The 53,209-nt window shown below is 48.7% G+C and overlaps 1 long non-coding RNA gene across 1 annotated transcript; it reads right to left on the bottom strand.

The window, feature by feature from the left end:
• Positions 1-24,117: 24,117 nt before the first annotated feature.
• Positions 24,118-33,361, bottom strand: LOC132671470 (uncharacterized). Its single transcript, XR_009607110.3, has 3 exons — positions 33,231-33,361; positions 28,494-28,678; positions 24,118-26,322 (listed from the first exon to the last, which is right to left on the bottom strand). It is a non-coding gene; the product is annotated as an uncharacterized LOC132671470 (long non-coding RNA).
• Positions 33,362-53,209: the final 19,848 nt, after the last annotated feature.

Below are 53,209 nucleotides of genomic sequence, written 5' to 3'. Positions count from 1 at the left end.
TCAACAAGGCTGGAAAGGCTGGAGAGACAGGGAAAATATCCCTCAAACCTCCTCCTTCCTCACAGCCAGGCCCTCTGGATGTGTCATTTGTTCCTGGGAGGCGTCAGCTGTCAGGGAAAGAACCCCGACTTTGCAGTTAGCCAGACCCCACTCCTTAACAGCTGGGTGTCCAGGGGCAAGTCACTTAAATCTCAGCTTCCCCTGAGACATGCAACAGCGTTCATATCGCTTTCCTCAGAGGTAAATGACCAGGCACGTGGGGAACACTGCGTAAATGCTGCCTCCCTCTGTATCCGGCTGGAAAATACCCTTTCTGCCTCAGGACTGCCACCCAACCCCCAGGCACAGGTCAGTCAAGTCCCCATAAAATCTAGCTTCTCTGAGCCCAGCTTCAGAAATTACAGCGAGCGGATTCGTCACGTTGTTTGAATTATGGCAATATGAAAATACAGAAAACCCACCGGGAGCCAGCCTTTTCCCATATATAAAACAGGGTTACGATCCCATATAAACTTTTAAAAGAGAATACTTTAGTTTATTTCTTCATGCGTAAGATTGGGCAAGGAAAAGAGGGGACAAGGAAAGCAAAAAAGAACACACTGGCAGACAACTGAATTCGCGCCAACACCCCTGACTGTTCGTCCCTCCGTTCCCTTTTCCTCGTCTTCCCTTTTCACCTTCATGTCGTCCCGGAACTGGTGCGCAGGGTGCAGCGGGCCGCGGCTTTTCAGGGGCTTCAGAGCCCAGCTCCCTCCTTAGACCCCACGGTCCATCCTCTCCTCTCCATCTCCACTCCATCCCTGCCGCCAGCATCCCTCTCCTGGACCACTGACCACCTTGCAATGACTTCCCCAGGTCTGTTCAGTCTGAAGCCAAGATGATGGATGGGGGTGGGGTAGCAAGGCAGGGGACGTAGATCTGAGCATGTTCATCCCTCTAGAAGTTCTTCAGAGACCCCTCAGTGCCAGCTCCCCAACTTCCAGGGCTGTGTCTCCAGCTTCTTCTCCTCCTCTTTCCCTCTGTTTGCCTTGAGCACATCTCTCTCTTCTCAACTTCCCCTCCTCTGAGCATACTTCTACTCTTCCTTACGACTCCGTTTATATAAAGCTTCCTCTAGGAATATTTCAGCGTGATTCTAGATCTGATGAACCTGTTTTCACTTCCAGGCTGTGAGCTCCACAGGGGCAATGACGCAAAGCAGTTTGCTCGTTATTCTGTCTCCGGTATGAATAAAGTGCTGTCTTACGTGGTGGCCACTCAGAAAATAACTACCATCTGCAGACTTTAGTCCCAGTCTGGGTTCCTCCACCACGGATGCCCAAAGTCACTCCCACTGAAATGGTAAACTCGCCAACCATTCTCATCTGTACGACGGGGATAAAGACACCTCCTTCGTGGTATTGTTTTAAGAATCAGAGAAGAGTTCGTTCGGCATACAGCACCCAGTTAGGGATTTCGCTCACTGAGTGCCTGCTCTCATTACAAGGTTTGCAGAAGAAAACTCGTTTCTAGTGCCGTGACCATCAGTCACGATGAATTATTCACTACTGGCTAATGCCCACCGGAGAGGCACAATAGTAAATTCCTCGAGTGGGGTTCTGTTTACAGTTGGAAGGGAAGCGATATCAGTTGCTAGTTTTCAAACGAGACCTCCTCTTGGATGGCAGCACATGAAAGAGTTGCCTGGGCGTGGGTCCAAGGTTCTGTATGCAACACATGTGGTTATTCAAATACAATTTCATTTACTCCTGACCCCACCTGTCAAAAGCCCGCATCCAATTAAAAAAGCACAAATGGCTGGTTTTTATGGCAAAGGTGTAAAGAAAAGGCTAATTGTGGGACCGACTAATCCTTCTGCTAGTTCTCTTCCTTCTGTGCTCACACGTTCATCCTTGGCGTAGGGAACAGCAGACTTGGCCAAGGCTCAGAGTCCCCTCAGTCTTCTTACCCAAACCCCCTCGATTTGGGGGTTTGAGCAAAGCGTTTGAGATGGTGTCTGAAGGGATTCTTGGCAAAGTGGGCTGGCAGGGGACTCAGAGGCTAGGAGATTAAAAACAAGCCAAAAGAGCATGAGAAGATCCCTTCCCAATGGTATGCCGTGTCGTCGTCTAAACCGGGTGTCCACATAGGTTACCTCGTGTGATCTTTATGCCAGACTCTGATAACTGTATGAGCTGGGATTGTCCAACTCATTTTGCAGACGAGGAACGGGGGCTCGGAAGTTTGCCCCAAGTTGACCGGCTAGTTGACGGCACTGGCAAGACTTAACATCGCTCGACTCAAAGCCCTCTTTTCGTCCTGCATCTACTTCCTCCAGGCAGGCTGAGTCCTGAGACCCTGCTCTTATCCCTGCCTCCTCTCTCAGTCTGGAGGTCTGAGGAGGGGGGCATGCCCTATACATCCCCTCGCCCGCCCGGCAGTCTCAGCCCGGTGAAGCCCGCCCTGGCCACCTCCCCAGGCAGAGCTCAACACGCCTCCTGTGCTTACGTGTCCAATGTGCTTACGTGTAACAAGGAGGCGCCATGCAATGTGCTTTGAGCCGCAGGGAAATCTCATCTCCTTTTCAGGCTTCTGCTTAACTACGTGGTGTTGAGAGTGGTAGATGGGGAAGCGTCTAGCAATAATTGAATAGCTTCTAGATATCTTACTTCTCATAACCGCACGAAGCGCATCTTCTTATCCCCGCTCTGTGGGTAATGCATTGCGTTACGGTAAAAAGCAGATCTTGTCTGCCCAGGGAAAGGGGAAGGTCCCAGAACATTTATGGAGGGCCCGATATGTGCTAGTATTTCACCCATCTGCTAGTACTTGTTGAATACTCAGACACCCTACAGAGGAAAGGATGGGTGATCCCATTTCACAGATGAGGAAACCAAAGTTTAGCCAAGTGAGGTGATGAGTTCATTCTGGACATAAGTAGTTGAGTCCAAAGCCCCAGATTGGGCCCATACTGCAATTTCAAGAGACTGCCCCAAACCAGAACTTGTCGCCTGTCTGATGAGAGGGTGTCAGTCCAGCTCAGAGCTGTCTGACAGGCAGGGATGAAGTGGAAACAGACTGCGAAAAAGAAGGGAGGGAATATGAGGTGTCAAACAAATAAGAAATAATTGGGATCCGATTATAAGGAAAATATAGGAAAAATTCCAGGAAGCCAAACTCTCATAGAGCTGTTTGCAACGGAAGTGGTGGGAAAGTCGCGCTCTGGCCTGAAAACCCACAAGTTTTGGAGGAAAATGTCACAGTGAATCACAGAAACTCTTTGAAGAAAAGGGTCTTTCATTTATGTAAGTGGTCGGTTCACGCTCATCAAGCCTGTACCAGGAGCCAACACTATCGTTGGCATAGCAAATTTGAAGTTGAATAAAACTCAGTTCCTGCCCTCCGGCCACACATTATTGAAAGGTTATGGGGAGGGGCGCCTGGGTGGCGCAGCCGGTTAAGCGTCTGACTTCAGCCAGGTCACGATCTTGCGGTCCGTGAGTTCGAGCCCCGTGTCGGGCTCTGTGCTGACAGCTCAGGGCCTGGAGCCTGTTTCCGATTCTGTGTCTCCCTCTCTCTCTGCCCCTCCCCCATTCATGCTCTGTCTCTCTCTGTCCCAAAAATAAATAAAAAACGTTGAAAAAAAAATTAAAAAAAAAAAAAAAAAAGAAAGGTTATGGGGAGTAAGGACACGCGTGACTGTGGGCAGCCGTGCACATACTGATAAATCCTACAGCTTTGGAAGGTGCCGCGTCCGAGAGGTCATAAAGGACAGAGCAACTCTGCCTGGAGAAATTGCAGAAGGCTTCACAGAGGAGGCGATGTGAGCAGGACCTCAAAGGAGGAGTAAGCATTCTCCAAATGGAGACGTGGGCAGAGCCCGTTACAGGCGGAAGGAAGAGCCTGGCAAAGGCACAAAAGCAAGAAAGGGCACGGCAGACTCAGGGACAGGTGGGCAGCCCTACAGGAAGTGCATGAAAAAATAGATAATGTTTCCGTTCTGGCTCTTAAATGCCTCTATCCCCACGCCCTGTGCTTGGAACACAGGATACAGATCACAGGCCGTCCCAGCTGAGACGGGGAGACGAATAAAGATGGAGGCCCAATATATACTGGGGAATTAAGCGCTTTGCTGCCAACAGATTTCCATCCGGCCCTTCATCTCACCCAACGTTTCAATCGGTGTCACCGCAAGCAAGCTGTTAGGATGCAGCGAGGGGATGCAGTAATCCCAGTCTCCTAGGATTGCTGCCAGGATTAAACTGGACCGTGTTGTGGTGGTATTACGCAAGGTAGGTCTTTCTGAGCTTGATGGAGGCCAAACATGTCTGACTTTGTCTATCTGCTGACGGTTTCTTCCCAACCTTCAGAAGCACCCAGCGTCGTTTTTGGAGGGGGCCTCAGAGATCCTCTGGTCCAGCTTCTCAGGTTTGGGGAGTGGGCCCGATTACCGTGCGATCTTGGGCAAGACGCGCAAACCTAACAGCGGGTGCCCTCGTGCCTAAGGGGTAATGTGTGATGTAAACGTGTGGTGTGAATCACGTGGCGACCCCTAATCGCCATGCTGGCCTCTCACAAGGCACCATCCCCGTCCCGTTTTCCCCACACCGGCTTGTTCCTCTCTCCCAACAATCTCGTGAGGCAGCAGCTGTGGTCATTTCCATGTTACCGCTGAAGATGTGGCTCCAGAACAGGGCCCTCCTCCATCATGCCATGTTACGGCTACGCTCTTACCACCGTTCCAGAGCTCTGAGCAACGTTAGATAAGACCTGGGAGCTACACATCTCCTACACGACCTGCACAGTGAAAGCCCTAAAGGGCTGCTGTGTCACACTGTTATGAAGCATAAACATGCACGACGTATATAAACAACCTGGAGAACTTACTATAAAATATTACCTCAGCTACCTTGGTCTGTTTGCTTCTCGCTTGTTGCGGCTATCGACTTGAGCAGATCCCTTGTGGCCAAGTTGCTGGGAAGGACTGGCCACCTGGCAGGGGCTTTCTGGTCAACGGTCTTGGCCTCCAAGGTGCACTCATTGGCTTGGCCTCAGGAAGGGGCAGCTCGACCGCCCTTCTTATTATGTTCTCCTTCTGGCTGTCCTCACTCTTGGTCACCCCCCGGAAGGAGGGCAGCTCAGCTCGGGGCCAGCAGGGCCTCAGGGTCTCAGTGGTTTCAAGACTGCCCCAAATTCATTCTGTGTCTATCTTCCCCCCAAACACCCTCTCTGGAGCTCATTTTCTTCTTAGGATATCTCAACCTGATTTTGCGAAAACCCCCATTACAAATAGCCCTGCAAGAAATATTGGGAAAAGTTCTGCTTAGGAGTTAGGAAATCAGGCCCTGAGGCAGGGCTGGGCCACTGACTCCCTGTGGTTCCTGGGAAAGTCACTGCTCCTCCACGGGCCTCGTTTTCTCTTCTGTAAAATGAGGAAGCTGGATCAATGATTTGAAAGTTTCTTTCTGGATTGAACATTTACAATGTACATCCATCTACTTGCAGTCATAAACTAAGTATATTCTGCAATGTTTAGCAGATTAAATTAAGGTAGATCATTTCATCTGAAAGAACATTGTCCCTCTCTGCCCATGCCAAGCCCTCCCCACTATGCTTCCCAGGCCTTCCTGGTGATACTTTTGGTGGTTTTAAAAATAGATCTACAAATTCCTTGACATTCCTCCCTTCAGTAGTTGCAGCCTGATTCCCCTGCCTTGTGTGACTTCCAAAATTGGGTCATGAAAGGGACCACAGATTCTTCCTTGTTCTTGCTGTTGGGTTGCTTGTGCTGGAGGAAGCCAGCCACCATGTTGTGAGGGTATTCAAGTCATCCTATGAGAAGGTCTGTTTGGTGAGAAACTGAGGCCCCTGCCAACAACAGCTACGCGAGTGAGCTACCTTGGAAGTAGATTCTCCAGGCTCAGTGACACCTTCATATGATTAGAGCCCCAGTCGACACCTTGACTGAAGCATTTTAAGAGTTCTGCCAGGACGACCCAGCTAAGTTGCTCCTGGATTACTGACTTCCAGAAACTGCATGGGATGATAAACATTTATTGTTTTGAGCTCTGAAATCTTGGAGCAACTTGTTACACGGCAATAGATAACCAATACGGTAGTGGTGGTCGCCATTGTTAGCAATGGTGGTGGTGGGGTAACCTATCACCCTGCCCCTGTGTCACTACAAATTTCTTGTCTAGAGATTGATTGAATGACTGGTGTCTGTCCTTGGTCCAGGAAGGATTTCAAAAGGCATTATCTGGGGCTCCCTAGCTTCCACTCCCAGGCTTAGATCCGAATGTGGGAAATCGTTCTGTCCCGGGACCAGGAAGTGTAAATGACTCTTTCTTGAAACATACGAATCTTGACCACGGTTTCCTCTCCGAGCTCATTCCCTAGACTAGTAACAGCTTCTCCTCCCCCATCTCCCCTACCTTGACACCACATTGGTCTTTGTGACCCCAAGAGAGCTCTGTGAACAATCAGATGCGTCTGCCACGAGGGTGAGAGGGAGGGTGCAAGCATGCATGTCAGGCAACCTCCGCTTTTCATATGAAGCCCATGGTTTCATCTCTTAATCCTTTCTCTGTGTCACCTGCCGCTGGACTTCCCGTGGGATAATGACAAAGACATGGTTCGCTGTTATTATTAGTGTCCGTGTTCTTTCATGGTTAGAAAAATCCATGACATTTGAAAATGTTGCAATTTAGAGCACAGTCAGCTCCATGGTCCCACTGAGTCTCTGTGACTGTGGGGTGAGCTCGGGCAGGGGTTAGTTCCGGTTGTACAGGAAGGAAGATTGAAGCTCAGAAAACATACCTATTGTGAGGACCGTCTGTCATTCTGTTTTGTGACTGGATGTCTGCCTGCGATATTATTTCATAAAGATTCAGCCTCCTGGAATATTTTAAGTCTTAAGGCTCAGCTCAAAACTAAAACCTCCTTCCTTATTACCATACTGCTTGGCATGGCGAAGTACGTTTAACAGGAGTCTAGAGAATTCTGCCTATCAAGAAAGCAAATATGCAAGATGTCTGCCTATCAAGAAAGCAAATATGCAAGACCCAAATATGCTGGGTGTGTGATTGATAGGAGGTCTGGCGGGGGCTGGGCCTCTTTGCCTTCTCCTACTTTGGTGTCATCATAAGAACAATAAAAACGTAACTTCTGGCATTTTTCAGGAATAGCAGTCCCCCATATTTAGGTGATTTTTGCAGCTAACGAGGCATTCCTATGCCCGATCTCCTCCATTGCCACAGCCTCTGTGGGAGGTATTGGTATTACTTCCTAGAATGGTTATGTGCATGCATCAGCTGGGCTGGGCTGTACCCAGACATCTGGTCAAATGCAAGTCCGGATGTTGCTGTGAAGGTAGTTTGGGGATGAGATTAACATTTAAATCAGCAGACTTTGAGTAAAGCAGATTGTCCTCTATGCGGATGGGGCTTGCCCAATCAGTTGAAGGCCTTAAGAAAAAACAGGCTGGCTTCCCTTGAAGAAGAGGGGATTTTGCCTCTGGACTGTCTTTATATTTAAGCTGTGATGGCATCTCTTCTCTGGGTCCTGCCCGCTGGCCTACCCTGAAGATTTTGGACTTGCAGGCCACCACACTTTGGTGAGCCAATTCCTTAAAATCTCTCTCTCTCTGTCTCTCTCTCCCTCCCCTTCCTCTCTCTCTATATTATAAATTTATAAATTATTTAAAAATTATATTCTTGGGGTGCCTGGGTGGCTCGGTTGGTTGAGTGTCTGACTTCAGCTCAGGTCATGATCTCACGGTCCGTGGGTTCGAGCCCCACATCGGGCTCTGTGCTGACCACTCAGAGCCTGGAGCCTGTTTTGGATTCTGTGTCTCCCTCTCTCTCTGCCCCTCCCCTGTTCATTCTCTGCCTCTCTCTCTGTCAAAAATAAATAAACATTAAAAATTAAAAAAAAAAATATCACGGGCATTTTACCGAAGAAGGAAATGGGAAGTGGGAAACAGGTCATTTGCCCAGGGTTACACAGCGAGGAAGTGGTGAAGCCAGGGTTTGGATCACACAGGGGATAGCTCCAGGTGCAGGATCCAGAAGGAGAAAGGGAGAGAAGCAGGACGGGAAGTGGGAAGCTGTTGAGGCACCGCTCCCTCGTCCTCAGCAGGGCGGGTGTGAAAAGGACACAGGCTTCGGGGGCCACGAAGCTGGCTTCAGGTCCCAGCTGTGTCAACCTCTAATCGGTGAATGGAGGAAGCTCTGCAACCTTTCATTTTCCCCATTTGCAGATGAGGAAACTCCGTTTTAGGGGCTCCACGAAGAAGAGAGGTGAGATGCTCAAAACACTTAGCGTGAGACGTCGTGATTGCTCATGAAATAGAAGTTACCGGAATTATTGATGATCTTTCAAGTCCAAGAAATGACAAGTCCCTGCCGGTGGGTGGCAGGGACTTTGCTGAGCAGGGGTTTGAAGACACAAATGCCGCGAGGTAAATGATTCAGGGTCATCCACTGGCAGGGGTGGTACTTGACCCAGAGCCTCTTAGAAGGAAGGCCGGAAAAATCCTTCAGCGCAGGGATGTTCCTCTCTCATTCATTCACTAGCTCATTTATTCAGCAAACGTTTCTTAAGCACTGGTGTACCAGGCACCGTTCTAAATATTTAGGGCTATGTCAGCGAAGCAGTCTGCCCTCCTGGAACTTACGCCGTCATGGGGAGAAGATAGCAGACCATACACGTAAACACAAAGGTGTTGAGTATGTTCGAGAATGATATGTGCTGTGAGAAAAACAGAGCAAGTCAGCGGGACTGAGAATTCTGGGGGTGGGGCCATTAACACTGGAAAGAGAAGTTAACTTCTGGCCAGAGTCTTGAAGGAGGAAGCCACAGACGTGTCTCGGAAAAACTTCCCGGCAGAGAGACAAATATGTCCAGGAGCCCATTGTGGCTGGGGTGGAGGGAGCCGGGAGAGCAGCAGGTGGTGAGATCAGAGTGGTGACAGGCACCTGGACCAGAGGGACTGTCGTCCACTGTTGGAGCAGAACGAGGAGCCCATGGGATCCTCTGGAGAGAGAAATAGCTTCATCCATCTCATTTATTACATGGGCCATTCTAGTAGCTCAGTTGTGGTTGGACTGTAGGGTCAGGGTTGGCAACAGGGTGGCCAATTAGAAGATTGTCACATGCATCCAAGCTGGAAATGCTGATGCCTCAGGCCAGGTGGCAGTGGAAGAAGTGACGAGTGACCAGGCGCTGCCTCTGCTTTGAAGGTAAACCCGACAAGGTTTCCTGATAGATTGAATGTGGAACATGAGAGAATGAGAGACATCAGGGTGACTATGAGCTACTGGCCCGTCTGGCTGGAAGGGCTGAGTTGTTCTAACCGGGATGAAGAAAAGCGGAGAAGAAACAGGGTTTGGGAAGATGATCAGGAGCTCATGTGTGGAGACGCTGAGGTTGAAATAGCTATTAGACATCTCAGAGAATGTGGAGTAGACAGATATGTGGGGCAGGGATTAGGAGAGAAGTCTGGGCTAAGGACACATACTTAGGAGTTGTCAGCATGTGGTTGGTCCATCAAGTCATAAAACTGGGTGACGTCAACAGGTATCTCTCTCAGTCAAGAGAAGAGATGGGAAGAGCACTGAGAATGGAGCTCTGTAGGGGGGTCTGGGTGGCTCAGTGGGTTAAGCGTCTGACTTTGCCTCAGATCATGAGCTCACAGTTCGTGGGTTTGAGCCCCGCGTTGGGCTCTGGGCTGACAGCACAGAGCCTGGAGCCTGCTTCCCATTCTGTGTCTCCCTCTCTCTCTGCCCCTCCCCTGCTTGTCAATCTCTCTCTCTCTCAAAAAGAAAAAAAAAAAAGAAAAGAAAAACATTTAAATAAAAAAGAATGAACATCAAAGAGGAAGGTGTAATCGACAGGCAAACACTGCTGTTAGGTCAAAGTGACTGATAATGGGATTTAGCAGCATGCAGGGCACTGGTGATCTTGACAAAGTTATTCCCGTGGGGACGCGGGATAGAAACATGACTGGAGAGGGTTCAGGTGAAACTGGAGGGAGGAAGTGGAGATGGGGAGGATACAGAAACTCTCTTGACGAGTTTTCCATAAAGGGAGCGGAGGAATGGGGCCGTGGCTGGAGGAGCATGATGGGTCAAGTTAGGGCTTTGCGAAGGGTCAGAGACAGGAGGTTCACACACTGTTGGAAAAGACAAAAGAAATTTGATAGTGCAGGAGGGAGAGGAGACAATTAGTCCCTCAAGGTCCTTGGGGGGGGGTGGGAGCGTGTGGGTCTAGGTCCCCTGCGGAAGGCTGGCCTCCATAGCACAGGACACATATCTGCGGTGACATGCGGGGTGACAAGGTACAGAGGCATGGGTGAGCAAGGCCATCGGCTGAGCCGGAGGAAGACAGAGAGGAGAGGCTGCAGGTTTGAGGGATTAGGAGAAAGCAAAGACATGCAGAAGTCTCTAGTTCTCCCTGTGCAGGAGTTGGCCTGGAAGGAATGTTAACAAGACTCAAGACATGGGCTTGAACTGGATCTGTGTACCATGGCCCTCCCTGCACCCTGGCTTTGGGATCTGAGGGCCTGGGATCTTGGCTACACCCCTCACCGGATGTGCAGCCTCAAGGATGTCGTTGACCACTGTTCACTTGCGCGTTCTCACCTGGAAGGAGGGGGTTAAATGACAAATGTCCTGTGCCCAGCCAGAGCCTGACCATGGTGGCTGCAACAACGCCACTGCCATTCCCCCCATGCCCCCTGGGGACCCGGCAGTCAGAGGAATCTGGACTGGATACTTTTTCCATTTTTGCACTTCAATAAACTAGAGATAATATAATAGCAGATTTAAATTAGCCATGGAAGACCAGAGTCTCCTTTTTTCTCCCCTTAAAAATGGAAGGAAAGATCACGTCGATTCAGATTTACTATCTTCCAAGCAAATTGCCGAGTTTTTCTATTTCCAAATCAATAAACGGTAGGGTGGACGATTACAAAAGAAACACCAGCAGGACCAGCCAGGCCCCGGCCGGCTGGCGACGTTTGCAGAAGTTGCTTTGCTCCTCTGTGTCTGGGACCCTCTCTAGGCCACGCAGGGGAAACTGCAGCGCCTCCCAAGGGGGGCAGGTGTGGGCCTACAGGGAACAGAGGCTGAGCACCGGATGTCAAAGCCTTTTGCAAACCGCAGGGCGCTTGTGAGCACTTGGGGTGGTGGCAGCGACCTGTGCAGCAGAGCCCCCAAGGCCTCTGAGTGTGGCTGCGGCACATCAGAGCCCCGAGCGGCTGCCGGCTGCCAGAGGACTGTTCTGGAAGGGCCCAGGGACAGCCTTCCACACTCCTTTCGGTTGTGACCTTTGCAGCATTTCCCAGCAAAACTGACATGCCATCTATGCTTGGGACTACAGATAAAGCCCAAGAAGGTCAGGTTGCCCAGCTCTTAACAAGGAGCAGATGTACAAGAACCACATCCCTCCCTCCCGGCTCCCAGGCCTCCAGGGGCAACTGTGGCGGGCGGCGTCCAGAACCACGTGTCCCCAGGCCTCCTAATTTCTTCAGGCTAGCAAAAAAAATGAGGTGGATTCCCCGTGGCAGATCGGGGAGTCTGTGGAGTCTAGCCCTGGGTTTGGACTCTGGCTGCATCAGCTTTAGACATGACGTCTGATCATTCATCCTGGTTTGCCTAGGACGGTCCCCGCTCAGACCTCTTATGCTGCGTAATGATCCTTAGCACTTCTCTTCCCTTTCAAGGGTGTCCTGTGTGGGGGACAGATTTTGAAGTCATCCTTGGCTGTTGCTTCTTTGATCGTCAGTATCCATATTTGAAAAATGGTGTTGTCCTTTATACCTGCAGGATTATTGTTGCTAATCATGCATGATTTATTTATTTATTTATTTTTTTCCCTCCTGGACCCCCTTCAGTCCTCCCAGCAGCCCCTCATCCAGAGCAGGAATAATCATCTCCACTGTGCAGATGAGGCAGCTGAAAGAGACCAGAGAGGCCCTGTGACTTCCCCAAGGTCACACAGCCGGTGAGCTGCAGAATCAGAACCGACCCAGGCTCTGCCTCCCAGCCCAGGGTGGCGTCCTGTCCCTCTGGCTTCGTCCCTGCTGCCTTGGCCCAGGACCCCGGCCGGACACCCCCACCCCGGGCGTGTCCCCTGTGGCTCCCAGCCCCCTCTTCCCCACCAATCGTCCCCACCCAGGGCTTAGCTCAGAGATGCTGCCGACCCCAAGCCCCCTGCCCAGCCTCATCCCTGAGCCCAGACCCTTTGCTCCAGCGGCTCCCGACATGGGGTCAGGGACCCGCAGAATGTCGGGGCTGACAGGGTTCCCAGGAGGGTCTGGTCCATCCCCCTGGGGGACACGTGGGGGCAGTAGTCCCTCACTGGCCACCCTATGCCCCCCTCCATCCCACAAGCCCCCCCAGGGCCTGACTAGGGGCTCTGCTCTTCTCCCTGCGATTCTCCCCCTGCTTCCTGCCTCACTTCCTAATCATGCATGATTTAGATAGTGGTGATTAAGTAAGACATAAAGGCTAGCAATTTAATGTTAGCATTACTCTGGTTTATGCTCCCACCTTCTCTTCTTTACTATTGTTTAATGTTTCTTTCTTTATTTTTTTGAGAGACAGAGAGAGAGAGAGAGAGAGAGCGAGCGAGCATGAGCAGTGGAGGGGCAGAGAGAGAGGGAGAGAGAGAATTCCAAGCAGGCTCCGTGCTGCCAGCACAGAAACTGACGTGGGGCTTGAGGCAAAATCAAGAGTTGGACACCTAACTGACTGAGCCACCCCAGGCGCCCCTCAGTTGATGATTTCTAAGCACTCTGGGAAATCTGACCCTCGTTACCCCCAAGAGGGAGGCAGAATCTGCAGCATTAATGTGAGGCACCTGCTGTGTACCAGCTCTTGGGCTGTTGGAAAGGGCAGGGCTATTTATGGGAGGTGTGTTCTATTCTTTCCAGTGGGGGCTGGGCTGCACACTGGACAGAGAAGAAACGAGCCTCCTAATGCAGCCTTTCTTTCCTCCAGGGTGAAGCCTTATAAAAAAGTGACGGTTCCCCTCTAACATGGTGGGAGATGATAAGGGGAACCCGGGCCTCGCTGCCTTTGGCAGAAGCATGCTTCTCCGCTGCTTTTGATGCCCCTTCTGTGTACAGCTTCCCCTTTCTCTGCTGCCCTTCCTGGATCAGCCTGCCCCGTCATACCCTCTAAGGTTCCCACAGCCTTCCCCATCTTCCTGTCGCTCTCACTCCCCTCTGCTGCTCGCAAGAGTCCGGTCCCTGTCTCAATCTTTCTCTAGAGGAAAGCATTTAGGCTGGAGCCTAAGAGATCATGTTCTGGTGGAGCTCACCGAGGCCCTCATGACCCCATAGGAGAAGCTGTTGGCCACGCTCCCCAGTGGGAGACAATGGGGCAGATGGGGTATGCGCAGATTTGCGCATTTCACAGACTTGGGTTCAAAGCTCAGCAACGCATTCACTCGCTGAACTTGCTTGGTTGACACTTCAGTCTGGGCCTCAGTTTATTCATCTGCAAGATGGAGGTGATAATGCTCCCCTTAGGAGTTTGATGGGGAGATTTTTTTCTAAGTCACACACATTTTTTTGAGCAGTTACATAAACAGCCACTTCTATATAAGGCACTACACCAAGGACTTGACTGTGTTGGGGCATTTAATTCTCACAGCAAGCCCATGAGCAAGGTGTTCTCATTATCTCCGTTTTATAGCTGGGGAGACTGAGATACGGCAAAGCGAAGCAAATTGTCTGAGGCCTCACAGGTAGGTACTGGCAGAGTCTGAGTCTGGTGCAGGAAGTTCGGATCCCAAAGCCAACGCACATGACCACTGGCTTCGATAAACTTAAAAAAGATCCCAAACATGACCACTACTCTGATTTAGCTGAAGTAGGGGGTTTTAAGGGGCCAGACAGGTGTTAGGTGGTCAACTTCAAGCTTACTGAAATTATTTTTGTAAAGAGTGTTCAAATGGTTTTTCACTTTCACTTTTCAGCAACTCTTGGGGGGACAGGAGGTAGGTATTATCCCATTTTTCAGATGGGTCATCTAAGGTTCAGAGAGCTAGTCAACAGATAAGCCAAGACCTGAATCCGTTTTTCCTGACCCCAAACACAAGCTCTTTCTGTTTCACCATGGTATTTGTCACAGTTAAGAAGTGAATTAACTATATTATTCATTAATCACGTCAATTGCTCAATGAGTAGGTGAAGGACACAGGAGGGAAAGGTAGAAAGCTGGGGTTGGGCCACAGGCTGTCATCGAGAAGGTAGACCCAGGCAGAGTGGTGATGAGGAAGAGGGGCCGGGCATCAGTGGTTCTGAGCTGGGTGTCCCAGGGTTGGAGGGGAGTTGAAGTGTGTTGAAGGTGGGCTTTGCCAACTTCCTGACTTGGGGTTCTTAGGCATCTTTATGTCATGGCTGTGGTATAGGCAGGGATGGGGACACTCAGTATAGGGAATGGACAAACGTGTTTCTAGGCAGATCAAGAGGACTAGACTGAAGGTCAAAGCCTTAGCCTATTAGGTCTAGCTTTTGTGCCCTACTTTTTCTTGAGCATTTATAATCCAGCCTCATCAATGATCACTCTCTGTTCCTCAGCCACCTTGAATGGTCTGTGCTCTTTCTTACCTCTGGGCCTTGGCACACGCTATTCTTTCAGACAGAGGAGGAGCTGCAGAATGGGAAGATGGCCAGAGAGAAGAGAGTGGGGTTTTGGGAAAATTCCCACTGACTTCTCAGGGGCCAGGTTGGATAGCTATATAGTATAATGGCTAAAAGTTCTGTTACTTACTGTGAATTTGGACAGACTACTTAACTGCTCTTTGCTTCATTTCAATCATTGACAGATAGAAATGAAAATAATAACTCAAAAGGTCGACGTGATTAACAAATGTAATAGTAAGAGGTTGCTGGAGTATAAAATGGGATAATGCATATAGAATGCTTAGCATCGTGCCTTGTACCTAGCTGGCACGCAATGATGGTGAGCTCTTCCATTATTGGTCTTTTGGAAGGCCTTCCTCGGTACCCCCTTCCCCTAATCAACTCAGTAAGATTAAGGGGTTTGTACTGAGTGTTCCCCGAGCACCTGTCAAGATTCTGATTCATTGGGTTTGGGGTGGGATTGAGATATGCCAATCCCTTTTTTTGTAGGCATTCCGGGTGATTCTAATGGGTCCCACTTAGTTTCAGTGTCTAAGCTGGAGTTTCTCAATGCTTCCCCATAAGCTATGAGGTATTTTTACTATAACCTGAACTCTATGAAGACAGGAGCTATGCCTATGTTGTTCGTTGTTGATTTTCCAACACCTCGTCACGGTACCTAGCATTTGAGACACACGTAAGCTTGCGTGGCTTGTTGATGTTTGCCTCTGTGGCGTTGTATGGTAGACGTAACTCAGACCATGAAACACGCCCACCCTTCCTGATATCACCGTTACTAGTTAATCATTTTTTAATTATTAATTAATTATTAATTAATCTGTCCTTGTTCATATCAGGTGTTTCTATCTCTTTACTGGACTCTGGGTCATGAGTATGAATTCTGGAACCAGCAGACCCTAGCTTACTCTTTTACAAACGGAAATATCAATAACCAGAGCTTTGAAAATTATATAGGTGTGTGGGATTATGAGGGTCAGCCCTTGGGCTCACCCCGAGTGGTTGGTTTCTGAAGAAACCGTGCAGAAATCCTGACGCACATTTGCTTTTATTAAGAATCACTAAGCCATCAAGACCGTTAGAGTGAAGGAAGTAACCTTTAAGCGGGGAGGGTCCAAACTATCCTGCTTCTCTGACAAGACCTTGTAGCAAGCTGCCTTGAGCATGCCTCCGTGGGCACTTCCTGGGAGGCCCCAAGGCTGGGATGGCAGGATGGGGACTGAGGGTGTACGGGGGCTGGGGGCAGGTGGAGGGGGGTTCCCCGCTGCACAGCTGAACCTCAGCTTCCTCCAGCAGCCCCTCAAGGAAGCCACCTGCGTCCCCCAGGATGTGAGCCTGCTGGAGTGCAAGCCTCCCAGCTCCCAGCCTCCTTGTCATGGGAGTGCCACGCTTTGGGGCCTGGCGGCCCCTCATCCCCACGCTACCCACTCCTGTCTGGATTCCATTTATAGCTTCACCTTCAAATTACAGGTGTGAACTGTGATCAGGCTTCCATTCCGCACTGGGAAAGGAGCAGAAGACCGGCTGTTACCCCTGGATTGGAATAGTGTATTTGAGTGGCAGGAAGTCCCCGTAGGGGACCCACATATTCACATGGGCTCTGCCTCTTCCAGGTCCTAAGAAAGTCACTAGTAACCCTAGAACGCGAGAGCCACCGGGGACCAGAGCTCTGTAAGCGGCCAAGCTCGTGGATATTGCGAGGGGCTCGCCCAGAGGTTGGTTTCTGAGTAAATCGTAGGAAAATCACGAAGGAAGAAACTGAGGTGGAAGAGAGCTAGGACTTAGGCATGGCCTCATGATGTGTCCATGCCTGCGCTGGGACTTTAACCTCAGGGCTCCTGATCCCCTGTCCAGGCTCTTTGCACGTCACCATGGTGCATTTCTTTTCCTTCTTGGCATTGAATTGTCCTTATCTGTAAAATGAGTTTATTCCTGAGCTTGCCTCTCAGGGCGTGTGTGAGATTCAACCCAGCTGCCTGAGATACTGCCAAGCTCCCCTCAGAGCATCGTCTGGAAGCCTGGCTCGATGACAGAAACCAGTTCTTCCTCTTATTCTGGCCTGGGGATGACCGGAGTCCTGTCCCTTTAACTGCCTGTTCTCCTAGTTTCCAAACACAATAGGAAATGGGATTTCTGGTCTCCTGGAATTCACAGAACTGTGCGATGGGGAGATGGGGGCCAGGAGAAGCAGGGAAACAGGCCAGGTTTGCGGGATGAAAGGTCTGGAAAAAGAGTCCGTTTCTTGGCTGTGGGGCAGGGTGACCCTAAGCAAGGCACCTGGAGGCCAGCCATTTAAATCTCCGTTTACAGCTCTGTAAAATGGAGATACAAAGGGTCTTGTTGACCAGGTTGAAAGGTCAAATAGGATAACAGGTTTGTAAATGTTCCATAAAATAGAAATCATTGTGGGATTATTTATGAAGAGTTACTATTGGCAAATAGTAGATAATCATACATTCAACAAGCATAATTTATTTTGTACCTACCATCCTCTAGGTATTTTATTAGACTTTTTTTTTAATGTTTATTTTTGAGAGAGAGAGAGAGAGCGAGAGCACAAGCAGGGGAGGGGCAGAGAGAGAGGGAGACACAGAATGGGAAGCAGGCTCCAGGCTCTGAGCTGTCAGCACAGAGCCTGACATGGGGCTCTGACTCATGAACCGTGAGATCAGGACCTGAGCCAAAGTCGGACGCTTAACCGACTGAGCCGCCCAGTTGCCCCTTTATTAGACTTTTTATTGTTGATGATGATCTTTGTTGTTGTTGTGCTGGTGGTGGTTGTTAAAGTGTAGTCGACATAGACATTTTGTATTTATTTCTCACTAAACCTTAGAATCATCTGGTGACTCAAAGCAGCTACGAGCTTTCTGTACATTAGCTTTTTAACCTTCAAAACATGATGAGTTGGGGGCACCAGGGTGGCTCAGTCAGTGAAGCGTCCGACTTCGGCTCAGGTCATGAACTCATGGCTTGTGAGTTTGAGCCCTGTGCTGACCGCTCAGAGCCTGGAGCCCGTTTCAGATTCTGTGTCTCCCTCTCTCTCTGCCCCTCTCCTGCTCACGCTCTCTTTCTCTCAAAAATAAATAAACATTAAAAAAAAAAAAAACACGATTAGTCATATTATGCAGAAGGGATAACTGAGGCTCACAGAGACTAAGTGGTCTGCCCAAGGCTCCCGAGGAAGCGGATGGAAATCCAAGTCCTCCTGATGCCAGGCTGACACTCTTTCCATCCATCTGCTTCCCCAGGGAAGACCTTGGTCAGCGGTTAGATCCCATCCTCTTGGGTGTGAATGTAGGTTCTCTGACAGCAGCTCAAGGACAGACACTCCTGTTCTGACTACCGCATACTCCAGAGCCCGTAAGATGCCGAACCCAATTCATTTCAGCTCAGCCAGACGCACTCTCGTGCCTCGAAGTGTTCTCCATCTCAGCATATAAGATGTGAGCTGCACTTGGGTGGTGGAGATCTTCGGGGCTGCATTTCAGCAGAACCTTCAGTTCTGGGCCTCATCCAGGAGGGTTTCACGGTGTCCATGCTATGAGGCTCTCAGCTATCCAGGCCGGTCGAGGAGGCTGGAGGAGAGAACGGAACACAGATGCTAGGCCAGGGGTTGACTTGGAGCCCAACAGCAAGGGCTGGAGCCCGTCGGGCACTGGGGTGTCCAGAAGTTCAAGGTGAGGACAGGCACAGCCTAGGTGTCATGCTCAGAAACACGGAGCTAGGAGGAAGCCGGTCTTGGGCCCTCCATTCGTAGCTTTTCTGTGCGCACCTCTGTCTGGGGAGGTGTCTGCGGCCCCCGGTCTAGTTCCTGGAACAGGAGAGGAAGGGCCCTCTGGGAAGTGTGGTCCATAAACGAGTGGATACGATGGGCCAGGGAGGCTGGGAGAGGTCATGTCTTGCACTCCGGAGGGTGGCAGAGAGTGAGAATTGCTCTCACTGCCCCCACACTCTGCACTTCACGTTGGGATGAAGTCGCTGAGTCAGTAGGTCAGAAACCCCTGGTAATGAGGCACCAACACGCATCGCGTTTGAATGGTGGCTACAGGTTAGACTCCAACACCAGGCAGAGGTGCGCCCGGAAAGCCGTCCCTCCCTGCTCTCCCACGCGTGATGATTGTGTGGGAGCCTGGACGGCCCCCTCCCCCTGGGGTGTTTATCCCCAGAGCCCCAAGTGCCGCCCGTTCTTCTGGGATCCCGCGAGATTCTGCCTCCTTCTCACTGTACTTCTGGATGGCTCTAAGGGGGCAGACCTTTGAAACCAGGTCTGTACAAAATCAAGTTCTTCTCCACAGCTTACTCACTGTGTACACTTGGGCAACTACCTCTCTGGGTCTCCGTTATGCAGTCCGTGCTAAAACAGGTAGAATAATACCGTGGTGGCCGTGGAGGTCTGAGGCCTCCAGCTGCAGCCCCTCCAGGATCTGCCTCAGCCTCTGACCTGAGACCCTGTCCTTCTTGGGCAGCCCCAGCCAACGACTGGGCACTTGGGGCTATTGGAGTCTGGGCCATTTCTGTCCAGTGTGGGGGTCCTGTCACGGGCCATCTTTGCTGCAGAGCTCCCCATTGGCTTGGCCGGTCTGTTGTCAGTTCTGCATTGCTTTTGGGGTCAACTCCCCACCAATCCTGCTTCCTCCCTGATTTCCTTTCCCAGGTGCCAGAAGATCCATATCCCGGTCTAAAGTCTTTCCCTGCCCACTTCCCCCCGCTCCTTCTTTTTAACTTTTACAGACATGGCCCCTAATATGCTACTTATGTCCCCAACTCGTCCCAGTGTCTGCTGCCCTGAGGACCTAACTGTCACAAACACCTGCACAATAAAATGGTAGACCTAACTGCTATTATTGTTGTTGTTATTATTTCTGTAGCTCCCCTGGTCAAGGAAAGCCATGTGAGAAGTCAACAGGATGTCAGCTCTCAGTCTGACCAGCAATTCGCAGAAGGGACAAATATTCTGCCCGGTGACACCTTCTACAGCTCATGGCCCTGGGGACTGAATCCCAGAGGTCTTTCTTTTACAAAGGCTCACAGCAACGTCCCAGGTTGCTCTCCTCACAAGGGGTGCAGGCACTCACTTGGAGTGTGCGAGGCAGCTCAGGTTTCACGGGGAAACAAATGAATTTTAAAAAGAGGAATATTTCATACTTGACATGCCCAACGCTTCCTCCCTGATGCCCTGGTGGAGAGCATATTGGACGATTCATTATACTTGTCAGGACTCGAAGACAATCAAACACAAGCCATGTTGCTCGGAGATTTAAGACCATTCGGGATGTTTTGCATACTTGTTATATTGCCACCTTTGGTGTTTTAACATTTATTGTCCCCCAGGGCCATAAAAATGTCCTGCCTTTTATAGAGTGCACAGAATTGGAGACTCCCCCACTGGCCAACCCAGCAGAGTTGGAAGGGACCTTAACAAGACCTAGAGAGCTTGATTTGTAACTGAAATGCTGCCCTGCGCTTCAGTTGTTTGGCCAGGGCATGAGCCTGTTACAACAAGAGGGACTCCTGCTCTCTGCCCACAACCCAACAAAGTCTGCTGAGAGACACGGACACCAGGGCGTACTAGCTCCTAAGGCAAACTGTTTGGTTGTGTGTGTTATTCCCAGTTGACCGAGTGATCTGATTAGCCTCACACAGCCCTCGTTTATGCCTATAGTCCCGGCCTATATATTAATAGCACCCCTTTTCCTCTTAGATATGGAGTAGAGCCCTTAGCAAAACATAGGTATATGGATATACACCCACCCCTTCACCATGTACCTAGAAAATGGTGAAAGTTTGGATTCATGAACTAGATACAGATTTACAGGCAGGACGCTGTCCTTATTTATTCATAATTATTTACTGCACGCTTCTGTGACTCTCTTACAGACGAGCCCTCCCGTGGCTCTCGTGAGAAGCCAAGTGAGCGGCCATCCAGAACTGGACGGAATACAGTCTTGCTTGGAACCGCAGACCTGGTGTGCCTACCCACTGAGGGTTCTTTCTAGGTCTGTGAATGCTTGAACCAGATCAGTGGTTACTGACAAATGGCCAAAGAAGTTGGGGATCTTGTAGTTAAATGAAGATGCCGGTGCTAAAGGTAATGAGAGCACAAATGGTAATAATACATGATATTTACCAGGTGTGAGGCATTGCCCTGCGTCTTTTGCATTTGCATATATTCACTGACTTAATCTTAAAATAACCTTATGAGGTAGATCCTGTTGATGAGGGAGCTTAGGGTGGGCTGAGGACAGAATGTAAGCTAGTGCATCCCCCCCACCCCCCCCCCACCCCCCACCAGCCAGGTGGGATGTGTGTGTGACATTCCTCCGGCACTCCTGGCTACCCAGGGACAAAAGAGAGGGAAGAGAACAAATAGCTAACTGATAGAGATCACAGTCGTGCAGGACATGAGTCTCCATCAGTTTACAGATGTCTTGCTAAATTACAAGAAAAAGGCAATCTTATCAATAGCCTCATCTTCAGAAACCTATAGACTCAGTTTCCTGGAGCCCCAACATCACCCCTCCATAGTGATCCGGGGAACAAAGGCAAGAAGGAAATGGCAGGTAGAATTACATTTTTCACAACCTGCAGCCCATTGATAAATACTTGAGGCAAATACAGAGTATAGCGTTTCTCCAGACACCCCCTACTGTCCTAATGTTAACGCCTTACTAGAGGGAAAAGAACCTTAGCTTGACAATAGCAAGGGCTCAGGTCTTCTTCAGAGTGTCAGAGTCCCTCTGGAGGCCTCCCTTTTGACTTTACCTCCCCAGCTCCATAGTATAAAACCAGCCATTCAGCTCTTTCTGCCCACGGGTCCTGTCCCCATGCTTTAATAAAATCACCTTTTTGCACCAAAGACGTCTTCAAGAATTCTTTTCTTGGTTGTCGGCTCCAGACCCCCCCCCCCACCACCCCACCTTCACCCCCAAAGCTCATCACTATTATTATACTCATTTTACAGGTAAAGAAATCAAGGCACAAAGAGGTTAAACAGCTTGCCAAAGCCATGATGTTTTTATACTGGAGCATGAAGCCTTACCTTGTACCCTATCATTTTGGCAGGAAGATACTACAGGCATATGGGGGCTGTCGCCCTGGGGCTGGTGGCTAGATTAGTCATTCAAGCTCCCTTTAATTAGGGTGTCCATATAATGTGTCATCCAAACTAGGACACTTTTGGGAATGAAAAGGAGTGTTATTAATAGGTATGCCAGGACAGCAGGAATAAATGGAATGACAATGTGGGACAAACCAGGTCAGGTGGTCACCATACGGTTGCAGCCAGCCCCTAAAGGCTTAACTCTACTCTAACAAAGCTTAAAGCTACTCCAGCTTAAATCTGCTCTAACAACAACCAAAACAACAAAACTGAAAAGAAGGGACTTGACTGTCTAGGAATAACACAAACACCGGAGGGGCTGGCTTAGAAAACAGCAGGGAGAGGAGTCTGAGACTTTATCCTACTTCCAAGCTCACGAGTTAGCCTCCACTATTTCACGGATGCAGGGAGGGGACGGGTAACTCCTGGGTTACAGACAAAGGCAGCATAAGCCTCGCATGCATGTCAATTTCCTCTTGTCCCTCAGGCCCCCTGGCGCTGATGCAAAGTGGCCCGGATAGGTGCTATACTTCTAAGAGGTGTGCTTCACAGCAGAGGAGGCTTGGGTTTAGGGAAAGAAATCTTTGATAATGGGCTGGCTGCTTGCAAACCTGCCTGACCCTTGCCCTGGGGGAGGTGTTGTCTGTATTAGATGGGCCAACAAACCAACTTGCCCCTATTCCCTGGGAGATGCTATCTCTCTCCCCCAAGTCTTTTGCTCTAAACCTTCGCCCAACAACAGTGAGGGTCCCACCCTAGGAGTGCTCGGTAGGACCTGTGGCTGGGATTTCTGCACTCACTGGGAGAATAGACAGCCGGCTTCCAGGCTTCTCGAAGCCAGGACTTCTCCATTAGAAGTCAGAGGTTCCAAGAGATGCTGGTTCCCTTCCTCTGATTTTTGGGAGTGCTTGAGGTCAAGAAAGGGGAAATGTGTTCGGTTGCCCCAGAGTGTAAAATTAGAAGCTGAAAGTCTTTACTTTGGGTACCAGCTCTTCCCTTCCCCACAGGCTCTGCCTTTCCCGACTTTCTTCTGTGGTGTGGCTTCTTCCAGTGGGGCTGTCCCCGAAGCTACTGTGACCCCTGGGCTACAGTGTGAATCTTGTTGCCTGTGGTATCCCAGTGCCCATCCTGGAGCCTGGCACATCCGGAGGTTTCTAATATGGTCTGGCTAAAGAATCTGGGAGAAAGTGGCCACAGGATACATGTACAACGTCCTCCTCACACACCCTAGGGACCATGACCAGGCATTTTTTTTTTTTTGTTTTTTCCTCTCCAAATCGCAGTTTCCTCATTTGTAAAAGGAAGGTATTTAACCAGATGTCCTCAAATATCTCTTCTGGTTGTAGAAGCCTATGCCCGTTATCTAATTATAATTATGATTTCTTATTTTGTGCCAGGAGATAAGAAACATGATCTCTCCCCCCTTCGAGGAGCTTACTTCTAAGTTAGAAAACATATCATCATGAGTGATTTTATGTACAAAAGCGTCCGAAAAATGACACAGGCTACGTATGATTACATCTCCAAAGAATAGAGACGATGGATGTGTAGTAGGAGTGATCCATTTGTACAGAAAGTGCTGAGAGAGCACAACCTGTACGTGCCAGGGTCTGTCCTAGGTGTTACGGGGTGACTCAAGGTCAAGGAAAGAGCTATAGGGGCATTAGCCAGGACCCCAAACCAACAGCACGGTCTTGGGAAAATTATTTCATTCTCTTGAGTATCCCTTTCCCTATATGTCAAATTGGAATGAAATAAAGAGTTACGGGGAGGATTTGGTGATTTAGTGAGCTTGAAAAATACCGGGTTGATTAAAGGTGAGATAGCGGTATCAATCGCCATTGTCACTCACAAATTTCATTTACCTGTTGATTTTCCGTGCTCAGCATTAAGGGGTGCAGGGTGGGGCCTGGAGTGCTATGGTCTTTGGTCTGACCATTGAACACCCTTCCGGTGTTCGGCCTGGTGTCTCACAACCAGCCTTGGTTCCTCTATGGACCCACTCTGTGGATTGGTCACAGTGGGCAACCCGATCTCATCTGACCATGTCCCTTCCCTGCTAAAATCCCACAGGACACATTATTGGAAAATGGGAGAGGGGCCAGGGGGCTTCATTGTGACCTGCAATGTTTTCTATTTTCAGCCAGATAGTGGGTTCATAAATACTATTCATACCAATTATACTTTTTTGTCTGCCTGAAATATTCCTTAATGAAAAGCCATGACGAGGGAGTCCCAAGGACACTAAGCTTGTTGACTGTCTCCCAACATCCTGCAAAGCTACGTGGAGAGAGATAGCATTCTCCAGGGAGGGCTAGGAATAACTCTCTGGGTCATTTCAGACTTCGAGAAGGTACTATTTTCCAGAAAGAAATCAAACCTGTGCTCATGAATTGGGGTCTTTATTTTCCATACAGCACTTGACGGTTTTCCCAGAGAGAAAGAAAACAAGGGGGAAAAAAGTGGCAAAATCCCCCAAACGCATGCAGTCAGAGCAACGAAGAAAACACTTCTCATTGCCCAGCTTTGGATGGAAACGTGGGAGAGGGTCTTAATTGTCTCCCGGGCCCCGGGCCCCATTCTAATTTATTGAGGGAAGGGCCCAGGAGATAAATCTTGATGTCATTCTCTAAGCCACCTAAAATGAGCCCATTAAACTACCGCCCGTGAATGAAGGCGTTTTTCCCAGGGTTGCAGCCCCCACCCTCAATCCCACACCCAGCATCACCCAGGGCACCGCCATTCTGAGGGCCTGAGAGGCACATCTGACAATGGAGCATTCAGGAAGGCCTTCCCGGATGGGGTAGGAAGCCTGTTTTATGCCCTGTTAATTACTGCAACAATTTATAAAATTCATGACAAACATAAAGCCCTTACAGAGATTGTATTTCAAATGGCATATACCTATAACAGAATTCTCTTTGTTTGTAATTCCTGGATTTATGAGCTGTTGCACAACAAAATGGGACCGCCCCTTGTCCCCATGGGGGGCACTGGCTGAGCACCTCAAATATGCCATGGAGACAGAAACCTACTCAGGCATGGATGGGGACACTGCAGTCCCAGCTTGTGAGCTTAAGAGGAGTGGAGTTTGGGTTGGGGCAGGGAGGTTTTCTCTTGGTGGTTCCAAGCTGGAAGGGACCTCAGGCACGAGCTAGTCCAACCGTGTGTCTTTGCAGGAATCTTCCTTATAGCTTCTCTATCTCGTTTGCATGCTTCAGTGACAAGGAGCTCCTTACCTGACAAAGCAGCCCAAATGATTGCCCTTTGTCTCTAGTCTTGTCCCTTGTCCTCCCCAACTTTCCCTTGGCCACAAGAGTGGTTTTTCTAGAACCCAGATGGGATCTTGCTGCACTCCTGCTTAAAATGACTCAGTGGCTTCCCTTTGCCTTCTGGGTAAGTACAAGGTCCTTAACAAGGCCTGGGAGTTGCTGTGTGAGGGAGGCCCTGCAGTGGCCCCCTGTCCGTTCCTCTCTCAGTAATGCCAAAAGCCTCTCAGCCAAATGGCCTTTGTGTTAAAATCTCCCAGTACGACTCACATAAGAGAAGGGTCAAGGGCTTAATTTTAGGGGCAGCAAATAAGAGTGTGTCTGTGGAGCTGGTAGATGGTGACTTCCTCACAGCCAGCAGGGGGGATGGGGTGACTGAGCTCTCCAGAAGGAAGAGAGAATGTTGGTGGCTCCAGAGAAGAGAGGGAAGCAGGGTCCCGGTGGAAGAGGATGGAATCTGAGGAGCTTCAGAGCTCTGAGAGCACGAGAGACACCTGAAGTTCTTTTTGTTTCCTTTTTGTTTGTTTGTTTATTTATCTTGAGAGAGAGAGAGAGAGAGAGAGAGAGAATCCCAAGCAGGCTTCATGCTGTCAGCACAGCATCTGACGCAGGGCTCGATCTCATGAACCGTGAGATCACGACCTGAGCAGAAGTCCAGAGTCGGATGCTGAACTTGCTGAGCCACCCAGGCCTGCAGCGCTCTTAGGAGAATCTGAGCCAGGAGCCAGGCTCCTCTGCCCTCTCCTAGAGGCGGGGGGTGGGGGAGGGGTGGGGAGGGAAGGCACCTGAGCTCAGCTCAGGTCTCCGTTCTCTGTACACCAGCTCTGCCATTCAGCGAGTCTCCAGCTTCAGGGAAACCTGTATATTTATGCAGAGGCGCTGACTTTATGAGTCTTGGACAGGGAGTTGCTTTCATTTTCTCCTTGGTGTCAGAATATGTGTCCTCTGTGAGATGTGCAGGAGACGTTCCGACTGGCATCCTCGGAAGCAGAAGACTGTTGATATAGAGCAATTAAAATGTGGAGTGGCTGGGTGTTCTGGCTTCCCAGAGTGCCCATTTGAACGTTTGTATGTTAATTTCTTGGAAGGAAAGAATTGTTTTCTATGAGGATCTACTGAGTTCAGGTGTTCTACTCACTAGTTGTGGGACCATAAGCAAGATATTTCCTCTCTCTGGCTCTTGGCTGTAGTTTCTGAAAAATGAAGTCATTGCTAGGAAGAACCCTTTGAGATGTTCCAGTCCTCAGGAAGCTGAGATTTGTTTCCGTAGTTTCCTCATCTAGGAAATGGAGTTGACACAAATCCTACCGTTTAGAGTTGCTCTGCATAGAATCGAAATAATCTATGTTATTATAAACATTGCAAGAATGACTCATTCTTGCATTTTCCAGAAGACCACATTGTAAGGAGAAGTCCCATGAAGAAAAGTACCAATCTGTTGGAGCTGAGGTGTGGGAAAGAGGGAGTTAGGATGTTTTTGGCTACAAGTAACAGAAGACTAACTCAAATGGCTTAAATACTAAGAAAATTTGTCATTGTGTACTTTAGGATGTTTGCATTACGGGAGTTCCGGTGTCGGCAAGTTCAATTGCTTCATGACATTATTGAAGACCCTGAAAATGAGTCTCAGCAGCCTGAGTGGCGTCTCCTGTGTTTCACTGTCTTTTCCCCTAAGCCCATAGTCATCAGACACCTGATCAGAAAGCGTATGAAGCAAGAAGGAAGTGGGGACTGGCTGTCAGCCTCTGTCCCAGGGGGACACGAATACATACCACAAAACCAGACTCCCAGGGAGGGAGTCACCAATTGCTTCAGGAGTAGTTCAGTCTTTAGAAATAGATACTCCCCGGCGGAAACACGCACGGGGAGAGACATAGCGTCTCTAGAACGACCTACCTGGGGTTCAAGTTTGGCTGCACGCTGACCAGACACGGTGGCTTAGGCAGATATTTGATGGCTCTGTGTTAAGCCGGTCAGGGAAATGCAAATCAAAACCATAACGAGATGCCACGAAATACCCACCCACAAAAATGGCTACAATTGTAGAGACTTTAATCCTAGGCGTTGGAATAATGGAAACTCTCTTACATGGCTGGTGAAAGTGTAAATTGATATATGCCCTACGACTGATCAAGCAATTCTGTTCCTAGTTATATCTCCAACAGAAACAAGTGGTTATGTCCATCAAAAGACATTTGTAAGAACGTTCATAGCAGCATGATTCATAATAGTGCAAAGTGGAACCCACCCAAATGTCCATCAACCAGAGAATGGAGAAATATATCAAAGCGTGGGCATGGCCAGGTGCTGCCCAGATCCCTCTTCAAGGTGGGGCTTGCCCCAGCTGTTGGGACGGCTGCCAGCAGCCAACCTTCAGGCTCTCTGGCCCTTCCAGATCTGCCTGGGCCGCAGACGGCCGCTTTGCCACAGCCGCACAGCACGGCTAACACAGGCTGTTTTAGCTTCCAGGCTCCTCGTGGGGTTGGCTGAGGTGGTCCTTGGGTCTGCACCAAACTCTGAATATCTCCCCGCTCCCCTCCTGCTTCTTGTCTCTCCTGTCTGCAGCTGTCAACCCAAGGGCACTTCTCAGTAGCCATTCTGCCTACAAACCCGCCTCCGAGTTGGCTTCCCAGAGAGCAAGCCTGCTGTGCACGGGTGTGGTCAAACAGGACCATACAGTGCAGCAATCAAAGGAAAAAAAGCTATGACACCGGCAGCATGGGTGAATGTTGGGGAAGGAAAGCCAGGTATGAACGAGTATGCACTGTCCGAGTCCATTTCAATGAAGCTGGAAACCAGCGCGACAGATTCATGGTGAAAACAGGCCAGAATAACAGTGACCTTGGTATCAAGGAGCCTTGTGTGGAACTGGAAATAGTCTATATCTTGATTCAGAGATATATACCTATGCACGTTGGCACATAGACATGTGTATATGCATATGTGTTCATATTGAATATTCATTGAACTGCACACTTTGATTTGCATGCCTTACTGCATTGTTACACTTTAGTAAAAATGATAAAATAAAAATTAAAACAATAAAAAAAAGTCAGACTGTATTGTAATTGCCTAGCTCCCTGGACAGCCTATGGTTTCCTGAAGGCAGTGGCTGTGCCTACCCTTTAGTGGGTGTTCGATAAATATATATATTTTTTAACGTTTATTTATTTTTGAGACAGAAAGAGACAGAGCATGAACGGGGGAGGGGCAGAGAGAGAGGGAGACACAGAATGCGAAACAGGCTCCAGGATCTGAGCCGTCAGCACAGAGCCCGACGTGGGGCTCGAACTCACGGACCGCGAGATCATGACCTGAGCTGAAGTCAGCCGCTTAACCGACTGAGCCACCAGGCGCCCCGATAAACATTTTTTTGAATGAATCAATGAGTATCAACCATTGATTCGTTGGATGGACTTGGACGAGTCTCTTCACTCTGTGAACTTCATTTTCTAAAGAAGGAAACCAATGCAGAGAGTAAAACTTGACTCACAGGTGTGGTATGCAAATCGGATGAGATAACTGGTGGAAACGCGCTGTGCAAACCGGAAACCGTTGTGTAAGCGTTAGTGCACAGGTTCTGAAGTCGAACTGCCAGAGGTGGAAAATCAGCTCCACCAGCATCAGCTGTGTGCTCCTGGGAAAGTTACTTAACACCTTTGTGCCTCAGTTTCTTATCTGTAACAAATGGGGTCATAAAAGTACATACCTTGTTGAGTGGCTGTGATAACTGAGACAACCTGAGTCCCCTAGAATTGTGGCTGACTGCTCAGTAAGTTCTCGATAAATGCCGGCTAGTATTAGCATGGAAAAAACTTTCCCCAGGATGGTATCTTTCAGGTAGAGAATCCTTCAACCTTTCCCTTCCCCACTAGGCTTTCTTCCCCTTATTTCTTCTCTGGAGCTCACTAGAATCCTTGGGATCCAGTCATTTATAACCTTATGGACATGACTTTTCCCCCAAGAGCAACTAGCCTGCAGGAAAGGAGATGACCCCAGTAGACAGCCCCACACTCCTGAATTTTGGATGTCTGCGTGTCATTTTTTCCTCCAAGAAAAAATGACTAGGGCAGTCTGGGAAAGAGGGGCGGGAAATGGTGAGAGGGCAGGATGGGGCTCAGCCGTTGGAACATTCTCTGGTGAGGCCACGAGGGCAGAACATGATCCCAGAGTAGGATTTTCCTCCCTCCCAGGCTGGACTTGGAAGTGGCCAAAGACGGAGTCTGATTCCACCCAAACCCAACACCGGCAGTGATGGTGTGATGGGGCAGGAGCTGCGGGCTCTCTCAATAGTTTTCATGCCACCTGAACTTGTCACTTCGCCTCTGGATTTCTGCAAAACCAAGGATAGGGACTAGCTAATCCCTAAGGGCTCATTCAACTCTGAGCTTTGGGATTCTAAGAAGTGGAGTTTGGTACAGCGGACTTAGATGAAATGAAGTTTTTTTTTTTTTTAATTTTTTTAACATTTATTTATTTTTGAGACAGAGAGAGACAGAGCATGAATGGGGGAGGGTCAGAGAGAGAGGGAGACACAGAATCTGAAACAGGCTCCAGGCTCTGAACTGTCAGCACAGAGCCCGACGCGGGGCTTGAACTCACATACCGCGAGATCGTGACCTGAGCCGAAGTCGGACGCTTAACCGACTGAGCCACCCAGGCGCCCCAGATGAAATGAAGTTTAAAGCCGGCTCTGTCATTTTGGCAGCCCTGTGTTCTGGGGCAGGCGATGCCACCTCTTGGTCCCTTTGGGTTTTATCTGTGACAGGGGTGTAATAGAGGTTTGCTGTAAATAGTAACTCAATAAGTAATAGTCCCCGTGATGGCTAATTCTTCTGTCAACTTGATTGGGCTGTGGGATGCCTAGATGCTTAGTCGAACATTACTGTGCTTGTGAGGGGGTTTTGAATGAGATCGGCATTTGGGTTTGTGGATTTAGTAAAGCAGATTGCTCTCCCTAATGAGAGGCTCATCCAATCAGTTGAAGGCCTGAATAGAGCAAAGAAACAGTAAGAGGGCGTTCTTCCTGCCTGACTACTTTTGGGCTGGGGCCTTGATTTTTCCTGTCTTCACGCTGGGCCTAACACACCTAGTCACCCTGGGGCTTGAACCTCCAAGTTCCAACTGGATCTATACCACCAGCTCTCCTGGTTCTTAGGCCTGTGGACTCAGACTAGAACTAGAGCATTGGTAGGGGCGCCTGGGTGGCTCAGTCGGTTAAGTGTCCGATTTCGGCTCGGGTCATAATCTCACGGTTCATGGGTTCGAGCCCCACGTCGGGCTCTGTGCTGACAGCTCAGAGCCTGGAGCCTGCTTTGGATTCTGTGTCTCCCTCCCTCTCTCTCTGCCCCTCCCCCCGCTTGTGCTCTGTCTCCCAAATAAATAAACATTAAAAATAATAATAACTAAAAAAAAGAACTAGACCGTTGGCTCTCCTGGGTCTCCAGCTTGCTGACTGAAAATCTGAGGACTTTCCAGCCTCCATAATTGCACGAGCCAATTCTGTGTAATAAATCACATCTCCCGCATTGGTTCTGTTTCTCTGGAGAACCCTGACTAATACAGTCCCCTTCCCGTCTGGTTTGTCTTTTTTTAGGAAAATCTTCATATTTTTCCTCCATGTACCCTGTAGCTCTTACTTTCTGCTTCTGAATAAGTCAGTGCCTATTTACAGGGAGCAAAAAGTCAGCAGCAATAGAACATGCTCCATCTGTCTAGTTTTTATTATTTCAAGCGCTTCTATAATTATCATTTAAAATTTTTTTAATGTTTATTTATTTTTGAGAGACAGAGCATGAACAGGGGAGGATCAGAGAGAGGGAGACACAGAATCCGAAGCAGGTTCCAGGCTCCGAGCTATCAGCACAGAGCCCCGATGCGGGGCTCGAACTCACGGACTGTGAGATCATGACCTGAGCCGAGGTCGGACGCTCAACCGACTGAGCCACCCAGGCACCCCTATAGTTATCATTTAATCCTATTATTTAATCCTAGACCTGACAACCCAGGGAGATAAATAAAGCAGAAACTGTTCCCTTTAATTTTATTTTAGCAGCATTATTGAGGTATAATTGACATAAAATAATCCATACTCGTCAAGTGTCCAATGTGATGAGTTCTGGGATATGTACAAACCTGTGAAACCATCAGCACAATGTAAAGAACATACCCATCACCCCCTAAAATTTCCACATGCTTCACTGTATTCCTTTCCCATCCTGTGCCATCCCCAGATCAGCACTGCTGACGGCCATTACTTTCTTGTAATTGCTGAGAGAACTGAGGACCAGAAGCTGACACATCCTGCCTATGTCAGGACTCTTCCCTGGTCTAGTCTCCTGACGCTCAGCTCAGGATTCATTCTAGGAGACCATCTTCAATCATCCCCAGGAGAAAGGGGGAAGAAATCACTTATTGAGCACCTACCATGTGTTAAGTCCCAGGCTAGGTGCTTTACATATAATAGCTGTGGAAATACAGTAGCCTGAGTCTTCCTTTGGTTTCGGATGCCTCCTCTCTGATGACTGTTCACCCCCACCCCTGGGTTCTGACTCAGCCCATGTATCCAAATGTGAGCTCGGATACATCTTTCCCTGGGTGTCTAATAGGCATCTCAGATGGAATTTGCCTAAACATAGCTTTGCTTATGACTTACCTTCCCCTCTCTCCAGCCCCCAATCGGTTGTCCCTGAGTCTTCTACTCAAGTGCTCAAGTCAACAATACTGAGTTAACTTCAATTCTTTCCTTCCCCTCACTTAGGACAGCTAATCCATTGCCAGGTTCCATTACCTGTATCTTCAAAAGAATCCCAATCTGGCCGCTATTTTCCATGCCCATTCCACTGTCTGGTCCAAGCTACCATTGTGTCCTAGTTGGTGTCCCTGCTTTCACTCTTGCCCTGGCCTCTATGACCCTTTCTGTGCATATCAGCCCATGATCTTAAATCACATCATGACACTCCCTTTCCTAAAACCCCTCAATTGCTTTCCAATACATTTGGAACAACCCTGCATTCTTACTCAGCCTCATGGAGTTCTCTGTGATCTGTCACTTTTGTGAACTGGTATCATGATGCCCCCACCCCCACCCTGGACACACACACAAGCTCCGGTCGATATGACCTTCCTTCTGCTACTTGAACATACCAAACTTATCACTGCCTTAAGTTTTCTGCCTAGAAAACTGGTCTCCTCATCTTCCCACAGATAATTTCTATTCTTTCCTCAGGTTTTAGTCAAGGAAAAGAAATGGTGGTCATGACCATCTGAAATTATGTTGTTATTTGTTTGATGACCCGTCCATTCCTTCTTGAGAGTGAGAGTAGGAACCTTGTCTGTTTTATTTACTGATGTATTCACCAATACAGCCCTAACACCTATAAAAATACTCAGCATATGCTAGGTACTCAATAACTATTGGTCCACTGAATGATCAAACAATAGGCCTCTTAATCATATATAGTAATGGTTAACCATCTTTCCAGCCAAATGCTTCTCTATCACTACATAAAAATCCAATAACTCTTCCTAATTCTTTCCCGCCTCAACGTTTTCCTTGGCCACGTGCTCGCCACAGTGACGAAACCCTTAAATGTTGGAGCTTCATCTTCTTCCTACTCCCTTGTGGAACCTGCCCCCGGCCCCCCTCATACCCTTACCTCCTGGGTTTTGCTAAGTAAATTCCGAACTTTTGTTCTATTATCCCACATTGTCTTACAATACGCCTCTTCAGTTTCAATAATCCTCGCTTAACTCGTATTACAATTCCCAGCCAAGCATTCATCTTCCTTTTAGATTTAACCATAAAATACCACAAGATTTACTGCCCACCGCTCTTTCTTGTGCTTGTCATCTTTTCTACCTGGAGACTTTTGTTTTAATTTAATTTTCATGTGTTTAGAATTCTTCCCCAAGTGATTTCCTCAGCTAAGGGCATGGGTACATGCTCTTTTAATTCTTTAGTAACTGAACATTTCTTTCAATGTCAAGATCCAGCACCAACGCCACCACCCCAGTATATAGGGTGGTAGTTCATGATGTTCTCGGGCAAGTGGGTATGACAGGGGATAGTGAAGGGCTGCGCCCTCACGGAGCTTACATCTTTTTCTCTGGCTTTTGTATTAGTGGAATCGAATAGTTTATGCTGCGGGAATCAATATTCTCCAAATCTCAAAGGCTTAACAGAAGAAAAGTCTCCCTTTTGCTTTGCGGCTGGGTCCAGGAGACTTACTGGGAAGGTTGTCCTGCATGTGAGAGCTCCATGTTTCACTTCTGTATCAGTGCAAGCTTCCCGGATCAGAGCAGCAAGGGGAGAGAGTGCCGGGAAGTCTCACAACCCTGACACGCCTCTGCCCAGAAGTGACACACACATTTTCATTGCCCAAAGAATGTCATATGACCATGACAAACTGCAAAGGGGCAGAGTAATGCCAAGCCCCCGTGTGCCCCGAAGGCAGATAACTGGAAATATTTATGAGTTCCACTAGTATCTAACAGCTTTCACTGAGAATATAGTAAAATGTGGGATGCTTTCATTATATTTTTTTCTCTCCGCGATCTAAAAATTATGATTCACTGTCTTCTATTTACCAGTATTGCACAGAAAGTTAGATTTTTTTTTTTTTTTTTAGTTTTGCCTGTCTATGTACCTCTCCCCGCCCATCTATCTGTATGTCTGTGTTAGTTGAGGTCAGCCATGATGACTCACAGATAGCATTAACTATGTAAGAGATTTAGCGGGACGGCAACAGAAGACCAGCAGAACCTTGAGCCCCTGATGGAGGTCTGAATTCTGTAACAGGAGATTGGAAAGGAAGCGCCCTTGAGGTAGGAATGGTCTCTGACTGCAGCATAGCTCCAAGATGGGTTGGCCAGGCCTGTGGGGAGTCCTTGAGCTCAAGTTGTCCCTGAAGGAGACCCATGTCTCACAGGAAATGGCCTGCCTTGTGTCCTCGCATGATTAATCTGCAGGGAGCATGACCTCTACGTGCCCTTGGTGGTAAACTTAGATCTGAGAGATACAACTTTATGGCAGCCACAAGAAGCTTACGAATATTTTTTCTTTCTTCTGTTTTTGGGGTTGGGTAATTTTGCCAGGCTATCCCTAGGTGTGTGCCACTTAAACATTACTCCTGTCCACAGTGCATCCTTTCCACATGGATTTTCTCATCTTTCCTCACTTTGGTGAGGAACTCCGTCCCCTATTATTAATTCTCCATCTGTGTCTTGTCCCCCTTTTGGAACTCTATCACTTACATAATAGACGTCCTGCATGTGTCTTTTATGTCCCTCACCTTTTCATTTATGATTTTCATGTATTTGTCGCTCTATATTGTGGGTTGTTTCCTATATTTAATTTTCTAAAATGCTATAATCATTTTGGGGGAAATTAACACTTAGTTTTACACTTTTCTATTGAATTTTAAAATTCAGAAAGCATATGTAAGTACCAAAAGTTATTTTTTGTATGTGCTTTCACAACATCTTGAGAATTCTAACTGCATCTTGCCTCCTTGAAAGCCACCTGTTCTAGTTGTTGGGACTGATCTCCTTCCTTCAATGACTCTGATCCTTTGATAATATCTGCTCTGTAAATGCTTGCTTTGGAGGACATGCACACCAGGACTTGGGGTCTTTTAGGCCAGGGGAGACTGATAGGCAGTAGAAGATAGGGAGGAGTTTCTTCTCCAGTAGGCTACTGATGATGGGTTTGTTTAGATGGGATGAAGGAGGGAGGCCTCTTTGTTCTAACATACCAGTGGAGATGAGGTGTCCCCAGCCCCACCTTGCCAATGCCTTCGGGCACAGCCACCGGATAGAATAGCTGACCTCTCCTAGAGCTACACATAGCTCATTAGAGGGAAGGGTCCCCTCCCTGATTCTAGGGGATTCACCAGGCTTTCTTCTTGTGACCTCATAATTGAGGTCTTCACCACTGATTCTTCCAGGGAAGTAATCCTCTTTTCAAGTGGAGTTTTGGGCCTTTCCCTTGGTATTGCAAGAAATGAACCCCTCATTCTGTGTCTTCTTTTCTAGTATTTGAGGTGTCAGCCATATCTGTCTTCACTAAGCTACTACAATCAGCTAGCCTCATTCTGGTGATTGATTCATCCCTGGGAGCTGGAACAGAGAGAGGGTCCTGAGCACTTATTCAAGTCATTATCATGCAGAATCCCGCAAAAATTTCCCCTCAAATCTTGATAGTTCCCAGAGACCCCCTTATTCCCTTCTTTATTCACAGTGGCATGTCAACTTCAAAGAAGTTCCCTCCAAAGAAGTCTTACAAAGGGAGGAACAATAGTCTGAATTTGTCATCATCACTGGGCACCAGGCTTTTTCTTTCCTACAGGTCAGATGCAGATGCCCTATGTGGTGCTGACAACCGTCTGTCATAAGTCTAGGGTCAGCAGTCTGGGACTAGCCCCTGGAATCATCACCATGGGTTTTTACTGGGGTGGCCACCAAAACAAAAATGGGCAGGTGGACACAGACAGAGGAGGAGAACGTTTCTCTGGCAGGGAGAGGGGTTGGGACATTTTTCTTTTAAAAAATTTTTTATGTTTATTTATTTTCAGAGAAACAGAGACAGCATGAGTGGGGGGGTGGGCAGAGAGAGAGAAGAGAAAGAGAGGGAATCCCAAGCAGGCTCTGCACTGCCAGCACAGAGCCTGATGTGGGGCTTGAACTCACGAAACGTGAGATGATGACCTGAGCTGAAATCAAGAGTCAGACACTTAACTGACTGAGCCACCCAGGCACCCGAGGCATTTTTTAAGTATATTTATTTATTTTGAGAGAGAGAGAGAGAGCACAAGCAGGGGATAGGCAGAGAGAGAGAGAGAGAGAGAGAGAGAGAGAATCCCAAGCAGGCTCCACACTGTTAGCACGGAGCCTGATGCAGGGATCAAACTCACAGACCACGAGATCATGACCTGAGCTGAAACCAAGAGTTGGACGCTTAACTGCCTAAGCCACCCGGGTGCCCCAGGGTGGGGATATTTAATAGTTATTTTTGATAGTAATAGTCTCATCATGAGGGGACAACACTGAAATGCCTTTGTTGTTTATGTTATTTTCCGGGTGGCTAGCAATGTTGTGTTTCTAACCAGGAAGTACGAAAGGCAAGAACTGAGAGCCAAGCCTTGTGTGAGGCATGTTATATATGTCAGCTCATTCACTCGTCACCACAACTCTGTGTCGTTATCCTCATTTTACAAATGGGCGCCCGGGGCTCAGAGAAAAAAGGTGGGTTAGATGGGGGAATCGGTATTTGAATACCGTCCGGGTCATTCCAACATCCACACGCATGCTCTATGCTAGTAGTCCAGGCCGTGTTCAATTTTGAGTTGACTTTTGGCAGCTGAACAAGACCGCAATAGCAAAGAAGGAACGGGAGGGTGGGGCGGTTTGAGACGCCAGCACAGGAATAGGCAGGAGTCAGGTGTAAATGACAAATAGGAAAGTGTCCCGCGTGCCCACACAAAGAGGTTGTGCCGGAGAGAGATGAGATTTGAAAGACCAGTTAATGCCAGATGGTGAAGGATCCCATAACTTCTAAGTCCTGAGGTCTTAGGCAAATTACTTTACCTTGCTGAGTGTAATTACTTCTCTGGTCTGGAAAGTGGGGCTGAAATACCCTTCCTGACTGCCTGCGTGCTTAAAGCACCCACTGAGTGCTTGGGGGATGGTGAATGCTGCTTCCTGTCCAGCAGGACCTGGCTCTGGGTGTGGAGGAAGCAGTAGGGTGGGGACACAGGGCTGGAGGGCTGGCGCTGTGTCAGCACCTCCCGAGGCCCCAGGTTCTTCCAGCCCCAACCACCTCTTCATCATTTGAGAGATCAGCCTCAGGCCCATTTGGTGTTGATTACAGCAAACCAGGCCTCTCCGTGTGAAGGAAACAGGCCCTCATTTCTCTCATTAAAGTAAAATATGACCCATTTTTATGCCTGCGTATTTTGTTGCCGAGATTACGAGAGTCATCTTTTCTGTTTATATGGAACGGAGAAACGTTACACCAGGCGGGCGGCCTGGGCCCCCGCGTCTGGGGAATAGAAAGCAGATGTCGTCCTCACTGTTATTTTCCCTTCTGCCCCAGCCTCTACTCTCCTCCTCCCTGCTCTTCTCCGCTCAGACGCATAATCCTTTCAGATTCGCACGAGGTAAGTGGATCATAAGAATAAACTCACATTTATTGAGCTCTTTACCAGGTGCCAAGCCCTATAAACAAGTTCCCCCTTTAATTCTCCCTAGAAGCTTCAGGGGTGGTGGATATTAATCCTTATTCAGCCCCGGTTCCCTCGAACCAGAAGTGCCCCAAGTTTCTCTGGTGCCCCAACACAAAGGAAAAAACGAATCCTGCCCTTCTCAGATGCAGTGCCTCACAGGTGCTCCCAGAGCTCTGGTGGGAATCATCCTAGGAGGGTCTCCTCACAGGGGAAGGCGACTGGGGGCCCAGCGGGTCAGGGATTCCTACGAGGTCGACTTAACTGGGGAGTGGTGGGGGCTTGGGAAGATTTTAGGCAGAGAATCCACAATGCAAGGTGCATGATTTTGTAGGAAGGCCTTTGATACCCATCTGGAGAAGGGGTGGGGGGCAAGTGAGAGTGGAAAGAAGGGGTGTAAGAAAAATCATCCCCAACACGGAAATAAGGAAATAAGGCCAGGTCTCCGTGCTTTCTCATTGTTATGCAGAGCAGTGTCCAACAGGGATATTCAGTCCTTTACAACGCTTTCTGTAAAGGGCTAGACAGTAAATATTTCAGTGTTGTGGTCCGTAAGTTCCCCATCAGTTACTCAACAATACCTTTGTAGCAGGGAAGCAGCCAAAGGCAAATATGTAAATGAATGAGCACTAGCGGTGTCAATAAAACTTTATTTCCAAAAACCAAGAGGTGGCTGCCATTATTGCTCTGTGGGAATGTACTCTTGTCGGGCACATTCTTTATTCTTTTTTTTTTTTTTAATTTTTTTTTTAACGTTTATTTATTTTTGAGACAGAGACAGAGCATGAACGGGGGAGGGTCAGAGAGAGGGAGACACAGAATCTGAAACGGGCTCCAGGCTCCGAGCTGTCAGCACAGAGCCGACGCAGGGCTCGAACTCACGCGAGATCATGACCTGAGCCGAAGTCGGACGCTCAACCGACTGAGCCACCCAGGCACCCCCCTTTTTTTTTAAATTTTTTTTTTTTAACATTTATTTATTTTATTTATTCTTGATTAGAGTTCAGGCCCTCTGAGAATCTACTTCGATGTGTGGATTTTTGTCTGCCAGAGATAAAGTAATTTTTGTCTGATGGAAAAAAAGTAATTCCACCTCTGTTGTTGTTGTTGTTATTGTTGTCCTGAAGGACATGAGCTGGTTTGGTATCTAACAAGAAATCTTATTCCAATATTCTCTCTGCAGCAGTTATATATCAATTCTCAGCTCTTCAAATACTCTCCAAACCAGCTTTGCAATCTGGCTGGCTCCCTCACTGGTGAATTGAATACATCTTTACACATGCTAACTTTACATCAGTATGGCAGCCAGGTTTGCCTTAACTTTCTGAAAGTCACACTGTCCTTTAACAGAGGAGAGGTTCAGTATAAGACAGTAGAGTCGTCCAGAAAAAAACAGAACACAGCAAGAGACGAAGAGGAAGGAGAACGAACGGGTCCCATGTCTGGCCTGCTGTGTGACGAATAAATGACATTGCTCCTCACAGAGCCAGCATGCCACCCCAGAGTACTCCCCAAGCCTTGGAAAGTTGTGTGGTTGGGACCAGACCTGGGAAGGGGTGGGAAAATGGCAAACAACCATGCCAACCTCTAAGGCTCCTTGTACTCCCTGGTTGGTTGGAGATCCAATTTCTTGTATCTTGATATTTGGCAGCTGACATAAGCATTCGGATAAATCATTCCCTGGAGTTTTGCGGTGCCCCTGGGTACTGCAGACTAGTTTTTAGGGGGATATGATAAGGAGATTCACTGGTACCGGTATTCCTTTCTGAGTTGGGCTGTGTGGGTGGAGGGTGCAGGGGCCAGCAGGGGGCTCAGACCTATGCTCGGTGCAGGGTGAAACAGACGTTCTAGATTTCCTGGGGCTTACGGTGGGATTAGGGAAGATATTACACTGTATCACGACTGCCTTTCCCTCGCTTCTTGGAAGTTCTCCCGTAGATATACATGCACAGCTACAACGCGGCGATACGCAAGCAGCATTTTCAACAGTGGGGGTCGGTCATATGATTCCAGAAAGTGCAGGACTAGGCTACTGTAGGAAAGAATGAGGAGATGCTCTTTATACCGATAAGGACTAATCTCCAAGGTAGGGTGCGAAGAGGCCAGAACAGGTGAGAAATGAACAGTGTGCTACTTTTCATGTTAGAAAGGGGGAAATAAGAACCCATATTTTTTATTTGCCCGAAGTAACTCCAGAAGGATACACAAGAAACTAACAAAAGTGACGTCCTGTGGGGTAAGGGGAGGGAGGTTGAGGGGGGGTATGGTGAGAAGCCAGCTTTTCACAGTGTACCATTTTTCGTTGTTTCCATTTTTGAACCGTGGAGAGAAAGTACCTGACGACCTGTGAAGGGAAATGATAGGGAGGGCATAGGCTACCCATAGGAGCACGTGACTGAGTCTGAGGTGACAGGGAAGGCCCGGGGAAGGTCATTTCATAGAGGCGACACCGAGCAGAGAGTGGCATGGGCACTGGTGCCCTGCCAAGCACCCCGCAGGTGTTGTCCCCTACCTGGTTTCAGCTGCCCCGTGCTGCAGGTGGCCGAGGTAAGCCTTGCTATCCCTGTTTTATAGACCAGGAAACAGAGGTTAAAGGGGGTTAATGAATCTGCCCAAGGTCATGCAGGTTAGTAAGCACTGAACCAGGACTTGAACCCTGGTCTCTGATGGACGACCGAGCTTTTTGCATTCCCACATATACTCAGGTGATTAGGACACGGTATGAGGAGAGCTGTGATTCAACCTAAGTCTACAGCTCAGCGAGCCTACAGAGGAAGGGCCTGGAACCTTCTAGAAGGATGATGAGGTGACCTTCAACTGGGGCCCTGTAAAAAAAAGAAGCTGCAGGCCAGGTGGAGGGGAGAAGGAAGAGTGCTCCAGGTAGAAGGACCGGCCAGCGATGACAAAGGTTTGGGGGGACGGGGTCTGCCCTCATTTAGAAAGTAAGCGGTCTGGGGCAGCAGCGGGAGGGAACAGAGGGAGGTGGGAGGCGGGCTGTTAGCACCGGACCTTATTTAATACATGAAAGAAATGGGGTCTGTTCTCAGCAAGTCTGCTGTCTCACTCTACTCTGAAAATGGGGAGAGGCCCCTGAAAAGTGTTTTCCCATTTGAACCAGGTTTGCAGTGAAAGGACCCAGCTGGCTGCTGGCTCGGGGAGGCTCAGGTGTCGAGTCTGGGAGGCCTGGGCCAGGGGCCTTGCGTGCAGGCTGCTCCTCGCCTCTCTTCAGCCACCCCTGCCCCCGCTGGCTCTCTCATTTGTTCCTCGTCCAGTCGCTGCCCCCACACCTCATCAATCACCCCGGACTCAGGGAAACAGGCCCACGGTGCTGCCGAGACCCCCATGGCCTGGTGCTGACAACGGCGAGCTGGACTCCGTGCGTCCTGATGATCTGGGCGTAGATAAGGGCCATTAACACCTTTGGTAATTACGGAACCCCAGCTCAGACCTGCTTGTCCCTGACTGGAGGAGCTGGGAGGAAAGGGGGAGATCCGGGCTTCGTGTTATTTTATTTATTTTATTTAAATGAGTCTATATAGGCCAGCTCTTGGAACAGCGCCCGGCACAAAGCAGGTGCTACGCAAGTCTTTGGTATTGTTATTAGCGCATGTTTATAGGTGGAGAGGGGACTCGCCCGGGGAACGCAGCGAGTGACGGGCTCAACCGGGATGGGGACAGGCCAGGGCTTGTTCCAGGGTGTCTTTCCGCCCTGGCAGGGGCTCCACCAGTTTTCTTCACACCCAGTGACTGACAGTTGGAGCTCTGATTTGGGGCCAGTTCTGAGAAAAGGCACAATAAATAGGAAGCTTATTATCTGAGGGTGCAAGGCATGAAGGCCGCCCTTCCTCGTAAAAATGCCCTTTTATCTGATTTCATCCCCGGACAGCACCGTGCAAGAGGTGTCTCCATTCCATACAGGAAAAACCGAGTTTATACATACCGCATCCAGAGGCCCGCTTTCAGGAGACGCCCTGTCAGTTCCAGCTTCCTCTGTCCTCTGGGTGGGCGCACACTTCTGACTAATGGAGGTGATTGCATTAGAATTTACCTCCCACCCAGCACTAACCTTTCTTTCTTCCCAAAGTGAGGAATGAGAAATGATGACCGGGGGAGCAAGGGACTCACCAGCTCGGAGGGGCCCGCAAGAGGTCAGGGCTGGCCTGAGGGCCCGTGGATGGCCAGCTGCCAGGTGGGACGAGGGTGCCTTGAGGGGCACCCATTTGTCTTGTCCTTTGACATGTGGGGTAAACTCGTACCGGCTTCTCCTCTGCAAAGCATGCGCACGGTCTGCTGAGGAGAATGTCTAAATAGAATCCAGGCGGCTGACTTGAGAGAGTTTCTGTACCAGTCTGGGAAAGCTGGGTGGTGGGCCAGGGGTACCAGGGTGTCCAAAGCCTGAAGGGGTGGGCCTGGGAGGGGAGCGACATTCCCTAAGGGAGTAGCCACCAAGGCAGGCGGTGCTAGGCCTGGGATCCTTTGTGAAATTTTCTAAAATGAGCTTTAGGGGAAGTCCAAAGGCAGTTAGTTTCATCTTACCCGGGAGATGTGGCTTACAACGTGCATGACAGAAGGCATGGTTCCAGGCCCCATCTCTAGAACCAGGGTTCAAATCCCAGCCTCCCTGCTCACTGCGTGACCCTCATCAACTTTCTTCATCTTTTTTTGTGCCTCAGCTTTCTCCTCTGTCAACTGGGAGAATATGGGTGTTACTTGCCTTACAGAGTTGATGTGACCTTTAAGAGTTAATATGTGGGAAGTTCACAGAACAGTGCCTGGCACACCGTGAGCCCTATATCATGTTGCTGTTATTATTATTGCTATGACTTAATACCTACTACGCATCGGGTGATTCCCCCTGCATTGGTCTCTTATTAAATCCTTACAGTGGATTCTCTCTGCAGAGAGCAAGTGGGCTGAGATGTGGAGCCTGATTAGCAAAGACTGCACTTTGTTCTGGGCCAGGAGGACTCGAAAAGTCTTTCAGTCCCCATCTGAAATCTCTATCTTCCTTGAAACGCCCCCTGCCTTTCCCCTTTGGGAAGAGAGTGTGGAGAGATTAAGGAGAAGTTTACTGTAGGGGCATCCAGTGCACTAAGACCAAGCTAGAAGTCACCTTCTCCGTCTCTGAGGCCAGGGTTCTTTCCTGGATAAAATGGCTCCGTGCGCACGGCCTGCTGTCAGACCTCGCGGCTTGCCCCGTCTTGTTCTTGGCAGCTGTGTGGCTGTAGGCAAGTCATATCACCTCCACAAGCCTCGTTTCCCTCTGCCTTTTCCAGGTGTGCAGTGCTGTGGCTGGGGGGACAGCTCATGGGGGGCGGGGGGCACGGATGACAGGGAGACCTGCTCATAGATGGAGTTGTGCAGAGGCTGAAAGAAGCCTGAGTCACTGCCATTCGTGGAGATGGCCTGGGCTGTACAGAGCACCTCCTTTGGAGCCTACATGGAACCTCCAGTGAGGCCCTGTGGGCTGGGATGAAGGAGCCTCCAGACCCCACTGAGATAGGTCACGGGCTCCAGCCCTGCCACCGCCCCTGGTGAGCCCCGCACTCAAGCCCTCGGTGGGGCTGTGCCTCTTTTGCTCAGACATCTGGCACAGCACTGTTCGACAGAAAGTCCGACAGAAAGAACTGATCTTTCAGGGAGGAGCGGGGCTGAGGCGGAGGTCACGTCGGAGCAAGACCAGGTGCCAGAGCTTCCAGAGCTTACCGTTGTGACCTCCGCCTCACCCCCGCTCCTCCCTGCTGCCTACGGCTTGTTAGGTAAGTCGAGGCAGCGGGAGGACAGAAGAGCCAATTGGGCGCCATTTGCAGGCCTTTCAGCAAGCATTGGCTGCTAATGCCGCCTGCAAGAGCTGGGCCGGCCCTTCAGGGGACAGAACCAAAATACACTGGGCTGGAACAATCGTGGCCTGCTTGCTCAGCTTACTGTCTTTGCCCAGACTTGGTTCGGCCCTTAAGCGGCCAGTGACTTCCCTCCTCGTTGGCAGAGGGACATATTAACAGGGGCCCGTTCAAGGTTAAGTAGAGCCAAGTGTTTTCTAAAGATTCTGTCCTAACATTCCTCATTTTACAAAGGAGGACCGTGAAGTCTCGGAGTTAAATAACTTGCTCAAGGCCGCACGACTGGTCGGTAATTATACTCCCTGTATAGCTGATGGCTCACGTACTGTGTATCAGCCTTTAATATAAATGCCTCATATTCACGATTGTATTTGATCCTGGTTAAAAACAGCCTTACGGGTTAGGTGTAATCACCCCCATTTGACGGAAGTACAAACTGAGGCTCACAGAGATTAAGTAACGTCCAACGTGGCCTCGTTAGATATTGGCAGAGCTGATACGCCTGTCCAGATCCCATAGCCCTGGATCCTGTGGTGCGGTGGTTCTTGGTCTGAAGAACGTATCCACTGGAATAGCTCTGACACTTCTAGAGAGTACTCAGGCCAGAGCACCACCTCAGACCTGCCAAATCAGAGCCCCTGCATTCCGGATAAGCCGATGTGCTTTTGCGCTTGATATCCCAGCAGAGAAAAAAAACAACACAAAACCCCCAAAAACTCAGTCTCACGTTTTCTTATCTGCAAAACGGGGGCCGCTGGGACCCAGGGCTCCGTGCAGGGATCCAAAAGAGCTTATGACGCGGTGCCTGTGCAGGGGTGCTCAGTAATTGCTGACTTCCTTGTCCCAGCAGCCAAGCAGCGCCTGGAGGGCTTCGGGTCTCTCGTGTGTGTACATGACCCCACTTTGCCAGAGACCCAGAACACTGTTTTCTGGGCTTTGGGGTTCAGTTTCTTGATTGTTTGTTATTATTTTTAATAGAATTCAGGAGAAGGCCATGAGTGGGCCAGACATCTGTGATAAATCTGCTGGGGTTTTTACAGGAAAGATTTCCCAAGTTCACTGTATTCTATATTTCTTGCTTTTCTTTCCAGCTACAACACAGCCGGGAAAATATCTCGCCTGAACTGAAAGAAAACAGCCTGTTAGGCTCTGGTGAAAGTTGACTTAGGGAATATGGGTGTCGTATTATATAGCGAGTGAGCGCAAGGGTATTGGGAGGCTTCTCTCCGAAACATGGATCTGAAAGGGCAAGGGGCGTCTATTCAGCCCTTTCTGTTCCAGTCCCTGTCCCAATGCTTCACCTATGTTAGCTCGCCTCACGTAGGGACCTCCCTCATGGGGAAGCAGGGAGAGTTCCTATTCCTATTTTACAGATGAGCAAACTGAGGCTCGGAGAGTTTACGTGACATGACCAAGGCCCTGTTGCTAGTGAGCGGGTTCAAGCCTAGTCTGTCTGCTTCCCAGCCCGTGGTCTTCTCCGAACCACGGTTGTCTGCTTCGGTTTCCTGTTTTCCTCTAGTATTTTCCAACGCCTTAAATTAATTTCACGACCAAAGCAAACAACCTTTAAAAGGTTGCTCCAGAAAAAAAACGTCAAAAAAAGAAGAAGAAGAAGTCTTTCTTCGATGGAGCATCTTCCTTCTGCCTGCTAACCCTGGTGCCTGGCACCGGGCTGACTCTAGTAGGTGCAGATGACTGACAACAGAATGGGCACATGGGTGACTCCTTGTCTTACCTGCCAGGGCACCCCTTTCTTCCCCTAGGGCCTTCCTGTGCCCATTTTTGCCTCCACTTTGGGGCTTCCTCCTACCGTTCCTGGGTTTGCCCCCCGGGGGACTCCTCTGCGTTGTTTTTTTTTTTTTTTTTTTTTTAATTTTTTTTTTTTTTAACTTTTATTTATTTTTGAGACAGAGAGAGACAGAGCATGAACGGGGAAGGGTCACAGAGAGAGGGAGACACAGAATCTGAAACAGGCTCCAGGCTCTGAGCTGTCAGCACAGAGCCTGATGCGGGGCTCGAACTCACAGACCGCGAGATCGTGACCTGAGCCGAAGTCGGAGGCTTAACCAACTGAGCCACCCAGGTGCCCCCTCCTCTGCGTTTTTGACAAGCCTGCACTTCAGGGCCTTCCCATCTTGTGTGCGGCCTGTCTTGGGAATAAACAGACTCCTCAGTTTCCCCCTCTGATATTCCTTCAAGTCATTTTTCTCCTCTGGATTTCCATTCTAAGATGTTAAGTCATTATCAGGTATACGTTCCAGTTTTCCTTTTAATCCATTAAATACTACCATTACTACTGCTGATAATAGATATAATTTTTAGGGCCTCCAATATCCCAGGTGCTCTGTTGAGCACTTCATATATAATACCTTGAATACTCACGACAACCCTGTGGTCGTGGGTTGAATAGGGTGCTCCCCCAACAGCAGTGTCCAAATCCTAACTCCTGTGACCCTTTTTTGGAAAGAGGGTCTTTGCAGTTGTATATCAGTTAAAGATCTTGGGGTGAAGTCATCCTGGATCGAGTGTGGGCCCTAAATCCAACGACTGGAGTCCTTACAAGGGAAAGGACAGGAAGATTTAACCAGAAGCTCGGAAGGAGTTATGGAATGGATTCTACCTCTGGGTCTCCGGAGGGAACCAAGCCTGATTTTGGACTTTTGGCCTCCAGAACTGTGAGAGAGTAAAGTTATTGTAAGCCAGAAGGTTTTTGGTAATTTTTTAATACAAGAGTTATATATATTTTTAAACTTTATAGATAAGAAAATTGAGGCTAAGAAAGAGTTCAGGACTTTGTCCAAAATTAAAGAATTGGCAAATGCCCCAGATTGGATTCTAACTCCGTTACAGGGCTGGCTTCGTGAGTATGCAACCTGGGCAGCTGCATTGGGCTGTGCACTCAGAAGGACTCCACACTTGGCTTAATGCTCTGTTGTGCTTTCTTGAAATTCTTAATAATTTTGGAGCAAGGCCCTGCATTTCCATTTTACACCAGGCTCTGCAAATGATGCTGCTGGTCCTGACCAGGCCTTCCGGTGCCCAGACCTCTGCTCTTGCCTTTCTTATTTTCACTGTCACAACCTACGTGCATCTTGGTTTCCATTCATCTCCACAGCCTTACTCCCAACTCCTCTCCCCACTGGGGAGATGTTCGTGTCCTAACCCTCAGCACCTGTGAACAGGTTATCTGACATAGTAAAAGGGGCTTTGCAGATGCGAATAAATGAAGAATCCTGAGATGGGGAATTACCCCGGTTGATCTGGTGATCCAGGTGTCATAACAATGGTCCTTATAAGAGGGATCCAGGAGGAGTTAGAGTCACAGGAGAAAGCAATATGACAGAATGGAGGTGGGAGTGAGGTACTTTGAAGATGAGCAAAGAGGCGGCTAACCGCCTCTAGAGTGGCTTCTAGAAGTTGAGAAGGGCAAGGAGATGAGTTTTCCTTTAGAGTCTCCAGAAGGACCCAGCCCTGCCCTTCACTTTAGCCCAGTGAAATGGAGTTTGGAGTGCTGACTTCCAGGATCATAAAAGAATACATTTATTTATAAAAAAAATTTTTTTTAGTGTTTATTTTTGACAGAGAGGCAGAGTGCAAGTGGGAAAGGGGCAGAGAGAGGGAGACACAGATTTGGAAGCAGGCTCCAGGCTCTGAGCTGTCAGCACAGAGCCCGACGCAGGGCTCAAACTCATAACTGGGAGATCGTGACCTGCGCCAAAGTCGGACACTTAACCAACTGAGCCACTCAGGTGCCCCAAGAATAAATTTATTTTTAAAGCCGTTAACTTTGTGGCAATTTGTTATAGCGGCAACAGGAGACTAATACACCCTGCTTCCAAAACTCTCTCTTGCTCTCACCACTAAATCTGCAGGAGAGAAATAAATCGTTCTAGAGCGGTATTAGGGAAGATAAAGAGAACTCTGGTTCAACAGAAAAACATTCAAAACATTTATATAACATTTGTATGTAATTGTAGAAATCACAGATTTTCAAAGGCAAGATTCCTTTTCTGAGGTTAGTGTAATGTGCAGGGGAAAGATTTCAATATCTATAGTTAAATTATCAAAATTATCACTGTGATACAATAAATACTAGTTTAGAAATCCGAAGTATATTAAAAAGTTTGTCTTTTAAAAATCTCTCTTTGCATCTGTTTTAATCTCGCATTATTCTGAAGGTAAATATGATTTTAAAATGTGTTTGTGTTATTTAATGATCTACTTCTGCCTAGTACATAAAACATTAAAAGATAATTTTAAACATGAATTTAATCTAATCCTCTTTTACGGGGTGGGGGCGGGGGGAGGAAGGAACAGCAATCATCAAAATTCTACAACACCAAGCAAATAAAACCTAGAAAAAAAAAATGGAAAGAGAAACCGAGGTCCATTTTCCTTAGCCCCCCACCCTGTACAAAGTTGTGTAGTTGAAAAAGCATGAGTTTGAAATTAAACTCTGTTCTCTAACTTCCGGTCTGTGTGTGTTTGGGCAAGTCACTGCTTTGGTCTGGTTCCTATTATGTCCATTTCACAAATGAGGAAATTAGTCCCCAGGGCTGGGTCACAGAGGAAATGAACTGTGTTTAGCTTGACGCTCTCTATAGGTGTTGGAGATGATGCTGTCAGGCATTAATTGGTCCACCTTCTTCCTTCCATGTAGCAGCAGACGTATTCTAGACTCACTGCCTGTGAAGCACGTAACATGGGCAGCAACAGTGGTTTTAAAAAGTCACCTTTAGGATTTCTAAGTAGGCATTTGAAGTTGTTAGCAGCAAACAGTCTCTGCAGAAGACAAAGCCCAAACTCAGGGCGTGTAGTTTATGCCTAAAACCACTGAAGAGCCAGGGATGATGCTGTTGTCTTGCATTAAAAGGGCTCAAACCCTTCTGAGGTGGTAGAAAGGCGGAAGAGTTGGGAAGAGGGCAATAGAATGAATCTCTGGGGCAAGTGCTCCCTGTCCCACTTGGAGACATAAAGCAGAGGGTGAAGGAATCCCCAGAGAGGCTTGATGGCTCCCAAAGAAGAGGGACCGGGGAGCCTCTGCCCAGCATTTGGCTCCTTGTTCTGGGATGTCGTGAGTCCCACAAGGATCTTACCCTACTTTGGCCTTGATGAGTGAGGTGAAGATGGCCACGGAGGAAAAGTAATAGAGTCTTTGCTCGGCTCCTTTAACTGAGTCCATAGTGACAGTGACTTCAATGAGAGAGAGGGTTATTTCTGTCACCAGAAGTTTAGATTGGTAGGTGGTCCAGGGGAAAGGCAGCTCTGCTCCAGGAGTCCTCTCCGGGGCTGTGGTTCCTTCTTTCTTGTTACTCCACTATCTCCCAGGGTGTTGGTTGGGGCTCCCCAGCTGTGGTTAGCTCTCATCCACCCCGTCTGCATTTCAGTGAGCTGGAACAGGGAAAGGAGGGGGCAGAATGGGAAGCAAACTGCTTCCCTTCCAGGGCACGATCAGAAGTTTCACACGTCACTTCCTCTTGTATCCTATTGGCTGGAACTTTGTCACCTAGGCATCCCCAGGTGCAGGAAAGGTTTGGAAATGGAATCCCTAGCTGCACGGCCATCAGACCAGCGGAAACTTCTAGGTGTGGGGCTTTCGAACTAACAGGAATCAGAATAGAAGGAATATCTGGGGGACAATTACTGATCCTGCTATGGAGAACCTACGTAGAATGGAAACTATTTCCCTAGTGGACCAGATGGGGTTCAGTTGAGGAAGTAGGCCATTGTGACCATAGGGAATAAAGGATTTATTATAGAAATAAGGTTTTACGCAATTGTGGGAGCTGGGGGAAAGGGGTCTGACCGGGCAGCTGGAGGATCAGAGAAAATCTTGAACCAGTGCTTCTAAGATGACAGATAGGCAACTGAGAATGACACATGCTAGATCTTTGTCACCTCTGCATCTGTCCCTCACCTCACCTGCACAGGAACAGACTCAAGAGAGCAACGGCCACAGCTTTTCTCCCGCTTCCACGTTTTGCGTGCATTCCTCTTTTGACAAACTCCAACCTGAAATCCTATAGGAAAGGAATTCTGGGAAATGTAGTTCTAGCTCAGTCATGGTTGACACGGTTACAAAGCGCTACATTCGTGTTTTTGAGAGCAGTGGAGACTGACAGGACAGTGACATGGAGCAGATCTGGGGAGCTGTGAGGCTGGGTGAGGGATTCGGGCAGAAGGTTCTACGCGGGGAGCCCTGCTGCTGAGGATGAGATATCTGTGCCTCCCTGCCCCTCGTGGCAGTGCCTGGACATCCTCCAGCACTCCTACCCGCATCAGGACTAAGGTATGATCTTAGGGTCAGTCTGGGAGGGAGGAAACTCTGACTTGAGAAAACCCTGGTTTGTTTAAATGGATTACATTAGAACTTCTGCCTTTGGGTAGAATATGGGCTTAGAATAGAAAATAGGTGCTTTAGGGGTGCCTGGGTGGCTCAGTCGGTTAAGCATCCAACTCTTGATTTCAGCTCAGGTCATGATCTTGGTTTGTTAGTTCGAGCCCCATGTCGGGCATCGTGTGGCAGAATGGAGCCTGCTTGGGATTCTCCCTCTTCCTCTCTCTCTGCCCCTCCCCCCCCCATAAACATTTAGAAAAATAAAACAGGTGCTTTGTAGAAAAATAAATGGCATTTCTTGAACTTGACCGGTTAGTGAGACACTCACACCTACTAAATACGTAATCAATAAATCTTATCTGCCTTCTGCCTTTTTGCCAGGTTCCAGCCAAATCAAAGGACACCATTAGCCCCTCAGTGGGACACGCTCTGGGTTTGCCCCCGTGCTTCCTTCTTTCATGAATGTTCTTTCACTTTTGTCAGCTTGATGATATTTTAAGCAACCATACCTGCATTTCTCCTCCTCGGTGATTCAGCTCAAATGCTAATCTTTCCTGCCCTGACTTTGCTGTGTGCCCCAGAAGGTTCTGTCAAAGGCTTGTGAGTGTGCTTGACTCCAAGTGCTATCTCCCCAACTAAATCTCGAGCCCCTTGGGCAGGGATTTCATGTTAGCATGCGTGTCTGCATGCCAGCATCAGGGAGCAGGTCTCAGTGAACACTTCCTGGCCGATTGACTGGGTGTACCGCTTTCCACATTTCCACATTGTGAACCAACAGGTCAGGTGGTGAAGAGAACACTGTTCTCTAAATATGTCGGTTTTCTGCTGATATCATTTGGTTGTGTTGATAAAAATAAAAACCTAAAATTGTACGTAATAGGGATCTTTGGTCTTGAAGGATTAACTACTAATTATGTCTCCAGCTTCTTCTGTTCCCTCTGCTGACCTCCTTCCCATGTATTTTCATCTTGCCTGAACTGCAGAGAAACATCTCTTACTTCAGGCTTGTGTTAGTGTATTAGTTTCCTGTGGCTGATGTAACAAAATACCACAAACTGGCTTAAAACAACAAAAATTCATCTCCCTCTCTGTCTGCCCTTCTCCTGGTTGTGCTCTCTCTCTCTCTCTCTCTCTCTCTCTCTCTCTCTCTCTTGCTCTCTCAAAAAACAAATAAATAGTTTTTAAAAGGGGGCGGGGTGTGCCTGGGTGGCTCAGTCAGTTAAGCGTCTGACTTCGGCTCAGGTCAAGATCTCACGGTTCGTGGGTTCGAGCCCTGTGCTGGGCTCTGTCCTGACAGCTCAGAGCCTGGAGCCTGCTTCGGATTCTGTGTCTCCCTCTCTCTCTGCCCCTCTCCCAGTTGTGTGCACTTTCTCTCTCTCTCTCTCTCTCTCTCAAAAATAAACAAGTAAACATTTAAAAACAACAACAATAAAAATTATTCTCTCACCGTTCTGTAGACTAGAAGTCTTACAGTGTCCACAGGGCTATGGTCTCCCTGGAGGGTCTAGGGAAGCATCTTTCCTTGTAGTTTCTAGCTATCCCTGCTCTTCCTTGGCTTAGAGATAGATGCCTTAGGCCCATGGCCTTAAAAAGATGCTAGTCATTGGATTCAGGGCCCACCTGAATCCAGAGTAACCCCATCTTAACTTGATTACATCTGCAAAGACCCTATTTCCAAATAAGCTCACATTCACAGGCTCTAGAGACTAGAACTACAGCGTATGTTTTTGGGGGACATGATTCACCCCATAATTTCTTTGCACCTGGAGGCAGGTGTATTCCAAGCTCGGATACTCAAGGGCACCTGCAGTAGGCCATTGCATCAGTCCCAGCTGGAGCCCTGACAGCTCAGGGCAGAACTGTGTCCTCATGGCCTTTGATGGGCACAGTGGCCAACAGGGCAGGGTGACGAGGCCACCGCCTCAGACTATCCCTCCCAGCCTCACACATGAAACTGCACAATACTTGATATAATAGAGTAGGCAGTAGAGAGGCCTGGGCATAGCATTGGCTTTGTCACCAACGTGCACGCAAACAAGCTACTTTTCTGCACATCGGGTCCTTATTTGGTTGAGTTCTACATGAACAAATGAGCAGACACTTACTGAGTACTTGCCATGTGCCAGAGCAGGGGCTAAGTACTAGGATACAGACACAATTAAAATTCAGTCCTCCATGAACTTAGCATCTAGCGGGGGATACGTCTTCCATGAGGTCTTGTGAGGATCAGACCTCTGTATGGTCCATAACATGCTGTGCACGTGTCCCCGGTGAAGGTGGCTCATGGGGCTCAGGCCTGGAAGGCCTGTGACAACTACCACATTTCCTCTGAGGTCTCTGACACTGCTAAACACAGCATCTTGACATTCAGAGGAGCACATTCACTTGCTTATTAATGTGAGCAGCTCTGAAGATACAGGGGTGACCACAGCAGGTACGGGCCCTGCCCAGGGAGCTTACAGTCTATGGGTGACACAGACATTCCATAAGTGGCCAGTTCTGACATTCCGGCAAACCCCTGCTTTGGCCTGAAGAGTTAGGTAGTTTTCCAAGGTATCAACCTTGGATCTTGCTTTAGTTTGGTCAGCCTGCCATAACAGAGCACCATAGACCGGGTGGCTAATAAACTACACAAATTCATACCTCATCGTTCTGCAGGCTGGGAAGTCCAAGATCAAGGTGCTGGCAGATTAGTCGTAAGAGCCCCCTTTCTGGTTCATAGACAGCTGTCTTCTAGTTGTGTCTTCACATGGTAGAAGGGGGAAGGGAGCTCTGAAGTCTCTTTCATAAGAGCACTGCTCACACAACCCTCGTGACCTAACCCCCTCCCGAATACCATCCCATTGAGGATGAGGTCTCAACACCTGAATTGGGGGGGGGGGCAGGGGGGTGGAGGGCACCAGCATGCAGTCTAGAGCCAATCTCAATAGATTCCAGATACAAAGCCAGTTTTCTGACTTCCATTCAAGAATCTTCTCACCTTCTCAAACTAGTCCACGTAGGAAGCAAAGGGATCTGCCTCTGCTCAGAGCAGGACTATGGCGCCACCTGAATGAACTCGTATCTGGGAAGATGTGTGCTGAGGGTTGCAGAATCAGCAAGGAGGGGGCGCCTGGGTGGCTAAGTCGGTTAAGCGGCCGACTTCGGCTCAGGTCATGATCTTACCAGCCCCATGTAGGGCTCCCTGTTGTCAGTGCACAGCCCGTTTCAGATCCTCTGTCTCCCTCACTCTCTGCCCCTCCCCTGCTCTCTCTCTCTCTCTCTCTCAAAAAGAAATAAACATTAAAAAAAATTTTTTTTAAGTGGAAAGCATCAGCAAGGAGAAGGAATTATCATCTGGGGGCATCTGGATACGTGGGAATGTCCCTGTGCACGTGTGTATGTGTGTGTGTGTGTGTGTGTGTGTGAGAGAGAGAGAGAGAGAGAGAGAGAGCATAACAAACACACAAGCTGTCGTGTAGTCCACGCTTCCAGACCGTGCCTGTCCTAGAAGGTTTTAGGTGTGAGTCTTGGCTGGGGGTGGCATTGCAGGGGCCTCCACTGAGGGTCCTCTTCCACAAGATGTACAAGATATTTACTCACCACAAGTGACAGGGGCCTCACTATTATCTAGAATAGTACTTTCCATTGTTGGAAAACGCTCTTCGCTCCTCTCCCCTTTCCACCTCCATCCTCTGAATAACCAGCATCTGATGACGCCTGTGTTAAAGAAGAAGGCGGCTCCCTGTCCTTAAGGAGCCCACTGACGTTGGAGGGTCTCAGCCAAGTCAAGAGACATGACAATGTAATGTGTAAGGATGAGTTTTGGGCG

Source organism: Panthera onca, chromosome C1 (assembly GCF_046562875.1).
Source record: "Panthera onca isolate mPanOnc1 chromosome C1, mPanOnc1 haplotype 2, whole genome shotgun sequence".
Classification (NCBI taxonomy): Eukaryota; Metazoa; Chordata; class Mammalia; order Carnivora; family Felidae; genus Panthera; species Panthera onca.
The sequence above is the reverse complement of the archived record's forward strand: the minus strand, read 5'-3'. Positions and strand labels throughout refer to the sequence as shown.